The 70,366-nt window shown below is 49.8% G+C and overlaps 2 protein-coding genes across 2 annotated transcripts; one reads left to right on the forward strand and one right to left on the reverse strand.

Moving 5' to 3' along the window:
- Window positions 1–17,300: 17,300 nt before the first annotated feature.
- Window positions 17,301–28,120, forward strand: ASPHD2 (aspartate beta-hydroxylase domain containing 2). Its single transcript, XM_007461133.1, has 4 exons — window positions 17,301–17,323; window positions 21,018–22,116; window positions 27,288–27,401; window positions 27,989–28,120. The coding sequence occupies exons 2-4, from the start codon at window positions 21,234–21,236 to the stop codon at window positions 28,096–28,098; spliced, it is 1,107 nt and encodes a 368-aa protein (XP_007461195.1). The 5' UTR covers window positions 17,301–17,323; window positions 21,018–21,233; the 3' UTR covers window positions 28,099–28,120.
- A 9,134-nt stretch (window positions 28,121–37,254) lies between these two features.
- On the reverse strand, window positions 37,255–60,434 carry HPS4 (HPS4 biogenesis of lysosomal organelles complex 3 subunit 2). The gene is made up of 13 exons (XM_007461134.1): window positions 60,394–60,434; window positions 57,981–58,071; window positions 55,994–56,137; window positions 51,266–51,373; window positions 50,693–50,809; window positions 49,094–49,188; window positions 48,440–48,512; window positions 46,626–46,662; window positions 45,856–45,952; window positions 44,366–45,227; window positions 39,631–39,763; window positions 39,066–39,174; window positions 37,255–37,426 (listed from the first exon to the last, which is right to left on the reverse strand). The coding sequence occupies exons 1-13, from the start codon at window positions 60,432–60,434 to the stop codon at window positions 37,255–37,257; spliced, it is 2,079 nt and encodes a 692-aa protein (XP_007461196.1).
- Window positions 60,435–70,366: the final 9,932 nt, after the last annotated feature.

Raw genomic sequence — 70,366 nt, forward strand, 5'->3', positions numbered from 1 at the left:
GTATGGTGAGAGGGTGTGTTCTAATTTCACTGATTTACATGCGGCTGTCCAACTTTCTCAACATCATTTGCTGAAGAGACTGTCTTTTCCCCATTGTATATTCTTGCCTCCCTTGTTGAAGATTAATTGTCCATAGGTGTGTGAGTTTATTTTTGGGCTTTCTATTCTGTTCCATTGATCCATATGTCTGTTTTTGTGCCAGTACCACACGTTTCGATGACTGTAGCTTTGTAGTATTGTCTGAAGTCTGGGAGGGTTATGCCTCCTGCTTTCTTCTTTTTCCTCAGGATTGCTGTGGCAACTCTGGGTCTTTTATGGTTCCATAAAAATTTTAGGAGTATTTGTTCTAGTTCTGTGAAAAATGTCATGGGTATTTTGCTAGGTACTGCATTAAATCGGTAGATTGCTTTGGGTAGTATGGCCATTTAAACAATATTAATTCTTCCAATCCAAAAGCATGGGATTTCTTTCCATTTCTCTGAATCATCTTCGGTTATCCTTTATTAATGTTTTATAGTTCTTAGCAATAAGTCTTTCACCTCCTTGGTAAGGTTTATCCCTAAGTATTTTATTTTTCTGATGTGATAAAAACCATGAATTCTTAAAGCAATGAACCCAATCTGAAATTTCCTAGCAAGACACATTAGGGTTCTTGGGAATGAACTCCACAAGGCAGGAAATGTCAGCCAATAGGCAAGTCACCTACCTTACCAGAGCTATCTCCTCTCTCTAGCCCGGTGATCACACATGTTTCGCAGACAGCAGTCACCACATCTGCTCTGCTGGTGGCTTCAAAGTGGGAGTGCTGAACGACTTGGTGACGGAGAGAGGAACAGAATACAGACCTGGAATTCTGGGGGGCGGAAACGACTTTGTTATCATCATTCTGTTTCTCTTTCTTTAGAAGGTCAAGTTGGCCATGTCAGAGAAAGCCCCAGAAGGTGGTAATTTTGCCACTGACTTTAGCTGACATACTGACACACACTCCCCATGGTAGCTGGTTTGTGCTGAACCTGTCACCGCCTCTTCAAAACGTTGCTGGTTGCCGTGGAAACAGAAAAGCACTTACTGAAAGAGCTGCTGGAACTTTCAAGTCAAGATGTCCAAAACTGTCCCTGCAAATATATTTTCCTAAGACCTGATTTGAAAGAGAAACAATGGCACAACGTGACAAAGAAGACAACGGAAGATGAATGATAATACGAATGGCTTTGACATGATTTCTAGATCCCGACATCCTATCTCGATTCTATCCTTTTAAAAATCGGTCCCGGGGAGGTATTGGGTGAAGCAGATTCAGTGATCCAGGGGCTCCTGACTTGAGACATGACTTTGTTATGGACGGCAAAGCCTGTCTGCTGTTCTCAGCATTTAAATCTTGACAGGACAGTGTGGCAACATAACTCGGAATATACTTGCTAAATGAACCTCTTGCATGCCAATCTACCTCCTACTCTCTGAGCTAAAAAAGAGCCTTGCAACTCAGATGATTATGTATCTATTTTTTTAAATCCAGTCTGTAAGGCGGTAATGTGAAACGAAAGATGATGCCTTTCTTTAACCTTTGTCAGATTGGCATCCCAGAGGATGAGATTTTCTTTTAAACTCCTAAAGAAGATACTCAATTAATTAAAAAAAAAAAAGATTCAGAAAATAATTAGACAAACTGGAATTTTGGAAATTTCTCTTATGATATAAAAAGTGTCAACTGCATCCTCCTGTTCTGGCCTCTGGATTCTGTTTGGGCCGTTCAGAAACGGTGGTCTTGTTCTCTTGGTTTTTCCCATGGTTCAAATAGTGGGAAACTTCTGCCTTCTCCATTGCACATGTTGGAATCACCATGTTTCCTTCCAGTTACCCAAGGTAGAAACTTTGGAATCAACCCTGATTCTTTCTTCTCCCTCCACCCCCATGTATTAGTCAGCTCAGGCTGCCATAACAGAGTATTGGGTTGGCCAGAAAGTCCATTAGGATTTCCCGTAAGATGTTACGGAATACCAATACCCTAGACTGGGCGGCTTAAACAACAGAAATTCATTTTCTATTGGTTCTGGAGTCTGGAAGTCTCAGGTCAGAGCGCCAGCATGGTCGGGTTCTGGTGTGAGTTTTCTTCCTGACCTACAGATAGCCACCCTCTTGCTCTGGTATCACATGGCAGAGAGGAGGGGGGCGCGGGGGGGTGGGGAGAGGGGGAGAGAGGAAGAGAGACAGCTCTGTTATCTCTTCTTATAAGGGCATTCATCCCATCATGAGGGTCCTACCCTCATGACCTCATCTAAATCTAATTGCCTGCCAAAGACCCCCATTTCCAAATACCATCGTGTTGGGGTTAACATATGAATTGGGGGGCCACAGTGCAGTGGCAGATATCTATCAGGTTCTTTTTCTCCTCTCCATCACCACTACCACTATCCTAGTTGAGATGTTTATCATCTCTTACTAAGACAATTGAAGAGCCTCCTAGCTAATCTCTCTGCTCCCAGACTTTAAATCTCTTTAAATCTACCCCTTTAAATCTACCCTCCATGTAGTAAGTAGCCTTGTCTTCCAAAAAAGTTGAGACCAGATATTGTGGTCTGGAAGCCAGATATCATGGGAAGGCCTACGTATAAATGAGAAGCTCAAGAGGTAGATTGGACCACTCACAATTGATGCTCTGCTTTGTGGAAAGCCCAGCCACCATCACCACAGCTGAAGTCTCCACTGCCCCCCAGTGCTGGCTTCTTTGCCTCCCCTGGAGTGAGGCTGGGATCAGACACAGCGTCTGTTGTACCTGCCATGGTAGGAGCCCTGGCAGCTCTGGTACCCAGGTCCACGAGCACACCAGACTCTTGAAGACTCTGATCCCCCCATCACGTCTAGACTTGGATGAAGCTCCACGTAGCAGGACCTGGGATCGGACCTCCCCAGCAGCTTCCCAAAAGCCTACGTGGGGACTCAATGCCCCTTGGGATAAACTTTGACCGGTGAGTATCAAGAGCTAGAAGAAACTTCCTGTCTCTTCCTCTCTTAGTGAACTGGTCTGAGGCACCGCGTTTCTCTACAGCCTGTTCACAAATGTCCCATGTGATAGAGCATCTGGCTGTGCTTCTCCACAGCCTCCTTGCACTTGTTTCATCTCGTTCGGTGGCTTATGCGCTGCGCTCTCATGATCACCTAACTGCCCACGTGTCACTCCCTCCATATCTGCTTCCCTGTCTTCCCACCATCCCTGCCCCACAAACAAGTTCAAAGTCAGGTACCCCTTCTCTCTACTTCCACAAAAATCTGAATTATTGAAACCATTAGCTTTATTGAATGCTCCCCCATCACTCTCCCCTACTAGACGGTGAACTCCGCTGAGAGCAGGGGCCATGCTTTATCCATTTCTGTAATCCGCAACACCTAGCACTGTGTCTGGAGATTCAGTGAAGATTGGCTAAACTGAAGAGCCCATTGATGCTCGCTTGGTGAGGCCTAGAATAGTACACAAGATTTCTACAGACATGACACTAAAGGAGAGCGTCCCTGGACCCAGAGACAACCTGAGAAAATACCTAGATGCCAGAGTCGAGGGGATAAACCTGGCCAGGTAGGTCGGGGCTCTCTTGCAAGGGCTTGACAACCAAGCCAGTGAGTCTGCATGTCTTTTCGGTAGATAAATTGGGAGCCTTTGAAACCAGGGAGTTGCTTTAGAAAGCTGAAATTGTCCATGATATGGGGGGTGAGTGGGTGGAGGGGATACCAGTTGGGGAATGGTGCGGATCAGAATTGCTGTGGTAGCCAAGGGAATGGGAAAGAGGGATGCTTGTGGGTGAGACAGTGGAGGTAGAGGCCACTGGGTGCAGCAAGCACTTGGGAGTGGAAGAAATCAGTTAGCTTCTAGTATTCAAATCAAGGTCTCTGGGAGAACAGTGGGGCCGGCAATGGAAACTGTAAAGACAGGAGTCGTCTTTGGTTTGGGGTTGGGAGGCAGAGCTGAAGGAGTGTCAGAAGCATTTTCATAAAAGATGAAACTGCTGCAACACACACACACACACCCCACCACCACCACCAGCAACAGCGGACAGCAAGCCATGGTGGTTCTTTCATTTTTTTTTGCCACTGTTTTTATCATGAGCAATGGGCACAGGACTAAAATAACATTTCTGCAAATTCAGAGGGCAAGAGCCATCTGTCCTGCGATTTCTGCTCCAATGTAAGGTGAGTCAGCAGAGGTGAAAGTATTAGCTCCCCCTTTGATCTCCCTGCAAATTCCCATCTTTCCGCGTCGACCTAAACATTCATGTACTTCCTGGGGCTATAACTGAATAAATTCCTCCAGGGACGGACCATGTTATTGGGGCGGGAAGGAAAGCCAAAGAGTAGTGGAGAAACGTTTGGTGAAAGTTACGTGACAACAGGAAATTCCTCTTCTACCAAGTCCTTGGTCTTCTAGAAAGGAAGGCACTTGGAGGCTTCATATCCAAGACGCTGTCGTTGTTATCGCTCTCACCATCATTTTCATGTTCCAGGCGCTTATGCAGTGCCCAGCTGTGGCTGTTAATCGGCCAGTGAGTTGAGAGCATTCATAGCGCAGACTCTCGGACAGACAGCCGGCACTAAGGGAAAGATGGAAAATGAAAGTTGCAGTCCCCGTCCTCCGAGAGCGCTCTCTAACGTGAGTAATTCAAAGACAGAAGATCATTTAGAAATAAGAGACTAGAGGCTATGAAGTGCTGAACAGTAAACGGCTAAAGGTTAAAATTTAGTGTTTTCATAGTGTGCCGGCAAGTAGAACTCTTAGGAAGGAGTGTTTGGGGAGCCCATCTTGGGATGGAGCAGTTTGGAGAAAGTTCTCTCTTCTTTTTCATGGAGTTATTCTGGGTGGGCTTCCCCAAGGTGATGTATCAAGACATATAGAGAGAGAAGAGCTATTAAGTCGAGTGCTTGGACATCACAAAGTGATTCTGAGATAAGTGAAGGGAGGATAATTCTAGGAGGGAGAGTGATTGGGGGAAATCCAGCAGTTTCTAAGGCAAGTCCAGCGCTTCTCAGTGGAGTCCTCAGAATACCTGCACCAGAACAGTCTGATTCAGCTGGTAGGAATGGGCCAGACAATCCCCATTCTAACCCAGCCCCAGGTGATCCCGAGGCACCCTAAGTTTGAGAACCATGGCAAGCCTTTCTCCCCGGTCCTCCCATCCCTGTAATGGCTCTCACGTATTCAATCATGTACATATTCAAATATATGTGCCGAGTCTCTGCCTTGTGCCATGCTCTGTTGTAGGGGCCGGAGATGCAGGAGAAAACAAAAGAGACCAAGTCCCTGCCCTCCTGGAGTTCATACCCTAGCAAAGTAGCCAAACAACAAACCAATAAATATGCAATAAATATGCAAATATGGTGATAAGCACTTCAGGGGAGCCAGGAAGGACAGCGGCTCAAGTGGACGGCGGATCAAGTGCTGTTGTATATCAAAGGACAAGGAGGTCCTCTCTGATCGGTGGCCTTTAAGCAGAAACCCAGCCTTTCTAAGTGCCCTGAGACTGCTGGCTGATTTGCCCATTCCCTGAGTTCTTCCTCATCCTCCAAATTCATTCCTTCACCAATATTGAGGGCGTCTTGTGTGCCAGCAAGATCTCTGCAGCACCTGCTGCCCAGCCTCATCAGGGTTGCTTTGTTTTTGTTCCTGCCATTCTCAGCAGTTCCATGGTTTTTCACAGCCCCTGCTGATCGCCCAAGTCTCTCCCACACCCTCCCCACCCACTGTGCTTCCAATCCATTGCTCTGAGTTTCCATGCACCCAAATCAGCATGGTGCTCCACACATCACACTCTGTAGGACACAACCTGCAGAAGGCTCGGCAAGGGCTAGACGATGGCTGGAGCTCCAAGGAGTAGGGAAGTCTGTGGACAGCAATAAACTGCGTAATCACGCCAGCTCCTCTTGTGGTTAAGCAAGATCCTGGAGGATCTTGGAGGCAGCAGCCTGGATGAAAAGGGTTAAAATGTGTGAATAAGGAGGCTGGGAAGAGGAGGACACCGGATACCTGCTAAATGAGACTGTGTAAAGGATTCATGTCATCCCACTGAATCCTTATAGCAATACTATGAGGTTGGTATTAAGCCCGTTTTGACAGGTGGACAACTGAGGCTCAGTGAGCTTGGGTAACCCGTGTCTAAGGCCGCACAGCCAGTGACGGGTGGAGATGGGATTCAAACCTGGATCTGAGTCTAAAGCTCCTTGCTTTCTTCCATCAAGTGAAGTGTGAGTTTGTAAAGGAAAAAATTCTCAACAGTGCATCTCAGGTTAAGGGAAGTCATGACAATTTTGCCAGCTGAAGACTCAGAGGAACTTGGAATACAGCCCTTCAATTCTAGGTAGGTCATATGTGTCAACCAGCAGGTTGAGTTGATAACAATCACGTCGTGACCTGACCACGCTCCCATGCCACTGCCAGATCAGCTAGATAGAATCTGGCAGGGCTGATAAATTTCTACCTTAGCCAGGTAGAAGCAAGGGAAAAGTGCAGACCAAAAGACAGCAAAAAAGAAGCTTGCAACAAAACAAAACAAACCTAAACTAAACCCTAAATCATCTGGTTCAAGCTGTTGCAAATTCCCAGATGCCTGAAAACCAAATTCGCTAATAGGAAATACAGAAAAGGGGAACTCCCTGGCAGTCCAGTGGTTAGGGCTCTACACTCTCGATGCTGAGGGTCTGGGTTCAATCCCTGGTCAGGGAACTAAAATCCCACAAGCCACATGGCGCAGCCAAAAAAAGAAAAAGAAATGCGAGACAGACTTAGCTCCATGGAGCTGTCCTAAGTTCATTTACTGAGCCGGAGCTTGTAACAGTGATCAGGTGATTTCCAGTTGTGGCTCCACCGCACGCACCTCCTCCCTCTGGGAATGTGACCTGCGACGACGAGACGTCTACTGTCTGGACTCTTCCAACATGCTTCTTTTTCCCTGGAACCCAGGAAATCCTGGCTACCTGCAGTGTGCAAAGGCAGCTGGCCAGGCAAGGAAGCTGGCGCCAGGTCCCCGGGGCCCCTCCCTGGAGGGAGCAAAGTTTGCCTCTCAGGTTGCAGCTGCAGAAAGAGGGAGGGGAGTAGGGGGATGGGTTGGAGAGCCGTGGAGGCAGTGGTTTGGACATCAACTCAGTGACTCATGCCCGGGGCAGCTTTTTACAGAAGTGGCAAATTCCAGTAACAACAGATGAGGGACATCTCTCGAGGGGCTTCCAACCAATCGAAAGTGCCTCTTGCTCCATTTTGGCAGTTCTGAGTCCGCATCCAAATAGCTTACCTTCAAAAGCAGATCCTGAAGTTTTTCCTTGCATGGGTCCCTGGGCTTCCTGAAACCAGGAGGTTTTTCTGCCCTGAAGTTGGAGACGTTGGGTGATAGCCATTGTCAGCAAACACTGCGCCTGAGTCTGGCCCCTCATCCACATAGGGATGCGATTTCCATTTCCTGTGTCCTGGAGGGTGAACTGGGTGTTTTTCTTTTGCGCCTCCAGATCCACTCCCTGGCCTTCTCCCTGTTCTCAGCCCTGGGGAGGCTGACCTGTGTGATCTCCATCAATGGGCTCCCTCTCTTGTGGTGTCCAGTTGGTAGAGCCCCAGAAGGAGATGAGAAGGCAGGCAGAGAGTGAGGTCATTCTTCCCAGCCTCCTGTATGTGGGGTCCCACAGGCTGACACGGTCCCTTATGGGAAAAGTACAGCCCTCTCTAAACAGTATCTCTATCTCTAGATTCTGGTAACCACTCTCCCTGTCCTTTCCAGCCTAAGGGGGTAACAGCTCCCCCTGTTACTAGCTCTGGGTACTGCACCATCCTTGAGGTTTCCTTAAACTCTGTCCTCCCCCTTTATCAAACCCACCTCTTTATTCTGTTCCACGACAGTGATATCCACCACTCTGTCTTCCAGCTCACTTATTTGTTCTTCTGCCTCAACCATTCTGCCATTGATTCCTTCTAGTGTATTTTTCATTGCAATTATTTTATTTTTTTAATAAATTTATTTATTTATGGCTGTGTTGGGTCTTCGCCGCTGCACGTGGGCCCTCTCCAGTTGCCGCGAGCGGAGGCCACTCCTCGCTGGCGTGCGTGGGCCCCTCATTGCAGTGGCCCCTCCCGCTGCAGAGGACGGGATCCAGGCACTCGGGCCTCAGCAGTTGCGGCAAGCGGGCTCAGCAGTTGTGGCTCACGGGCCCAGCTGCTCCGCAGCACGTGGGACCCTCCCGGACCAGGGCTTGAACCCGTGTCCCCCGCATTGGCAGGCGGACTCCCAACCACTGCGCCACCAGGGAAGCCCCTTCATTTCAATTATTGTTCATCTCTCTTTGTTCTTTAAATCTTCTAGCTGTTTGTTAAACATTTCTTGTGTCTTCTCGGTCTGTGCCTCCATTCTTTTTCTAAGATCTTAGATCATCTTTACTGTCATTACTCTGAATTCTTTTTCAGGTAGATTGCCTAGCTCCACTTCACTTCGTTGTTTTTGTGGGTATTAAACCCAGTGGGAGTGTGCCATCTCCCCACTTCTGGGCACCTGAGTGATACCAATTATTTGGGTAAAAGCCAGCTTGACCCACACCTCTTCTCCCCTGCTGTTACTGCTACTCTAACCTACCTCCGTCTACAAGGACTAATAACCAAGTGTCGTTCAAGAGCCTTTGGAGCCTTTGTGGCTGTCGAGCAGAACACATGTCAAGCCACTTAGAATAAGACAGGAATAAAGACACAGACCTACTAGAGAATGGACTTGAGGATATGGGGAGGGGGAAGGGTAAGCTGTGACAAAGTGAGAGAGAGGCATGGACGTACATACACCACCAAACGTAAGGTAGATAGCTAGTGGGAAGCAGCCGCATAGCACAGGGAGATCAGCTCGGTGCTTTGTGACCGCCTGGAGGGGTGGGATAGGGAGGGTGGGAGGGACACGCAAGAGGGAAGAGATATGGGAACATATGTGTATGTGTAACTGATTCATTTTGTTGTAAAGCAGAAACTCACAGACCATTGTAAAGCAATTATACTCCAATAAAGATGTTAAAAACAAACAAACAAAAAAAAACCCAAGCTCCTTCCCAGGGCTTAAGAGGTCTGAGCCTGCTCTCCAAACCCCTCTCCCTGCACGCTCCCTCTCCCCTCCCCCAGCCACATGGGCTTTCTGCCATTTCCTAAATGTGCCGAGATTGTTCACACTTATAAGCCTTTTGCACTCACTGTTCCTGCCTGCTACCAGGTCCCAAGGTTGTCAAGTTTAATCCTCACTCCTGCAAGTTGCCAGAGGCAGAAGTTCATTTTTTAAATTTTTTAAAGTTTTTTTGGCATCGTTTCGTTCCGGGAGCTACAAACTCAAGTGCCTGTGGAACATGTCAGGTAACATAAACAGGGGAAGTGGCCAAGGCTAATAAAAATCATTCAGCTCTCTTGGTCTGGCTTTTGTTTTCCCACTTTTGACGGAGACATGAAAGCAGAGAAATAGTTCTTACTATAAAAACACACACAGTGCAGAGTCAGTGATGGGGGCAAGTGACAGTCCTCCTTGGTGCTGGGGAGCGGTAGACAGCGGGTGGTTACGGCAGCAAACCTCCTACCAGCCAGTTTGCTGTTTTGCAGCAATCAATCCCAGTATGACCAGAAATTGCCATTTTTCATGAGAAGCTGGAAATCCTGGTTTGTATGTGGTGTCTACTAATTTTTTAAGGTTGACAGTTCTTTAAAATTAAAGTGTAGTTGATTTACAATGTTGTGTTAGTTTCTGGTGTACAGCAAAGTGATTTGGTTTCATATATGTGTATATATATATGTATGTATACAGTACATATATTCTTTCTCAGATTCCTTTCCATTGTAGGTTATTACAGGATATTGAATATAGTTCCCTGTGGACCTATATAGTAGGTCCTTGTTGTTTATTTTATATGTAGTAGTGTGTATCTGTTAATCCCAAACTCCTAATTTATCCCTCCCCACCCTTTTCCCTTTGCTAACTATAAGTTTGCTTTCTATGTCTGTAAGTCTGTTTCTGTTTCGTAAATGAGTTCATTTGTATCATATTTTAGATTCCACATATAAGTGATATCATATGATATTTGTCTTTGTCTGACTGACTTCACTTAGTATGATAATCTCTGGGTCCATCCGTGTAGTTGCAAATGGCATTATTTCATTCTTTTTATGGCTGAGTAATATTTATATATATATATATATATATATATATATATATATACACCCCACATCTTCTTTATCCATTCATCTGTTGATTGGCACTTAGGTTGTTTACATATCTTGGCTATTGTAAATAATGTGAATAGTGCGGCTATGAACGTAGGGGTGCACATATCTTTTCGAATTAGAGTTTTGTCTGGGTGTATGCCCAGGAATGGGATTGCTAGATCATATGGCAACTCTCTTGCAGTTTTTTAAGGAACCACCATACTATTCTCCATAGTGCCTGCACCAATTTACATTTCCACCAACAGTGTAAGAGGGTTCCCTTTTCTCCACACCTTCTCCAGCATTTATTCTTGGCAGACTTTGATGGTGGCCATTCTGACTGGTGTGAGGTGATACCTCACTGTAGTTTTGAGGTGCATTTCTCTGATTATTAGCGATGATGAGCATCTTTTCATGTGCCTGTTGGCAACCTGTAGGTCTTCTTTGGAGAAGTGTCTATTTAGGTCTTCTGCCTTCAGTTTGACAATTTTTAAAAGCCCCTTGTGGGCTACACTGAATGTATATTCATGCTGGATTTAACACAGAGGCCACCAGTACTCAATCACTGCCATATATTCAGTGAGCACAGCACAGAGTATATGTTCAACAATTCTGTGTAGAATAAATAGTCTTCCCAGGTGACTTCTCAGCTTCCCTCTGTTGGGAATGTAGAAAAAGTGGGTTCAGAATGAGGGGACGCTTCTCCATTCTAGCTGGGAGTTTCAAGATATGTCTGCTCCTGAGCTCAGAGGCAGCCTGGATGAGTTGCATGAATATGAGATTTCTTTACCACTTGGTCTGAGGCTGATGTGGCATTGATATGGCCGTGCCTGTTTTTTAACAGTCTGCATCCATTCTGATGGTTGGTGCCATGATGTACTGGTTGTTAAACAATTTTAGTATCAACCCCCACAGCGTGCACAAATGGAAGGCTATATTGGTCACAGTTTCTGTCCACCAACAAAGGCTCTTAGAGGTGGGAAAGGAAGCAAAACACACTCTAGTTCATTTAGAGGTTGAAGTCTGTTCCAGGTTTGGTAGAGGGCTGATTCTCTTAAAGACCTTATAAACCTGCTCATGCTTCTAATGGGTGTTTTTCCTTCACAGAGGCTGATAGGTTCTCACACCTACCTTCCCTGCCCAGCCAAAGCTATTCCAAAGCTTCTGGAGATTGAGGAATGACTGGTGTAGTCCAGATGAATGCAGTGAGCCTGGTCAAGCGGGGGCTGGGTGGTGACCCAGTGGAAGACAGTGGCGGAAACAGGTGACGGTTTGGGGAAGAAATTTTAATTAATTCACTTACTCCAATGTCTAAGGCAAGCTATCCCAGTCTTCACAGCAGCAAGCTCACGTCTGGTTCTACCTATTTGCACTGTAAGCGGGAAGTTCACCGTCTGTTCAAATGCAAAAGAGATGTCAGCGGCACTTTATTGGATCAGCTCAAGGTGATTTAGATTTGTTCTTGGAATCCATTAAGCATTTGATAACGCGGAAGTGTGGCTCTGCTTTCTGGACAGATAGAATTACTCCTCTGTATATGCTAACCAGCCAAAGTGTATCATCCAATGCGATAAAGCTATTTGGAGAGAGATGCAAACTCATTCCCTAGGATTTCTGACTCAGGCTTATCCTAATGTTGCTCAGAGCAGAGCTTCCCAGCTTCTTTTTTTTTCTTTTTATTTAAGTATAGTTGATTCACAATGTTGTATTAATTTCTGCTGTGCAGCAGACTGATTCAGTTGCACACATATATATTCTTTTTCATATTCTTTTCCATTATGGTTTATCACAGGAAATTGAATCTAGTTCCCTGTGCTATGCAGTAGGACCTTGTTGTTTCTCCATCCTATACGTAATAGTTTGCATCTGCTAATCCCAAACTCCCAATTCTTCCCTCCCCCACTCCCCCCAAAGCTTCCCAGTTTTTATTTGGGGTAGCCTAGGGCAATGGTATACAAACTCATTTTAGTTTTAGGAACTAAAATACAAGTACAGAAGCCAATGAAAAGCCAGCTGCTCAGAGGCAAGCAACTAAGAGACCCTGGGCGTGTGCCTGTCAGCCCACTCCCTTCATCCCCTTTCTCTTGTTGCCCCCTACCAGGGCTACTAGGAACCTCAAAGGTGGAACACAGTTGAAGCAGCTGTTCTGGAAAATGGCCAAGTAGCTCAAGTCATATTGGAAAGCTGTAACCCAGACCTTTAAAAACAAAGTTCGTTTTACCTAATCAGATTGCCTCCTTGGGCTTCCCTGGTGGCGCAGCGGTTGAGAGTCCGCCTGCCGATGCAGGGGACACGGGTTCGTGCCCCGGTCCGGGAAGATCCCACGTGCCGCGGAGCGGCTGGGCCCGTGAGCCATGACCGCTGAGCCTGCGTGTCTGGAGCCTGTGCTCCGCAACGGAGGAGCCCACAACAGTGAGAGGCCCGCGTACCGCAAAAAAAAAAAAAAAATTGCCTCCTTATAATTTATAATTGTGTAATAGTTCAAACATTCATAGGGATAACAGGACAAACATTTATGTACCTAACACTTTCCTTTGCAATTCTTAACATTTTGCTTTGTTGCTTTGGTTTTTGAAAGGAATAAAATATTTAAAATATTGTTGAAGCCCCCCCCACCATGTACCCTTCCCCAATCCTACTCCCTCTCTATGGTCCCTCCCTAGAAATAACCACTATCCTGAATTTGCATTAATTGTCCCCATGCAAGATTTTTACTATTAATACATATATTAATATATGCATTTTCCCTGAATGTATATATGTGTATATGTACACATATGTAACATATAATATTATATACATATTCCCTAAACAGCATATTGTATTCTTTGCATGAGTTCACACTTAGTATCAATATTATGCTATAATACCAATCTGTTGTTTCCTTTTCCAGCTCAACATTATATTTTGGAGATTTATCCATGTTGAAACATTTAGCTCTGTCTCAAGCATTTTACCTGCTATATCATATTCCTTTGTATGAATTTATGCGTGCATTTTCCTCTTGATAATGTTTGTTGCCTCCAATTTTTCACGAAATGTTGCAATGTATATTCTTGTACGCGTCGCACTCTGCAAACTTCTCTAGGGCAAAGGCTTTCAAACTGACCTGCCTGCCACCCACTATCAGAAATGCATTTTACACTGGGACCCAGTGCAACACCCCCATGCACACAAACACACAGTACTCTTAGAACACTTTCGGAAACACTCTTCGTAATTTTTGATTGTCTGTTGTCTATTTCGTTGTTTCAGATCGCGGTCATGACTCACTCTGTCAATTCTACAACCATCAGTGGAACCCCCAGTTTGAAAATCAGTGCCCTGGGGCATGTACCAGAAAGTAGCATGGCAGGATTGGGGGGTGCGCACACCTTCAGACTTCACAAAAGAGGGCCAAAGTAGTGGTGCAAATTTACACTCCACCAGCGGTGTACAAGAGCACCTGTTGCTCCACAGCCTTACCAATACTCGGCGTCAACTGGCCTTGCAATTTCTGCCAAGAGGATGAAAGCAAAACAGCATCTCACTGTGGTTGTAATTTGCCTTTCCATGATGAACAATGGGCACGGCACCTTCCTAGTTCTTTACAGGCCATTTGTGTTTCCTCTTGTGTGACTGGCCTGCTCTTATCCTTGGCTTATTTTTATTAGATAATTTTATTTTGTCTTTAGCTTTCTTGGCCCTTTGCTTTTCTCTATAAATTTTAAGATCAATTTATCTCGTTGCATGAAACACATTGGGATTGTCATAAAAATTGATTTAAATTTTATAGGTCAGTTGGGGAAACTGACATTTTTGTGATGTTGTCTCTTTGGGAGTTTTTGCATACATTGTCATTACTCACAATTTATTCTGTGCCCTTCAATATTTTTATTTCAATTTTTTCCCCCCATCTTTTCCATTTTAGTTAAATTCATTCCTGAGTTCTTTACAGTTTTGTTGCTACCATGAATGGTTTTTGGTTTTGTTTTCAATTACTCTTCCAAATGCCTCCTATTTCTTTTTCTTGCCTTATTGCACTGGTGAGAAGGCCCAGTACAGTGTTGGGTAGGTGTGGTGAGAGTGACCATCCGTGTCTTTTCCTTTTTTTAAAGTTAAAATACTTCTGTATATTTGCAAATGCATAGCATTTTCCTGGAAAAATGGGTAAGAAATTGGTTATAATGATTTTCTCAAGGAAAGGGAACTGGGTGGTTGAGGGATAGGGAAGAAGGGTAGTCCTAATAAGTCATTTGTCCTTTTTGCTTTTTGTTCCAGGAGCATTTAAATCCTTTTGAAAATATTAAATGAAGTTAAAACATTACAGAAAATGCTGGAATTCCTTTTGTCCACTGTGTCCAATTCTCATTCCTTCTTGACGTCCCTCTAAGTTGCTTTATCTGAGGGATAGTCTTTATATTTACAAACATTGTATTATTTTAAGTTTTAAAAAGGAGAACATACTAGGGTATTCCTCCAGTGCTTTTCTCCTGCTTTTACATAAACATATGTGTACATCTACAGAAACCACAGAGTAACGTTTTGTGTTGTATATGTGCATATCATGTAAATGAAATTATACTGCACGTAGAATTCTGCTGTTTTTTTTCTTTATCATTTGTTCAGGAGCTTTATATTGTTATACATACATCTAGCTCTTCCTTTTTAATAGCTGCCCAGTATTATGTAACATGAAGGTGTTACTATTACTTTATCTACCCTAGAATTTCTCTAGGGTAGATATAGAGTAGTGAAATTATTGGTTCTTAGGGGAAACATATTTGTTGTTGTTGTTTTAGCAAATACTACCAAATTGCTCTATAAAGTGACTATACCAGTTTCTTTCACCCACCAAACAAGTATTTTGTCGAGGGTCTACACATTCCCCCACTGACTTGCTGTGACCTTGATTGAGCAGGGCATGTTTTGTCTCTGGACCCCTAGTGACTCCATCTGTAGGAGGAGGGAGTTGGGTGGACCCCACAAGTGTACGTGATGGCGTAATGATAGGCTGTGCAGCCTCAGAGTGGGTCGGGAATGACTGCCCTAGAGACAATGGGGAGAGGAGGAGGACGCGGGTAACAGCCAAGCTGAAGCCAGGCAATTTATAAGTACTTGGCCCTTATTTCAACTCCTCCATTAGCACAGTGGACATTTATCGTGAGCTTTCACCCAAAAGCCCCCAATGGAAGGCCCGGATACCCTTTTCTGGGGGGGAATTCACCTCCCAGGGTCTCCCAGAGGAAAGAATGGCAAGCAGGGTTAGCAAAATGTGTGTATGGTAATTTTGCCGTTGAACAAATAAATGCTCTTAACAAATACAGAGCGATATAATTGCACTGGTCAAAGATAATTACAAGATTTATAGACAATATTAATTCATAATGTACTACAGATGGTGTGGTCCAGCAATGGAACACACACAACTGTGTGAAGAATATTTTTCTTTTTCATCCCTGTCAGTGTGATGTAGTGACTGAACATATGTGTCTTTGGACCAAGAAGTCTAAATTTGAGCAACTTTCTGAATGTGAGATGCACCAAATACCCTCCCATCTTCTCCACCCTACCCAGGCTCAACCATTCCGAGGCTGGCAGTGAAAAGATACAACATGTTTAATGTTTCTAAATCTGATGCCTGTGTCGATTACCCACACTTGGAGCAAATCCATATGCATTTTATGGTTTCCCAATGTATGCATCCAGAATAAAAGAGAAAAAAAAAGAAGTTCTTCCTCCTTTGGACTTTAGAAAAGGGGGGAGATGACAGGGATGAAGTGGATTTTAAGACATGGTAAAGGTAGATTCTGGGCCACAGTAGATGTGGATTCTGAGCAATAATAGAGGTGGTAGAGGTGGTTTCTGAGAGAGACAAGGTGGATTCTGGGACATCATCCTGGAGGTAGGCTCTGGGCAAAGGTGAAGTGGATTCTGGGGCATGGAAGAGGTGAGTTCTGGGACAGGGACCAGGTGGGTTCTGGGAAGGGGCAAGGTGGATTCTGGGACAGAACGGATGGACTGTGGGCTGGCCCTCCCACTCCGTGTTCCCAAAACCCACTCATGCATATTTCCCCCGGAGCCCACAACACGACCGATGGCCCCTGTTATTTGTCTCCCACAAGCCTTCGTTCGAACATCACTTGCTCAGAGAGGCCTCCCTGGGGACTCCAACCCCGCATTAGGCCCCCCTGTTACACATTCTCATCCTGTCCTGTCCTTTCTCTTGGTAACCACTCTGCCTGGTAGGTGACTGTAGATGTGTACCTGTGATTACTTGGGCACCGCCTACGCCTGGCTAGCCGGTGACTCCCTGCGGGCAGGGGCCACGCCTGGACTGCTCGCCAGAGAGCGCAGGGCCAGCCCCAGAGAGGTTGCCCAATAATCATTTGTATCAAGCGAATGAGTTTTTCTTCCATGAAACTTAAGGATCCTGTTTGATTTGCGGTTTCATTCCAAGTGCCTACGAGGCCTCAAGTAGACGAATGAATCAATAAAGAAACAGGGTGTCAGGGCAAGAGGAAGTGAGGGAGGGAAGAAAAGGGAGGGAAAGTGAAAGAGAAGAAAAGGAGGAAATGTAGGAGGGAGAACGAGAGAAAGAAGAGAGAGACCAAGGGAGGGAGAACAGACAGAGGCACAGAGGCAGAACCAGGAGCGGGTGAATTAACGCCCGCCGGACTTCATGAATTACCCAACGCCCGCCCGCCTGCGCGCGCCCTGGGACTGGGCTGGCAGTGCGTCTCCCCGCTCGGGCCCACTGCCACGCCCGCAAAAGCCACGCGAGCGGGCGGCGCGATCCCGGCCCCGGGTCACCCCGCGTGCGACTAGCGCCGAGGGCCAATGGGGGTCTCGGCCCCGCCCCTCAGGCCGCCGGCGCTGGCCCCGCCCCTCCCGCGCCCGCACCCCCTCCTCGAGCAGCCCGGCCGCGCGCGGCATTGTGGGAGTTGTGGTCCCCGCGGCCCCGCGGAGCGCAGCGCGGCGTCGGCACCGGCTGGGAGCCGGCTCGGCTCTGGCTCGGGCTCCGGCGGCGTGGGCCGGGCAGCAGCGGGGCGGTGGCTCCGCGGCGTGGGCAGGGGGCGTCCGAGCGTCCGCGCCCTCGGGCGGCGGCGTCGCCCCGGCCCCAGCGGCCGCCCCCGCCGACCGCGCGCTCGGGCGCAGGTAAGCGGCTTCTCCGGGGTCTGCGGGGCAGGACGGCGGCGCAACGGGACCGACCCTGGGAGAGGGGGAGGAGGCGGGGGCCGGGCGGCTGCAGGCCCGCGGTGCCCGTGCCCGGCGGTGCGGCCGCGGAGGGTGCTCAGCGCCCCGCATCTCGGCCCGTACGAGGGGCCCCCGTCGCCCAGCGCTCGCTGCGTGCTGAGCGCCGCCGCCTTGGCAGTGTACGCGGCCCGGGCCGGGCATCACCCTCCTTGTCCCCTTGCTCCCTCGCGACTCTGTCCACCGTGTTAACATGCCCCATCACCATCACCTTCTCGGTCACCACCCTCCCCTGGTCCCTTCTCTTGTTGCTCTTCCCCTCCCCCCAATCCCTGTGCATCACCCATTTCCCTTATTTCCCGTGGTGACCCTCCTCCCCTGTTCCATGAGCCCCCTTCCCTAATCGCCCACTTTTCCTGTCAGTACCCTTCCATCGTCCCATTCCCCCCCACCCCACCCCGCCCCCCGCCCCGACCTCCTGGTGGTCACCGTCTGTATTAACCTATTCTGCGCACTCCCCTTTTCCCCCACTCTCCTGAGTGGGTGGATACTGAAGACGCTGGACGAGAAAGTGAGGAGGAGAGGCCTCCGGTTCCCCGCAGCAGAAGGCTGGCCCCAGGGCAGCTCTCAAGCTTCTGGGTGCATGCATCACACTCCTTGCCCTGCTCCTTGGGGGGCTTCTAGGGTACTCCTGAGAGTGAGCCGAAGCTCTCTGGCAGTGGGCAGCCTCTTGGACTGGTAATGTGAACTGGATTAACCAGGTTTGAGCCGAGTGTCTCTCTCCCTAGGTGTTGATTGTATCAGAAGTTATATTTGATTGGACTTGCTCACCAAAAAGTGGCCATGAATTCGGACCCTATTCCCCAGAGCTGGCTGACTTTGAAGATCTGGAGTTGTGTATTATTAAAGTGCAGAACTGCAATGAGGTGTCCCCATCCCTGATGAGGACAAGAAATGGGAACAGATGTGTAAAGGCAGCTGGAAGTTACTGTGGTCACAGAGACAAGAGCTGGGGGGTGGGAGTGGGGGGGTGGTGGTGGAATTCATGCCCTCCCAGCTGCAGGGCTGGGGATCTATGAGGGTCAGATGTTTGAACCAGTGATAAACTGCCAATCACCCTGCAAAGGTAAAGGTTTAATTTAGTGTCACGTTTCAGCTGTGAGCTTGTTAATCCACCTCCGGGCTCAGGGTCCTGCCAGCGTAGTTTGGGTAAAAGTAAGTGGCAGATGTGAAAAGTCCTTACTTGAGCTCTCAGTGCTGTTTGTGATCTTGTGAGCAGGGTCTGAAGCTGGGGTCCAGGGCCTGAGGATCTTCTGCGTTTTGCTTATAGCTCAGCTTAGGGAGCGTTCATGGCTGGCGTTGTACAGAATGAGGCTTCCGTGGGGAGAGGGTAAGTGGTGTGACTGTCCAATGGAGAGATTCCCTCGTCATCTACCCGGTACCCCGCGTCTTCGTTTTGATTGACTTAAACGTCAAGCAGGGCTGATGGGAACTGAAACTTAACAGGTGTTTGTTAAATGATCATCATGTCACTCTTAGAACATTTAAGAAAAACCTCTCTTCCTGAGAGACTGGGTTTTCAAAGTTCCAATTAGGGCTTCAGCTCAGTGATGGGGGAAATCCTTTTAGTAAAAGTGCTTGTTATCATACAGATGTTAGTTTCACACTGAACTTCAAGAATCCCGGGGTTCTGTTTGGGAGATGGCTTGCAAACAGAACACCTTTCATCATGATTTTCCTTCCCTTTTCCTCAAGAGGAAACAGCTGCCAGTTATGGGAGGACTAGTCAAGAGCCAGGGCGCCAGGGTGAGCGGGGGAGGGGGTCTGTTTCCATCCAGGGGGCCCAGCCTTTCCCTCTTCTCCCAAATGTGTGAAGAAGTGGAGAACGTATGAGGGAAAAATTTAGCTTCTAACCTCCCGGCTCTTGTATTTTTCCTAGAAACATAAAAATGTCCATGAATATTCAGCATATGCGTTTCTGACTGAATATTATAGTCAAGCGATTCTTTACTCAACCTAAGCTGGGAAGATATAAGTAGGGAGTTAAGGACAATCTGAGGTTTCCCTTTAATTTTAATAGCTTTGCACGTCTGGGGACCCCCCCCCCCCACAAAAAAAATTCCTTGAGATGTGGGGCAACAAGAGTTTACCTTTGGCTGTTGGAATTCTCAGACCTGAGATACTTTTCCCTGATGGCCCACCTGTGGTTTGCTGGCTACTAGAGATGGGAATCCACGTGTCACAAAAAAATTCGATGTGTGGCAACAAGAGTTTACCTTTGGCTGTTGGAATTCTCAGACCTGAGATACTTTTCCCTGATGGCCCACCTGTGGTTTGCTGGCTACTAGAGATGGGAATCCACGTGTCACAGCGGTCACTAGCACATTCTGAACTGTCACCATGATGTGATCATCAGTGCTTTCAACCCATCATTCCCCTTGATCCAATGAGAGGAGCATTATCCCGTCTTAACAGATGAGCAAACTGAGACTTAGAGAGGGGAGTGACCTGCCCAGTTTGGGTTCTTAACCTCTCTGCTACGTTGCAAGAATGTTGGGGCCAAATTTAGTCCCCGGAGAAGGGGGAGGGTACAGCTTTCCTGTTTTTGTTAGTTGCCTGTCTCACATTCCTGTGAGACAAGGGAGAGCGTGGTACCAAGCGAAATTTCTGAATTATTCTGCTCCTCGAGGTGAGGGAATGTACTACACGTGTAGTAGAACATAGACCTGGTTGTTTTCATCCAATTAGAGCAGGATGGACAGAGAGTTTCACCCGGGAAACACGGCCGGGGTTTTATAGACACAGGCAATGAGACAGCTGGGCTTCGATCATCTTTTAGGTTTCAGCGTGCTAGACACTGGCCCAAACCATTGGCGGGATACGTGGCAAAGCACAGCACTTCTGTGTGTTTTGGAGACAGACCGGAAAGGGCTTCTATTTTCATTCTATCCATCATTTCACTTTCATAATCTCATGGGTGAGGCCAGAAGATAGCCTCCCAAGCGAGTAGACAGAAAATGCCTGGTGTCCGCCACAGATGTGACCCCGGGGAGCCCACTTCCTTTTCCAGCTTGATTTAAGCCCAACCTGTGTCAGAAGGGCAAGAGAGATTAAATAAGAATGATGAAGTGCCGTGAAAAGAGCAAGTAAAATGGAGAATATGCAGTTCCAAATTCCTTTACCATTTGTAAGATGCTTTTGAATCCAGATTTCTCTTTAATAAAAGGTACAGAGATTTAAGGAGAATAAGCATTTATTACATACCTACTGTGCAAGAGCATAGCAAAATGGATAGATATTGCTTTGAAGTGAGATGGGCTCTGTGTCCCTGCCCCGGCTGCATGAACTGGGGTGAGTTATAGGACCTCTCTGAGCCTCAAGTTTCCTCATCCATAAAATGGGGATCACAGCACCTCCTAAGGATGACACAAAACAGATGGGACTACTGTAATGATCAAACATACTTGATGCAGATTAAACACTACTGGCCTTTTGGGAAAGGGGGTGGTGATAAAATGGAAGGAGAAGGTACAGGATTGAGAAGCGTGTCCCCTTCCAACAGAGACCTAACAAAACGAGTTGGGGCTTTGCGTTTCACTTGAGGACTTTTCCAGGTGTAAAAATTTATGCCGGTTTATTATTATTTTTTTCATCTCAGGTTTGGACCGCCTAAAAAAGTCATTTCACGGTGACCAGCCCCACTTGCCGACGTGACCCAAAGCTGCTCCTTTGCCCCCACCCGCAGTGACTTTTGCCGGGACCGGGGGGACTGGGCACAGATGTCTGTCCATGCCGCCCTTGGCAGGACCCGAGGAACCGTGGCAGCCATGCCTCCGCCTGCCCCAGCCGCCCCTCACCCCCTACGCTGACCTGCATGGTATGCATGCCCTCGGGACTCCCGAGGACTGACCAGCTGACCTCGCTTCGGATCCCCAACAGCTCCCCCAGAATGTCGCTCGAGTGGCTGGTGGCCTGGAGCTGGTCGCTGGACGGCCTGAGGGACTGCATCGCCACCGGCATGCAGTCCGTGCGGGACTGCGACACCACGGCCGCGATCACCGTGGCCTGCCTGCTGGTCCTGTTCGTGTGGTACTGTTACCACGTGGGCAGGGAGCAGCCCCGGCCCTACGTCTCGGTCAACGCCCTGATGCAGGGCCCCGACGCCACGGGGCTGCAGAACGGGTTCGTGTACTGCCAGTCCCCCGAGTGCGTGCGCTGCAGCCACAGTGAGGGTCTCAACCCGAAGCTGTACCACAACCTGCAGGAGTACGCCAGGCGCTACTCCTGGTCCGGCATGGGCCGCATCCACAAGGGCGTCCGCGAGCAGGGCCGCTACCTCCGCAGCCGGCCCTCCATCCAGAAGCCCGAGGTCTTCTTCCTGCCCGACCTCCCCACCTCGCCCTACTTTGCCCGGGACGCGCAGAAGCATGATGTGGAGCTGCTGGAGCGCAACTTCCAGACCATCCTGTGCGAGTTTGAGGCCCTGTACAAAGCTTTTTCGAACTGTAGCCTCCCACAGGGCTGGAAAATGAACAGCACCCCCAGTGGGGAGTGGGTCACCTTTTACTTGGTCAATCAGGGGGTCTGCGTCCCCCGGAACTGCAGGAAGTGCCCACGGACGTACCGCTTGCTTGGAAGCCTTCGGACCTGTATTGGGAACAATGTTTTTGGGAACGCATGCATCTCCGTGCTGAGCCCCGGCACCGTGATAACGGAGCACTACGGACCCACCAACATCCGCATCCGATGCCATTTAGGTATGTGGCGGGGACAGGGCCTCCTGGCACGTGCTGTTCTAATGAATACATCCCAGCCTGTCTGCCGGACGGGAGTCCAGACACCTCGAATTGTAGTCAGTAGCCAGGATTGTGCTTTTTCACATGCTTCACTGTACTCTGATCAAAAGTTGATGGGTCACGTGTAAACAGTGTTGGCAGCAGAGAATTGAGTCAAAAAAGAAACGTGTGGTCAGTATAAACCTAATTTGTGACAGAAACTCCGTCCAAAGGAACTGTCTGCCGCGATGGGAATGGTCTCCATCTACGCTGTCCAGTGCAGGAACCACCAGCTGCATGTAACTTGAGTGCCTGAAATGTGGCCAGTGCAACTAAGGAGCTCAGTTTTTACTTGAATCCAAATTTTAAAATATGACAGTTGGCTACTGTATTGGACAGAGTAGTTCTAGAGCCAGAGGCTACTGGGGTGATTCAGGAGGCTGAAAGATACCCAAGTGCCTTCCGAATCACCAAGGACGAAGTGACGCTTTGTGTGAAGTTGATTTTATTCGGCTTCTAGGGGGGGTCGGTAATACGCGTAGTGTGTGTAGCAGTGGTTTTGAGAACAGGGTCTGGAGTCAGATTGCCTGTGTTTGCGTCCTCTCCTCACCATGAGCTGGCTGTGTTACTTTGGGCAAGTCAGTCCACCTCTCTGGGCCTCAGTTTCCTCGTTTGGGAAGTGGAGGTATTATAAAAAGATCATCTTTTACAGAGTTATGTCGAGGCCCTGGTGTGATAACGCGCGTCGTGAAGCATTTGTTCAAGCAGAGCCTGACAGTGAGCCCTTGATAACAGCAGCCTCAAAAGCCAGCCGGTGAAGGGGGACGTTAGTTCTCCAGAACCGCCTCCTTCCTAGTGAGTCATGATAACATGTTGGTTACCAGGGCAGTGGCACCACTGGTTAGCATCCCAGACTAGAGGAGCTGCCGAGAGCCTGAGCAAGGTCCCGCTTTGGAAGTTCACAGTGTGCCCGCCCCGACTTTGTGTTGGAGGGAGGAGCCCCAGTATAGGCTGGAGAAGGGGGTTCATAACTGTGGTCCACAGGGCAGCCTCGGGGCTGCCTGGGGGACCTGAGCCCGATGGCCCGGGCCCTCTGCTTCTCCCGCTCTCTCTTTGGGGACTGGACAGAGGGCTTCACTGCTTTAAAAAAACAAAAGGAACTAGATTCAAGCAATTGACATCGTTTTGAGTATTTCAGGAGTAAAAGCAGGACAGGGTAGGGGCTCTGGAGGGAGTGGCCTGGCTTCGTGGCTGGCTGTGAGACTTTGGGAAATAACCGCATCTCTCTGGGCCTCAGTTTCCACATCTGTGAAATGAGGAGATCGTACTTACTCACAGGAACGTTGAGAGGTTTCAATGAAGTCATATCTGCCATGGCTACTTGACCCGGCTCCTGGCATGCGACGGCATTAGATAAATGGTAGCTAGTAGCTTTTATGATCAAACGCTGTGTTGGGCAGTGTGAAAAATGACCCATAAGACATAGTCCCTGCCCCTAGGAAACAGTGGGAAATGCACAGACTCTGGAAGCAAACATACGTGGACTCAGATCCCGGCTTAGCCCCGTTTGCCGGGTGACCCTGGGCAGGCTCTGAAACTGAGCCTCCAATTTCTCCTCTCTGAAATGGGCGTAACACCTACCTGGAGGGCTGTTTGGAAGATTAGAAGTATGTCCTGTGTGTGAAGTGCTTGGCAGGTAGAGGGCAGTCAGTCAAAGGGGGCTCTGGTTGATCTAAGAAGTGAGATGATTGTCTTAGTGATGATTATTGTAATAAAATCTCTGTGAGGCACCAGGGCGCACTCTGAGCTCAGGGGACACAGGGGCTGCCTGTGGGCTGCTCCGGGAAGGGGGTCTGACCCTGCAGGACCGCCGGGACCGCCGGGGTGGAGCAAAGCAGGAGCCTTCCCCTGGGGCTGGGGCGCCGTATCTGAGCTAGCTGGGGAGCCCGCTGGTGGGGCTGAGCTTGTGGGAGCAAACCGCAGGGGGCCTCCCTGCCAGGCTGTGGGCGTCGGGGAGCAATGCTGTTCTTTTTAAAGGTTTCCCTTGTAAGTTTTTTAAAAGCTTCAGAAGGACGTGTGGGGAAGGGCATTTGAGCTGGGTGTGGTAGAATTCCGGGCAGGTGTGTTGAGTAGGAAGGGCTGGTGGACCTGCCTCCTGGGTGTTCATGCCTGTTGTGTATGTGTGCTGTGTGTGTGTGTGTGTGTGTAACATGTGCCCACGTGGGCCTCTTTATGACCTGTCATTCCCCTCCCGGCCCAGAGACTCACTTGCCACCGGAAAAACTGGGTCATCCGTGTCACCCTGGACAGCAGGTGGTGTTGGAAGGCGTCCCACTAGCGTGGGCTGTCCCCATGGCAAGGGTGAGCGCCAGGGTTGGGTTTGCTCCGTTTCCTCCGCTACTCTGTCCTTCCACCCAGGAAGGAAAGAGAGGGGTGTGAGACTCACGTGACCTCGTGTGTTGACATAGGGCGTGTCCGGAGAATGAGGTCAGAGGCAGGAAGGGCCTGGTACGTGACAGCGGCCACACCTCCGCCAGTTACCTGGCAGACGTGGGGAGGCACCTGCGGTTCCAGAACTGTGTCCTTGAAGTGCCCCGCAGCCTCCCTTTCCACCTTCCGTCTTGAGTGGGGGCTGGGGGCGTCGCCCCAGCCACCACTCTTCAGCTGTCAGCGCCTCCGGATGGCACACGTTTGCCGAGCCTGCTCCGAGCTTCCGCTAGAGGTGGCATCGCTCAGCACCCCGTCCGTGAGGCCCAGCCGTCACCCAGCGTCATGCACTGTCACAAGCCCACTGTCACAAACCTCCAGGGAACAACCTCTGAAACTAATCAGGCAGCTGCTAGCCAGGCGGCAGGTACCGGTCCAGTGGCAGACCCTCAGGGAAGGGCAGATGAAAATGTGTGAGCGCATCCAGATTCTCGCTACAAAAGCCCATTAGGCTCTCATTTCCCTTTCATGAGTATATTGTTGGATTTCTCGGCCGTCCAGCTGGGTGATACAAGCTGGTCAGCTCCTGTCTGCCTTGCCCACCCTGAGTGCCAGCTGCCAGCCTCCTGAAGTGGTGGACAGAGCCCTTTCTCCACCCGTCTTGCGCCTCTGTCCATGGGCATAGGGGACAAAGCAGTGAGCCCTAAGCCAGGGGGACCTGGGGACATGGGACTGGCCGAGGCCATGCGTGGGGCCTGTCTGTCCCCAGGAGCCGCCCGAATGCTCTGTTTGGGCGAGTGTTGATCATATCTGCCAGCCAGGCTGGTTTATGGCAGTAGGCGGGGATGGTGGGCCACTGGAAGGCTGGGGCACAGTGAAGGGAGGCGGAGACGAGTGAGCAGGGGCTGGGAAGCCGGCAAGCCGGGCCGTTTTTCTGTTTACCATTGGGGTGGTGATGAATCATTTTGTGGCCCAGAAAAAGGGGAGCTTCTTTTTGGAATCCTGGGGTGTTCTGTCCCTGCAGAGAACCACCTGCCCCTAAAGGCCTTCTCCACTGAACCAAGCGGTGAGGGCACGCATGGAACGATGTGGTGCGTGGGGCTCTCTCCATCCAGGCCAGTGAGCGGCAGGCAGAGCTCCTTCACAGCCCTAACCTCCCCCAGCAGTTGTTAACAGCAGTGGGAGATCCTGGTTCCAGAGGCAGAATGGACAGTGTCAGCTGATTCAGTGAAATGTACTATTGATAGTTGAAACATATTAACTACAGGGAAGTTGACAGCCACTTAGCCTCACTGCTACCAATGTAACAACTAGCATTTATATCCTACTGTCCAGTGTTGCAAGAGCCTGTTCCATGGAGCCAGACAGATTTGGGTTCAAATCTCACTTCGCACAGGACTAAAGAGCGACTTCCAGCAGGTCACTTAACTTCTCTAAAGCTCAGCTGCTCCATCTGGAAAGTGTGTGAAGTGATGTCCGTAAAGTGTTTATTTAACACAAACCTGCTCACAGTAAGTCTTCAGTGATTGGTAGCAAGGACAGTGGTCACACAGCCTGGAAGGCAAGTGTGCTCATGGCCTCTCTTTACAGATGAGGAGGCTATAGCTCAGAGAGGTTGAGTGACTTGCTCAGAGTCACCCAGCACGTAAGGGTGGTCATCTGACCTGAAGTCCTCTCTCCTGCCCATTACTCCACGTGGCCTCTTTGTTTGAATTCTTACTCCATATGTGCTTCCTGGAGCCATCCATTTCTGGTTCAGAGGGTGTGTTAAATCCTCAGGCTGTTAGAGGGTACGCTGTTTCACGTGTGTCGTAGGGACATTAAATCAGAGCGGGGATGCTGACTGGCCCAGGGTCGTGATTGTCAGGGTGGGTCACTGAAGACAGACAGAACGCCATGATCCCAGGCCCTCTTGCAGGGCCCACTTCCTCCCGGGTCAGGGCCTACCCAGCCTCCTCTGAGTCAGTTAGGTGGCTGTGCTGGTGCCTTCATTCACAGACGACCAGGTAGTGCCAGGGGCCAAGCGTTCCTTCAGACCCTTGAGTTGGAAATGGGGGTGTGAAAGTGCGTGCACGGCAGCGTGTGAAGAATGCCCCCCTTTCCGGGGTCATGTACCCGAGCTCGGGTCCCCCACCTGCATTTTGAACATATGGCTCCCTACGAGGGTGGCAGTCCGTCTCCTCTGAAAGCTCAGGCGTCTCTTTAGGGGTGTCACCATTTTCCCAGATTGAGGCTGGGGAAACTTGGACCGTGAACATGCCATCCTCAGGCCTCACAGTGGATTTAAACGTTGGACCCTAAAGAGGAGGGCACTGTGTGAGTCTCCGAGTCTTTAATCTCGACTGAATCAGCCTTTGCCTATTGGGCAGGCAGGGTTCTGAACCTGGCCTCCCTCGGTTTCCGGGGCCCCACGAAGGGGCTTCGGGAGCCTCACACATGGGGCGCAAACCTTGGTCCGTGCTTTAATCAGAGTAGTCCCTGGCCCAGAACGGATTAAGCCACCAGAGGAATGAGTTTCTCCAGGGAGCACGGTGAGGGTGCAGGTGCACGGCCTGCATCTGTCCTAACAGACTGCCTCCACCCACCCACCAAGCGGGGCTCCCGAGGGGTGAGGCGCAGGGTCGGGGCTTTGGAGGTCGAGAGCTCCCTCCAAAGCCTGCCTCTCCCGACTTCCGGCATCCCTGGCCCTGCCTGCCTTCATTTTCTTTTCTCTGCTTTGCCCCCAGGTCTGAAAACTCCGAGTGGCTGTGAGCTGGTGGTGGGCGGGGAGCCCCAGTGCTGGGCAGAAGGCCGCTGCCTCCTCTTCGACGATTCTTTCCTGCACGCCGCGTTCCATGGAGGTGAGCGTCTGTGTGCCCCGTGGCCGCCTTTAAAAATATAAATATATATATTTACATGTATATTTAAACTTTCTTTCTAGAGCAGTTTTTGGTTTCCAGAAAACCTGAGCAGGAAGTACAGAGTGTGCTCCCTGACGTGACCCCCCCCCCCCAAAATTTGCCCTCTGTTAGCACCTTGTAATAGTGGGGTATGTTTGTTACAGTGGACGCGCCAATTTTGACACATCATCAGTAACTCAGGTCCGTAGTTTACATGAAGGTTCACTCTTGCTCTTGTACCCTCTGTGGGTCTGGACAAACGTGTGATGTCACGTGTCCACCATGACAGGATCCCTGCCCTAAAAATCCTCCGCGTTCCACCTACCACGTTTTCACCCTTCCCTCCCTCTGCCCGGTTCCTCCCGCGCGCTCTGCTCAGGACCTCCGGGCCCGCCTGATGGTGGTGTTGGTCTGAGAAGAGGAGACCTTGCGATCTGTGCCGGGGTCAGCAGGGGTCCCTGCCCGAGAGCCGACCGCGTGGGTCTGGCTCCGCCCGGGCCCTGGCTCCGGGCGGCTTGAACCTCTCCTCTCTCGCCGCCCTCCCCCAGGTTCGGCGGAGGACGGCCCACGGGTGGTTTTCATGGTGGATCTGTGGCATCCCAACGTCGCAGCGGCCGAACGGCAGGCCCTGGATTTCATCTTTGCCCCGGGACGATGAGAACATTGGTCGTGCTGCAGTCGCCGAGAGTGGCCGCGGTCCGCCCGGGCAGACAGGGGTGTGGCCCGGCCCCTGCCCCTGTTCCAATTCCATGCTCAGAAACCTGCCTCGACAGAATGCTCTCATCTGGGATTTGTCTTTTAGGTCGTGTCGGGCCCCTCTTTCCTTCGGTCATTGAAAGTGGGAAATTTTCAGCTTGTATTTCCTTAGATTTTTTTTTCCCTTCCAATCATTTGCTTCTGCGATTCCTTTCTGCCTAAAAGCGCATTACTTTGCTCTGTGACCAGAGGCTCGGTGTCCCTGTCGTCTGTGTCACGCTGCTACTTGGTTTCGTCAGTGCTCTGAAATAGGGTCGCCAAATGGTTACTTGTCTGGATGTAATAACGTAAATCTTCCTGTCATCTTAAAAGAAAAAAACAAAAACAAAACAAAATACTGCAGATCAGAGAGCTGGAGGACGTGGCTTCTGCTGCTGTCACGGTCACCCTGGGCCCCGGCCCCCCGGGTGGGGGGAGCCCGCGGTCCGCATCCCCAGCTGTCGTCCCTGGCTGGGTTCCTCGGCAGGGTGGCCCAGTCAGGGCGGGGCAGACTCACCATTGCTCACCTCACCCTGACCCCAGTCGGGTCCCTGATGGCAAGAGCGTTGGGCTGGTGGCAATGGAGGCTTTTCTGTAGACGTTGCTTTCCGACAGAGCTGAGGCTGGCGTCTTCGAGAGCCAAGCTGGGGCGCCCTCGGGTCAGCAGCTGAACATGTGATTCGATTACCTCACTGCCTACAGAAGCCCTACTGCCAAACTGGGCCTGGAGAATTCCCCGTTTGAGCTGTTTGGAGTCCACGGTGATGAGCGTTCAGACCACCAGGCTGGCTGATGGGCGCCGAGGTGGGATAAGACCTCAGTCATCCACTGACGTTCTGGAAAAGCCTTTCTCTGGCAAAACTGGAATCGTAGATCCGCCCAAAGTGTCTGTTTTGCTTTGGAGTTCTGTTGCCTATGACTTTCCATTTATTTGTCTGTACATAAGTGTTCAAACGCTGGGCTCAGAGATCATGGCAGAGTCGGCCCTGTGTCTCTGTCAGTGCACGAGGGTGCGGTGAGGGCCACCTAAGCCAGTGTGTGCACGTGAGGACACTGGGGGGACCTACATACCCAAAGGACCCACGGTCACGGCGCTGGGTCTCCTGTGAAGGACGTGGCCAGTTTGAGGCACTAAGTCTAGAAACAGCCCCCCGTTAGCCGATGTGTGAAGGGGTCTCCTCCAGCCACACTAGAGATGCCTTTTTTGAATAACGTATTACGGCAGAGTCAGGTTTATAAAGCCTTGGAGCGGTACGGAACATACTGCTTGTCCCATGTCTGGGTCCAGTGTTTCTATCCGAACGGAAACCAGCAGCTTCTGGGAGGAACAACCGTCAGAAGTAAACGCACTAGGTAGTTACTGGCAAGCGTGCAAAGAAACCGTGTCTACATTTGAGTACAATTTCTACACAGATATTTTTCAGCGATTAGAATGCAGGACAGGGCAGAAATGTCAAACACACCTGAAGTCTTTTTACTTGTTAAGTTTCTTGTTCAGGAATCACTGAGGTGCATGATTTCTCTACGTACTGACTGCTCTACGTTTACAAAGCCAGCAGCCCACACAGGTCCCTGGCTACCTGTGCTCACGTGACGCGGTTGGGGAGCAGGGGGTAAATAAAAGATCTTGCTGAAAACCAGAGTGAAGCGGTCTGTTGGAAAGGTGACGTGGGACTTGGGCAGAGGCTCCGAGAGGGCCACTTGTTGCAGGCTCTTGGTTTCTGGATCGTGTCACAGAGACAGGCGGGCCCCTCACGGGGGTCACGTACAGGGAATGAAGCAAGTTGTAGTTCTCAGTAGTGGGCGCGGAGTGGGGGAAAGGAGCAGATGCGTGGAACGTTCAGGAACTGCAGGTGTCACTCTGGACAAAGAACAAGGACCGCGCTTCAGGAGAGCTGAGGATTCGGGACTCGGTGCCAGGAACTTGCTCCCGTGTCACCTTGCGCGAGTCACGGAGCCTCTGGGAGCCTCAGTTTCCTTCGCTGTAGAGACGGTGCCTGGCACGTGATGCAGCGAGCTTGGCTCCCTTCCTGACGTAGCAGCGGGTCTAAGCAGTTACAGAGAAACAGGTGAGGAGGAAGGAGAGATGGACGGACCCACCGGATCGGTGGTAGAGGCGGCCGGGGGAGCCGCGGCTTCTTTCTGTCGTCTGGGTCTAACCTCGGGGAGAAGGAAGCGGGGCCCTTGGTTGCTCTGTTTTGAATGCTTCCCCTTGTCTTAGGAGGACAGGGAGCCCCAGGAGATGCCTGGCTGCCAGGTGTTTTCATAGCAAAGCTGGCCAGGCCGCCACGGCAGGTGGGAGGGAAGAGCACCACGCCGCCCCGGGCCGCGCTATTTCTCGCTCTCCTGAAGCGCGCGTTGCCAGCTAGGCAACTGCCAAAGTAATTTACATGTTGCAGCCGGGGATGCCCAAGGTGAGAGAAGGGAGGCAGCGTGCCTGCCCAGCTTCGAATGGGAAGCCCTGCCTTCCACCCAGAGGCAGCCTGCCTCGGCTGCAAGGCCCGATCGGTGACTCGGTTTGACAAGGTCACCTCCCAGGTCTCCCAGGCACCTGCTCATCATCCCCCGAAGTCGCCCAGATTGTCTGGGTTCTGAGCCCTCCTTTGCTGACAGCAGCCACCCTTGCCGCATTGAGCAGTGCCCTGCAGCGTGTGGTGGGGGAGGAGAAGGGTAGTCCTCACCCACTGGCTCTGGACTTCGGCTGCACAGTGCAGTCACCCAGGGAGCTTTTGAGAAATACTGATGCCCACGCCCTGCCCCCGAGGCATCTCAGTTCTTTGGCCAGGTCTCGGTATTTGTTTCCACTCATTTCCTGGGCTGACTCTGACGTGTAGCTGGAGCTGAGGGTCGATGCCCCGAGTAGCAAAACTGGCAAGGCCTTTGAAATCAGCCACAGCTGGAGGTTCAAGGCTCGGCTGTGCCCCTGCGCGATACTGGGATAGGCCACCTAACCTTGGCCTCTAGGGGATGGTCACTGTTTTAACACTCTGCTCCAGCAGTACTACTCTGACGAGCCTCTTGCAGGACCGCAACATTCCCCTTTCTCAGTCCTTGGATTTCCAGGACCTGACCCAACCCCAGCTGCAGGGCTAGGCACATGACCCACACCTGACCAATCAGAGCCTTCCAGACTCCTGGGTACTAAGGGCTGGGCACATGACCCAGGTTCTCTCCTGGGACCATTGAGAAAGAGAGGCTACTTTTCGAGGGATGGGAGTGGGGGATCCAGTGTAAAGAAAATCTGAGGGTGAAACCCACAGAGGAGAGCAGGTCTCTCACCTTGTGGAGATCATCTGAGTCCTAATATAGCTTTGCCTGGAACCAGCCCTACCTCTGGACTTTTCCGTTACATGGGCCAATAAACTCCCTTTTAACCCTTAAGTCTGAGTTGTGGTTTCTGTCTGTTGCTACCAAATGTCCAAATCCACTCTGTGAACTTCAGCTTGAAAATGTGCTTAACGCTTCCTCTCACAGGCTTAAGGTGAGGTCTGAATAAGATAAGATTATGGCAAGTTGTGGGTGGGTGGGAAGTGCTTCTTGCATGTTTTTAAAATGTAAATATGAGAAGCAGAGGCTAAGTACAAAATGCTGTTTTTAAGGACCATCATGCCCTACTGGCAGCCGCCTCCCCATGACATGTATGTCCCCGGCTGAATCTTGCTAACCAGATGTAAACACAGGGAACAGGAGAGAATAAGGCTATATATTTCAGAGCTGCTGACAGATGGCAGTGAAAATACTCAAGCAGACTGTAGCATTGGGTGGCAGGAGGCAACACACACAGAGGTTGATTGACTTTCCGCCTCCTTCCCAGGCACACACGTTGGTCCTAACTTCGGATCACCTACCCTTCCCCATGTTTCCCACTTCCGCCGCGTTAGCCACCCCGGATTCAAGGTGAGTGTGCTTCGTCCTCGAGTACAGACAGCACTGTTCCCTCTGGAAGATTCTATTGTATACATTATTATCCTGTAATACTTGTGGCCCCGCGGGGGTGGGTGCTGGGACAGTTTTATGCACACTCAACACGAGAAAACGTAGGCTCGGGGCAGTGGGTGAGCACAAGGCTGTGGTGCCGGCTGGAGGGCGAGCCGGAAACAGAAGCCAGGTGTCCTAGCTCACGGCTCAGCATCCCCAGGCTTTTGAACTCTGGTCATGTGTTCAGGCCTCTCTCTCCACGGCGGGCAGAGGGACCCCCGTGGGGAGGCCGTTTGCCTTCTCAGGACACACACACTGAGCCCCACTTTCTGTGGGTCCACGACATGCCACACTTTTACGTACATCGCCTTTCCTCTGCATTTTAAAGAAGATACTGAGAGTTTCCAAAGCACTAAGTGGTAGAGCTGCGGTCTGAACCCTGGTCTCACACCAAAGCCGCGCACTCCTACTGCCCCAGGAACCAGTTGGGGCTGGTTGGAGAGCAAGGACACACCCTCTGAGCACACGGGAGACGGAGTGGGGAGAGGGCTCGCCTCACCCTCCCCGTGCCCCGCGCCCTTCCCAGGGATCCCTCAGCCCCGCCGAGTAGGAGGGTAGGGCAGAGAAGGGCTAGCACTCAGCTTGGACCCGAGCGCACTCAGGCTCTCGTGACATGGCCTCTTCTTGGCGCTTGACAGGATTCAAAAGGCACTCTGGGTTTTGTTCCCCAGAGAAACGCAGCTGGTTTCAAGTTCAGACATTGAGAATAAACAGAGAGGAAGGAAGTGGCCTTTTTCAGCCTTGAAGCCCTTAGAATCTTCACCTTAAGCTTCCCAAATTCAATGAATGCACCGAGAAAAGATCCAGAGCGTCTTTTTTTCCTGAGCTACGATGACGGAGTGTGGCTCTTACACCCCGCCCTCCCCAGGGGGAGGGGACAGGGTACTTACCCTCCCGCTGCTCTTTTCCCAGGACAATCCACGGTGAAGGGGTGTGTGTGTGTGTGTGTGTGTGTGTGTGTGTGTGTGTGTGTGTGAAGGCGGGAGGGGGTGAACAGATGCTAGCATTGCACGCAGTTCGAGAGCATCAGCCGTCGGTTCCCTGCTCACCCCCGTGGACCCCTTATTACTAGGGGTCTCCCTCTCTCCCTCGTGGCTTCCTCTGTCTGGAGACAGTGCCCATCATATAGCAGGCACATCCCTCCATCTGGCCCAAGTGAGGCGCTTCCAATCTCCCAAGTAGTCCCCAAACCTGCCCATCTCTCTCAGTCATGTCACCTCCCTGCTCCGCGCCGCTAACCCTTCCCACCTGGACAGCCGCAGCCTCCTGGTGGTTCCACTCCTGCCCTGCTTCTCACCCATCTGAGAGCCAGTGACGTTTCCAACGGGAACCAAATTGAGTCACCGCTCTGCTTAAAGGCTCCCCTTCGCCCAGTGTCTCGGCCACCTTGCAAGGGCCTTCACGGTGTGAGCCCTCGCTCCCCGCCCGCCCTCCGTGGCACCGCACTGTTCAAAGACAGAGGCTTGGAATGGCCAGAAGGACAGACACATCAAGTTTGCAGGGTGGGCGCGTTAGTTTCCCATGGCTGCTCTAACAAACTACTACGAACCTGGCGGCTTAAAACAACCGAACTCGTTCGCTCATGCTTCTGGAGGCCAAAGTCCAGAATTGGTTTCGCTGGGCCTAAGTCAGTGTGTTGACAGAGCCCTGCTCTCTGGGGTAGAGTCCATCCTTTGCCCCTTCTGCATCTTGTGGCCGCATCACTCAGCCTCTGCCTCCGTCCTCACTTCTTCTGTTCCGTGAGTCACCTGCTTCTGCCTCTCTGACAAGCACACTTGTGAGGGCACTCGGATGACCTGCATCTCAAGATCCTTAATCACACCTGCACGACCCTGATCACACGCCGTAACGCTCACAGGACCTGGTTGGTATCTTTGGGGGCCGCTGCTGGGCCCACGACACAGGGCCTGTGGTCCGGTGTGAGGATGCACGCTCAGCGGGGAGCAGCCGCACCCCACTTCCTGCAGGATGGGTGTGAGGAACGCAGTAACTGGGGGAGTGTGCAGAGCGTCTCGGCCACATGAGAAAGGCCCACCATGGGGCTTCAACGCTCAGGAGAGGGTGACTGCAACCAAGAGCCAGTCCCCACTGGCTATACTGTCAAGGTGACGAGAGCCGAGAGCCGTAAGCCTAGATGTTTCCCCCCAGCGGGAGGCAGTTTGATTAGGCTCAACATCCCTCTGGGTACCAGAGAGCCTTTCCCAGGCAGGAGTCTGATTGATTACCACTGTTAATCACACCATGGGACCTTCTTCCCTGAGGTTCACAGAGCCTCTCACTTCTCTCCCTCCTCCCATGTTCCCCGCTCACTGGCGGGAGGCAGTTGTCCTGGGTGATGGGGGGTGTGCCGTAAACCAGGGCGTCCTGCAGGAATGGGGCTCGCCCCCGTGGGAAGGATCGGACTCTGGAACTGGCAGGGAGAAAGGGGAGGGAGCGCTCGGTTCCTTCCTTAGTGGTGCGGCCCGGCGGGTGCGCTGGTGGCTGGATACGGACGGAGGCTGAAGGGTCCCCGGGCCAAAGCTGCAGGGAACCTGGTCGGGGGATAAGATGTGGGCTTGCGAGTGTACTGTCTATTGCTGTAACAGATCACCCCCAGAGTGGCTTAAAACAACACACACTTATTACCTCCCACACTTCCTGAGGGCTAGGAGTTCAGAAGTGGTTCGGCTTGATGGTTCTGGCTGTTTCTTACGAGGTTGAGTCACATGTCGGCCGGGGCGGCGGTCCTCTGAAGGCAACCGGGCCGGGGGACCTGCTTCCAAGAAGGCTCACTCACGTGGCCATGGGCAGGAGACCCTCACCACGAGGGCTTCTCCATAGGGCTGCCCGGATGTCAGCTTCTCCCCCAAATAGGTGAACTGAGAGAGAGGTGGCAGCTGTGATGTTTCATAACCTACTCTCAGAAGTCACACTGTCATTTTTGCCACATTCTAGTCATTAAAAACGAATCACTAAGTACAGCCCACACTCAAGGGGGAGAATCAGGTCCCTAATTTGGAGCAAAGAAATTGTGGACTTATTTTTAAATGGCCGTTGCATGCAGGTCTCACATTCTGCGGGGCGGACCTGAGATCACAGGACCTCACACCTGTGATCGCTGAGACTCAGCTCAGAGGGAAGCACCGGGCTGCCTCGAGCACTGATTCTCAGGAACAAGCACTTTGTATTACACACGTTTTAGGCTCAACAGCAGCCCTGGGAAATGAGATGGGAAGAGAGGTTTCTGAAAGCAAAACAGAGGAGATTAAGCTCTGCCAATGGCCTGACAGCCAGGAAAGGGCTCAGAGACAGGCAGGAGATTTCCTTGTGAAGCAGATCTTGTTTGGAAGAGTCCTTGAGCCCAGGTAGTTAGCTGAGGTACCCGGGGGGGGCAGATGAAAATGGGCTCAGGGGCTCCAAGTTCTGTCCCTGTGTCAACATGTAACAGGTCAGAATTTCACCAAGCTCAGGACTTGGAGATCTCACAATTCTGGAGCATCAGTGGCAAGAGGGGGAAAGTGTGGATGCTTGAAAATACCTCAGGACAGAAATACCTCAGGACGTGTTCTGTGTGAGTCAGTCACGGGAATGTTCCGTGAGAGCTTGGCCCCGGGATTTGTAAGGGACTTTTCCTTGGAGAATCAGGCCGAGAAGGACACTTGAGGTGTGTCCTAGCTTGAGGTGTGGTCCTCCTCCATCTGGGAAGCTCACCTCTTAGGCCAGCCAGTGGCAGGAGGGACCCCAGAGAGGCGACAGAAAGGGTGACATGGGCCTGGTGTGCGGTCCAGCCACGCTGAAGCTGGTGCTCCCTGGAGCAGCACGCCACCCTCGCACGGACCGTTCTGAACATGTGCTCTTCCTCACCTGGCCAGGCTGGATCAGGCAAAGAGAGACGTGACCACGTGAAATACACACATATGCACATATATACATACATACTTTCATCCTTACTTTGTCACTAGAGATGTTACTGTTACTCAGAACTCATTAGTGTTTTTGGCTATTTTTATTTTTAGCCCTTAGAAACTTGTTTCAAGAAAAAGACCATGTCAGAAACATGAGATAATGGTTCACTGACATGAAGTTATTAACATCACAATTTTCGAATAGAATCTCAGGTACTTCCAGGAAACATCTGGTTAGGAGTCTGCGAAATATTTTCATCCTGTGACCTGCATCATATCATCATAAAATGTCAGACTATAACGTAACAGAACTGATGTTCCAGTACTACTCCAGCCCAGAAACACACAAACGAATGCTGTTCCCTTTCACGCAGCCACCGCTGAAAAGCACAGTTCTGCTTTTGCACCAAAACCTTTTAGAAACTCCCGTTCGGGACACTCACTCGGGAGGAACCAGCAGCACAGCCCGCTTCCACCCAGGGGGCCCAGTCTGGCCTGTCGTCACCCAGCTCTCCGTCCCGGCACCCCAAACTCCCTTCCACGTCATTGAGATCTGCCCCCGCCGCGGGTAAGCCAAAGAACAGGCCGCTCGTCTTGAATGTAGTTCCAGAAGATCCAAACAAGGTGGTCTCGGCATCCCTGACTGCTTCACTGCACGAGGCGTCCTGCCCTCCCAGCAGGACTGCCCTCAAGGTAACCTGAGAAGTGGGAGCTCCGGTCTGCTCGCTGACAAATCCGCCTCCTGGCTGGGCACTCACACCTCAGACCGGCCCCCTGGAGACTGGGCTGGACAAATACTCTAGACAGGGCCAACCAGGTTCTAGAAAAAACGCCAACCTGGGATTTTGTGGTCCTAGTTAAGGCTGGGGTGGAACAGCAGCAAGAAATGTCAGGCGCCCGGGGCTCAGTGTGACGGGGGGCTCACTGGCCCCGTGCCCCTCGGGTGTAAGGAGCCAAGGCGCCCAGTCTGGCCGCAGTGCTGCCCACATCATCAAGTTCTTTACCACGTGCTCTAGGTCTGCTGACCCGGAGAGCTATACCTCCTCCAACGCCAATCTGCAGAAGGGGCAACAAACACTTAAATATCATTACATTCCTAAAAACAAGGGACTATTCCAAGGAAAACAAAATAGAGGGACTTTTCCATTTAACAAGGCAGAGCTTCCTCTGCTGGGATTCGACGTGAGAGTCATCTGCTGGGGTCGTGAACCCACGGTTCAAAGTAAGTTCACCCCGTGCTTCAGCAGCTTCTGCTTGGCTTTGCCCGGGAGGCTGAAGGCGCTGTCCTGCGGACTCGGGAAGCCGGAGCTCCGCCCCGCCGACGCCAGCTGCTGGAAATAGGTTTCCTGGACAGGGCTGCAGCAGGCGTACACAGCCGTGGAGGCGTTCCTGTTGGAGGAAGAAAGGAGACCACAGTCCGACGCTGCCTGTGAGCCTTCAGAGCCCGGAGACCCGCAGAGGCGCTGTCAGTGACCCGGCAGGACGAGTCATGCACCAGTCACTACGGCCATGGAGAGGGGGCACCTTGGCCTGCAGGTAACAAGCACGGATCTGGAGTCACACAGACCTAGGTGCTCATCCCACCCCTGCGACTTCCTGGCTGTGTGCCCTTGGCTAAGTTGCTCCAGCTTTCTGAGTCTCAGCTTTCTCATCAGTAAAATTACTATGACAACAGTAAATTCCCTCACTGAGATTTTATAAAGAGAGTTCATGAGTAGGAATATATACAAATTGCTTAGCCCATGGTGAGTGGTTAAGAAATGGAGCCTGTTTTTTCTGTTTCTATTATTCAAATGAGCTACGTGTCCCAACGCTAAAACCCTCTCAGCTCCAAGGAAGATGAAATACTACAGGGCCACAAGGTGGCTGATGGATCTAGGCTGCCAGCGTGGGGCAGCTGTGACCTAAAGCCAGAGGAGACACGTTTATTACGGAAAGATATACAGAAATATTGGCTGGAGATGGCGCTGGGCAGCAGAAGTGCCCGCATTCCTGTGTGGCCGGTGACAGGCATTAGAACCTGGTCAGCACCAGAGCCCACACGCCTCCTTCTCAGCCACACTGTCCCCGGAACTGGAAACGTGTGCGGCGGGGGCATGTGCTTAGAGCTGAGACACCTGGGCTCAAATCCTGACTCAGCCTCTGAGTAAGAATGCGACCCTGGGGCGAGTCGTTCATTCTGTTTGTGCTTCAATTTCCTCGTCCATAAAATGAGGTTCAAAAGAATGCGCTGGACCAGTTCACTCCAAGGACTTAACTGAATGATATACACAGAGCAGGCACCCCCCTTCTGACCCTCTAACTTGCCTTCTTTTCTGCTACCGGTTTCATAAGAGAAGCGTGTAGAGAGAAAAAGTAGAAATTCGGTTGGTTAAAGATTGTAAATGACAATAATAATAATAATCTAGATCTGCTGGCACAACAGTGTTCGGGACACGCAACAAGGTGAAAAAAAGAAACTTGTAAAACAGCACATTAGTATGCTCCAGTTTTCTAGAAGAAAGACCATTAAATAATCAAACATTCTAATCGTCTATCTTTTATATGCAAAAAATAAAAACGCAAACCAACGAAACCCGGAGTAACGTACACCAAACTATTAACTGTGAGTGTCTTTGGGCCATATTGCCGGCGAGGGGAGGGCAGCATTTGACTTGGGAGACTTGGTCCTGAGCACGTGGGGCTTGTTAAGTTAGAAGATGGAAGACAGCACTTCAGCATCGTTTATGGCGGAGACCGGGGCCCCTCCTCCCTCCCCAGTGACGGATGGAAGCGCTGAGGTGGTGAGGGCCTGAGGTCTCCTCCCTGCTGTACCCCAGTGTGTAAAGCAGTCAGAACCCCAGGATGGGACCCAGCAAATACATGACATGGGAAGCATGGGGGCAGATGACAGCAGCCACCGGAGCAGATCAAAGAAAGCCCTGACTGGTTCCTGGACCGTCCTTCATTTGGTTATGAATGAGACTCTGCCGGGACCCTGGGAAGGCGGCTCCTGGCGCAGGGCTGTCAGTGAGCTGGGGACGCTCACCTGACGGTCACTTCGTACAGCGCGGGCAGCCGGGCGAAGTCGGAATGCATCAGGCTGACGGCCTGGAGGAAGCGGCGGTCCTGGGCTGTGGCCACCTGTGGCAGGTTGGCTTCCAGAAGAGGACAGACACAGAAGTCGTGAGTGGCAGACCACCCCCCTCCAGCAACATCCCCCAAACCCAGAAACATAAACTGGGACAGGGTGAGGCCCCGGCCTGGGGTACAGGTGCCCAGGGGCAGCGGGACAGAGGCCGGGGTGCTGGGCCCTCCAGCTGCGCCCCGCCACGGAGCACACACCGCCCCCGATGGTGGGCAACACCGGTCTCAGCACACGAAGGTCCGAATCGGGAGGCGACCTCATCACAGACACTTGAACGTGTGTGTGCTTCTCTCAAAATGTTGGAGACGGCCAAAATGAGATAAACGAGGAAAGAAGTGTTTGCCAAGAGAATTTAAACCCCGTGGGAGCTGGGCTCCAAGTGAGAAAGCAGCATCCTGACTGCAGGGCACTCACCCCGTGCGCTGGGCCCCGGTTCCCACTCCCACCCACCGGAGCCGCCCCTTACCCGCCAGCACGTTCTGGACGCGGTCGTAGTGCGCGAAGCCATAGGTTCTGGCCGCGGGGGCCGCCTGGTCCCGGGGCAGCGTCTCGTTCAGGTGCACCTCCAGCCCATTGAGGGACGCCAGGCTGCCGTGGTACTGCGGGGCAGGGAGGGGACAGGCCGCCACTGAGCAAGCCACCCAAGGGATATCTGCGTGGCTGCCTGACTTAGCAAGAAGGACTCTGACCAGTGCTTTGACCTGTTGTTAGAGAAGTCCTGACTTCTGCCCTTATGTCCTAATGCATTTCAAACTTGTAGAAAAATCAGAAAAGAGCGGGGGGGGGGGGGGGAGAAAAAAAAAAGGAAAAAAAAAAAAAAAAAAAAAAAAAAAAAAAAAAAAAAAAAAAAAAAAAAAAAAAAAAAAAAAAAAAAAAAAAAAAAAAAAAGCAAGGAAAACTGGCCCAGAATCTCACCATCCAGGCAGAGCCACTGGTGGCGCCCTGGTGCATCTCCTATAACCAGGGCTGGCGTTTGTGCCCCGCTCCTCCCCCACCCCGTGCTTCTTGACTGTCTGCAGCGAGGCCGCCTCCCTCCCGTGTACCTAGAATGGTACCAGCCACTGTTCTCGAAGGACTGAGAAGTGTGGGTGAAATGGTTTTCTGTGCTCTCTGGCTCAGAGGAGGAACCCAGCTGAGGAAGGCTGTCCGGGAGGTGAGGCCCAAACACCTGTATTTTAAAACACCTCCCAGGGGATGTCACCTGCCGGTGCAGTTGGGAACACTGGACTGTCCCGTTTTGTACGATTCGTTGTTTATAAGCTAAAGATGGAGTCAGACCATAAATAGCGACTGATGCTAGTTCTGTGACCCAACGATATAGCATGAACTTCGTCCTTCATCCGTGAACCATTTTCCCGCAACGTCATTTTCGAACGGCTGAACTCCATCTCGGGCCCCGCCAAGTACGTCCGTCACGTCCAGATGGACTCAGCCTGAAACAGGGCCTCCTGGGGCTGCCCCGGGCTGCTAAAGCCACAAGGAGGCCGCGGGCCCTGGGCAGCAGCTGGCGCCCAGGTGAAGGACCTCCTGGCTCAGCCTCTTCCCGGCTAGATGACCCGGGGCAAGTTACTGGCTTTTCTGCGCCTCGCTTTCTTTCATCTGCGAAATAGGGCTACTACAGGGCTGCTGAGTGGCTGAGGTCAAATAGCATCTATCCATTCTGTCCGCTCTGAAGTGCCGGGAGCGAAGGCATTTTCTTAAAGTCAAGAATATGAAAACTGTCGTTATTAAAGAAGTGGGACCTCTTCCATGAGCACTCGTCCCTGGACTAATACGACTTGTCTGTGGGTTGACTTATTTCACAACAGCTGTGTAAAAAAATAAGCTCACATAAAAAGACCAGAGATGTAAAGAGAATGTTCTGAGGTGAATGTCATGAAACTCAAGTGTTATTTTGGGGAGTGTCCTGGACTTAAATTAGCATTTCTATCCCATGTCGTAGAAATGGTACTTAAAGGCGTTAGGTTTGGCACCAGGGTTTACGTGACACCCTCATTTCTGCGTCCCCAGGGCCCAGCAGCGAGCCTGGCTCCCAGGAGGTGCCGGTCAACAGCCACTGGGTGACTGGACAGCGAGTGTGACCGACACCAGGCACCGTCCACCACGAGCTGTGCGGGCTGAGTCGAGGGTCCATAGTAACGGAACAGGAGGACAAGCACACTGTCCCCTGCTCAGATCCCTGGAACAGCCTCACCAACACAATTAACAGAGGCAGATGAGGCTCTGTGTGTGTGTGTGTGTGTGTGTGTGTGTGTGTGTGTGTGTGTGTGTGTACAGGATTTACCACGAAGTCAAACCACAGCCTCGCTGAAAGTTTCTGGACCTCAGGAATCTGCAACAGTCATCCCTCCATCCCCAGCGGGTGCCCAGGGAAAGGGAAAACGGGGACAGAATGAGCCATGCCAAACCTTGAGCTTTCTCTGTAGGCACCGAGCCACTTCTGGAATCTTCTGCCTAACTTGTACTCAGGATAAAATCACTTAACCATCAACGCAGTTAAATCACAAGACGCTATACCAGATGACACGTGGGCAATTTTCTACTGGTAGCCAAGTGCTTTCATATATACGAGGGGTCAGCAAACCATGGCCCGTGGACCAAATCCAGCCTACCGAGACTCTCTTAGATAGCCTGAGAGCTGAGAATGGATTTTATATTTTTGTATGGTTAGGGGAAAAAAACTCAATAATATTGTTATGTGAAAATTATATCAAGCTTCAATTTTTGTGTCCATAAACAATGTACTGGAACACAGCCACGCCGTTTATTTACATATTGTTTATGGTTGTTTTTGTACTACAACAGCAGATTCGAAGAGTTGTACAAAGCAGAAAACACCTGCTATGTGTCCCTCTACATTAAAGTTTGCCAACCCAAGACACACTACCACAGAGAGAGCCTCACAGCAGCCCTAGGAGACACGGAGCCGGGGCTGTTCCTGGATCCTCCGCCTTCTAGTCCACAGCAAAGCAAGTGGTTCAACGTCAGTGTGTCCCCAAACACGCAGAAGAAACGATGCAGGAACACACATTTACTTAGAAGCACCAGTTTCACGAGAGAGGGGTGCTTTTTTGTATTTTATGCTAACACACTAAACCCAGGCTTTGTCTACTGTACCCATAGCTCCGTGTCCTACTGTAGTGATGAATAATTGAAGGTCAGTGAGAGGATTATCTTGGGTTTTGAGCAGGAAACTATCAGCGGCTCTCTGCTGCCCCCTGGCGTGAGCCTACTCTGCTCCTCTGAACCAGTGCCGCCCTCTCCTGCCTGCTCCCTCCATCACCCACTTCACCCAGCTCCCGCCCGCACCCTCAGCAAACAGAAAAGGTGGCAGTTGAGCCACTGAAAGACGTGATGGCGAAACGACCCAGGGAGCCGTGGTGATGTGTCCTTCCCAAAGGGGGGCTGTGCTCACGGTCACTTCTGCGCTGTCGTTTACCATGTTGCAGGGGTTGGCCTTTTCTAGACAGCAGCAGAGGGTCTGGAGGGAAATCAGGTCGACTGTTTTGTGTGCAGAACCGGGACAAAAAGGCAATGAAAACTCTCTGCTGATTATAAAATAGATGGCCTTTGGGTCTGATCAACCGACTCCACTCACAAACCAGCAAGCTGATCAAAGTTCGTTAACGCCCTACTCTTCTGAGAAAAGACTAGTTTTCTTTTTCCATAAAATTGCGTTCTCTTTCCTGCCCAACACCAAACCCTACTTTCCGTGAGAGCCCAGGGAGGTCACTGCCCTGACAGCAAGGATGGGCTGTGACAGACCAAGTCCCACGTCGGAGTATCAAGGGCCACAGAAGGCAGGGCCTTTACCGCTTCACCTTCCCACCTGCCGTGCCAGGGTCAGATCCGCGGGGGACAGAGCGTTGGGGGTGGGAGACAAGAAACAGGCAGGAATCCTGGACCCCACCATGTGCGTCAGGTCTTGATCTCAAAGGGGCGGTTTTCTTAAGGGCAAAATGGGAGTTACCGTGCCTGCCCCCAGAGCTAGCTGTTCCAAGGCTTGGCTAAAGCGGCGGATGTACAGCATTTACATGCAGCGAATGCAGAATATATCTTAATTTACCTTCTTCTCCCAGAGCAGCCTGCACTATTTTTTCTTTTCCTTTTTGGGGGGAAAGTAAAAAAAGAGGGGTGGTATCCACTGTACTGCATGCCAACACTGGGCCTGCAAAATGCCGTGTCTAAGCTCGGCGCTAAGCAGGACAGACCGTGAAACCAAGGCATTGGCCGGGAGATGGATGCACAGAACTGCAGCCCTGGATCCCTGAGCTGTTATAAGGAGGAGGAGGTGGAGATGCCGCTCAGAGCCGTGGGGAAGGAGGTGGCAGGAAGCCGCCACTCGGGGAGGGTGCTGCGGGGCCTGTGGAAAGGGGAGAGGAGCCAGGCAGGTGCGAGAGGCGCAGGCTCTGCCTCCAGGCTCCGTGTGGAGGACCCGCCACCCTCCTCCACTGCGTTCCAGGGGACCCGCTCATGTACGGAGGGCCACGGGCCTGCCTGCTAATACGATGGGCTTAGAATAATACAGATTTAAGAACAGAAACAAGGCAAAGCCCCAGGACACCATTCACCCTGCAGCAATTTCAACCTGCTGTTTTTATCGCCGCCCTTGCCCGGCCGACTAAAGCAAGGCTGTTACTATGGCAACTGGATCCAGCGTGGGCCCAGGCCCCAGAGGAGGTCAGCTTACCACTCGAAGTGGGGAAGGGGCTGCAAGGGTTTGAGAGGAGGCTTCTGGATCCAGTTAGCATTTCAGAGGTCCTGGGCCTTCTAAGAAGGAGCTCCAGACGGAGGGAAAGTCAGGGCTGGCGGAAAACTCCCAGTCCAGGCGGCGACACGCACAGACTCCGGCCACACAGAGCCTAGAGCTGCCGGGCCAGGGAGTGGGGCCGTGTGTGGTCATGGCCTGCACGGCTGCACTGCACCCCACACTGCTGATGACGAACCAGAGGCGCTGAGAAAATGGAAGAAGCTGGAAAGGGCAACACTTGTGGATGCCTTTGCACTTGGCTCTGTGCTCAGCACTGGATGCTCACTCACCCCCCACAAACAGCCGAGGAGGTGGGCACCACCGGCACCCCACTGTATGGACAAGGATGTCTGGCACGAGGTCACACAGCTGCTGGCCGAGCGCCCCTGCCTGTCCCCACTCCGAGGAGGCAGGGGCGGGCTGCCAGGGGCCAGGGGGTCTGCACACTCACCACGTCCTCGACGGCCGCGCCATCTCCCAGCAGCGGCTCCTCTGCCAGCAGCAACAGCGCCAGGCCTCTGACGCTGTGAGTGTAGAGGTTCATCCGCACGAGCCGCGCGCGGGACACGGGCGTCGCCCTGGATCCGGTTCTGTCTGCGGAGGCTGAGCGGCCCTCAGGAACCCCATCGCCGTGCTGCCCCTCGCCTTGCTCCCCCACGGGCAGCTCAGTCCCCGTCTGCCTCGAATCCAAGCAAGGCGACGGCAACAGCCCGCTCGTCGGGCTGAGGAGGTGGTCCCTGGGGACGGGGGCTTGGCTGCTGTTGCCAGGAAGGTCTCTGGGCTGTTCTAGGGCTCCATTCTGGGTGAGCATCTCAGCAGTGGAGGGAGGGAGGGGGCCGCCCACGGCTGTGCCCACAGGCAGGGCCTCAGGTGGCTGGCTTCCGGGGTTGCCAGAGTCACTGACAGATGCCCTGCAGCCAGGAGGCCCGCCATCGGAGGCAGAATAACCCAAGGATGCTCCCGTGTCCTGAGCTTCTGGAACGTGGATTTCAGACAAGTCCAGTTCCTCTTCCCCCCTGGACAAACTGGTTTGCTTCACCAGGGAGAGGCCGAGCCCAGGCCCCCGGCCCCTGGCGGTGTGGTGCGGTGCTGGGGTCTTGATGCTCTTCAGATCACAGCCAGACCAGTGTCCGTTCTCCCCGCTGCCATTTGGCCAGGTGACGTCAGGAGACGTGGGCTCAGGGGTGGTCACTGAGATCCGAGCCGTGGATTCCGCGTGTCTGGGGGCGTTTTCTTTCGGGGCAGATGTGTTCATACCCTTCGGAGGGCGCTGGGCTGGGGGCTCCGGGAGTCTGGCTGGAGATGCCAGAGTGCTGGCGAACAAGGCAGGCATGAGGAAGGGCAGGCGACTGAGCGTGGGCAAGGGCCCTGCCCTGGGAAGACTAAAGCAGTGCTTCCCTAAAAAGCACGGGCATTGGTGACAAGTGGGTGCTGAGGCCACAGAGCCTAAGAGGTCATGCTCAAAGCACAGGAGGAAACCTAGGGCAACGCCTAGCCCTCGGGGCTTCACACAGTGACACTGGGATCACCTACAGGAAACGGCAGAGCCCACTGAATCAGGGACACCCACGTTTGGAGGCCGACTGTGAGTCAGGCCCTATACTGGGTGCTACACACATACTATTCCCAACTTTTGCAAGGAACCCGTGAAGTAGACATTACTGGGTCCATTTTACAGTTGAAAAAACTGAGGCCCAGGCAGGGAATGGACTTGCCCAAGGTCACACAGCTGAAAAGCAGCAGATCTCGGATTTGAAACCTACGCTCATCTCACTCTGCCAGATGCCTCTGATCTCTATGCTGAAGCTCCAGATGCCCCTGCCAAGGCAGAGCACGGAGAAGACGGAATCAGTTATCACGTGCCAGGGGCTCACCTGGATAAATCCGTGGGAGGGAGTGCCCAATGCATGGGTTAAGAGGAACCCCTGTGAGCTCCCTTACCTGGTCATGGGCTCCCGGGGGAACTCACGGAGACTGACGGCTTCCTCTTCGGTCAGGAAAACAGGCACAATCTGGACGTTTGGAGGGAGTGCTGCTCCTAGAATTGCAAAGCGGTGTGGCCAGGGCCCTCCCCTGGGCCAGAGAAGACAGAGGGGCAGGGACTGTTCTTGGAGTGACGCGTCCAACCCACAGGCCAGCTCAGAGAGCAGCTCTGGGCTACGTTCCTCAAGCCAGAACAAAAGCCACAAAACTGCAGCTACAACTTCAGCCATCGGCAGGCAGGGAAGAGCCCGTGTGGGCAGCTCTGCACCCAGGGTGACGTTTGGTGGAAGGAAGTTTAGTGGCACTTAAAAGACAAGCTGGAGAAAAGCACTTCCACCTGACCAAACGGGTCTGCCCTGACTTACGATGCAAAATAAAACAAATCCCCCTCTTGGGGGCACCTGCACCGCTGCAAAAGGTCTTCCTGGCAGTGGCCGCCGATGGCACCCTTTCCTAATCGTGACCCTCTGGAACTCGTCTGAGTAGTCTCATAATGGGGAGTTAAGGAGGATCTGAAAACGGGCATTTAAGAGGTGTGCCTAAAATCACGAGCTTTACAACTGGGATTTTGATGGGTAACTTTGTCCTTGAAGCTCTATATATTTTCCTAATCTCGCGAGCTGATGGAATAACCATATAGGACTACTCGGCCTTTCACGTGACTTGGATAGGGCCAGGCAGCTTAAAGACCATTCCCAAGATGTAACACAAGGCACCTGATTGCTTACCATGTTCCTGCAGGGCATCCCCTCCTAGAGGTTTTCTCTGAAAATAAACATACAGAGAAGTTGGTGCTGGGCACCGCGTTCTCCCCCCGACCTAACCATCAGGACCGCGCGGTGCCATCTGTTCGTGAAATGTAGCCAGGCCCAGGATGCTGGTCCCAGCCGCACGCCAACAGCAAAGCAGATGGAACAGAAGCTCCCCCAAGCTGCCTGCCCCCCGCCGTGGCTGGGGTCAGCCGAGAGCCGGGCCCGTGCTGGCTGGGGCGGCCACACCACCCCGCCGCACACCAGGCTTCTTTCCGTTCTGATTTCTCAGTTTCTCCTCTCTGGGAATAACAGCAAGCATTCACTCATGTTACCTCTCAGACCTCCAGGGAAGTCATCTCCTGGAATAAAGCCACATCTGCCACAGCCCTGGCCTAGAGCTCACACAGATCCCATTATAACAAAAGTGTGAAGGGCCTGTGACCCTCACAAGGGAAGGATTCAACCTAAACCAGATGTGAGGTCAGATCTCTTGTTCTGATTTACAGTCAAGGTGAGAAACCCAGGAATCTCCTCAAAAGAGCTTTCCAGCCATCTCCACCTAAAGGTTCCAAAAGGACCCACCAAAACAAAACAAAAACTGCTCTTCTCACCAAAATGACTTTCACTCCTAAGAAGTGTTGTGGCTTTCTTTTTTTCTTTACATAAACTAACTCTAGACAAAAACTCTTTTCCAAAAAATCACATATAATTCCCTCACCCGCAAGCCAATCCTGTTAACACTGGGCACATTTTCCTTTAAGTCTATGCATTTTTTTTATACTCTGAGGCCACATTACGTAAAACTTTTTTTTCTGCTTGAAAGAGTGACGCACAATTTCTGTCATTAAAGCATCTTTGGCCATTTTCAACGGCTGACCAAAATTTTATGAAGTTTACAGTGGTGCCGGAGAATTCATCGTTTCTGAAAATAGTGAATATTTTCGGCTTTGCGGTCATACAGTCTCTGTCCAACTGCTCAACCTGCAGATGTGGCTCAAAAGCAGGCCAAGAAAATTCTGTCAGTAGGCGACTGGCCCACAGCCCACGGTCTGCCAGCTCCTACCGTAGACATTTAAGTTATATCTGATTTTTCACTTTCGAAGGGGCATCCTCAAGCCTCTCATTATCAAATAGTTTACCAGGAAGGCTGTTCTAACGACCCCTGCGTCACGGTGGGAAGGAGCCGGCTAGAGCCACACACGTGTTTTAAATGTCTACTGATTTAATAAGTGTAAGAAGCTAGCCTGATGACACATTTAAAACCAGAGCCTCGCACAGTAAGAATCAACTAGTAAAACAAAAGAAAAAAGAACTCAGAGGAAATATGCCAGATGCTAGCAATGATTATCTCTGTGCAGTCCAGTTGTGGGCAGTTTTATTTCCCATGAGCACATATGACTTTTCCTTCATTATAAAAACAGTTAAGTAAATATAAGAAGGAAGTATTTTTAAAGTTTCTGTTGTCCTAAGCCATCTTTTACAGTCTCTCTCTCTCTGAAAAATCCAACATCTCTTTGACATAAAGCCCATCCTTGAGGGAAGTCAAATTCTCATAGCTGCACTTGGATCGAAGAAAAACCAACCAAGTCTACCACGCAGAAGACAACATTTTCTTTCAGCTTTGCCAGTGACCTCACTCGAAGGAAACCACACGGATGGACCTGGGGTCCTGAGAAGGACACGGCAGCAGCAGCTGCCCCCATCCATCTAGCACTGGGGATCAGCCTTGCCCGATATAGACAGACTCGCCGGATGGAGCGTCCCAGCCAGCGGGGTGGGCTTTGCGATACCTGGTCCCGACGTGCAGCTCGATGAAGCAGGACCTTGGCTGTGACAGAGGGTGGGAGCTGGGTGCTAACGATCCTGGGGGGTCAGACACAGGAACAAGGACACCGTGAGAAGAAACACACTCAGGACTCTGAATTGGAAACATTCCTGACACCCTGTGGTGGCGAGGATCTCGGGGACACAGCTGGTGGGAGTTTCAACTGGGAGAGCCCCCATGGAGGGCTCTTGGGTGCTCGAGCCCACTAAGAGGCCCTCCAGCTGTGTGAAGAGCTGCAGTGAGACCTCAGAGGCCAACTGGAGACGGACCCAGCCAAGAGGCTGCAGGAGCCTGAGCTGAAGCTATGGCCAGCACACCAGGGCCCTGGGCAGCAGGGGAAGGTGCTGTGGGCCTCCTCCATGCCCAGCTGAGAATTTCACGGATCTCTTCAAAGCTGCCTTCTATATTCCCAACTCTTTTCTGGACACAACAGTTTGCAATTTCCCAGCTCTGCCCAAAGACAGGCAGGGACCCTATATCAAATCTAAGCTACCCACTAGTTACCCAACAAGACCACCTGGAACTGGCCACACACAGAGCTCCCTGCCCCCGATCGGGGTGGTCAGTTCTGCAGCAGGGGCGGGGCAGGGCTGGAGGGGCAGGACCCGGCATTACTCACAGCCCCTTATAGAGGATGCAGCCGGCTAGAACATGGGGCGAGCGCTGGCAGGTCTGCAGAATGAGGGCCGCCTTCAGCAACAGCAGGGGCTCCACCTGTGCCGGGCAAGAAGCATGCCTCGAAGTCAACACGCTTACCATCAGCGAAGGAGGAACAGGAAGGGGGCTCTGGAGAGCAGATGGACAGCTCAGAGCCCAAGCCTGGAGGGAGGGTGTGCCGCACAGTGACAGCCATGTCACGCCTCTGACACCCAGAACGGCTGCCACCACAAATGCCAAATTCTGGGGACAAGGAGGCCTCTCTGGAAGCTGGAAGGTAGAGCAGATATGGCATATGGCTCTTCACAGGCGACAGTGCAGATGGCCAAGGAGACCCTGACGATCGACGCCGAGATCAGGAGGCAGCAGGAGAGGAGAACCTACCTCTCAAATTCAGGTCATGGTGTCGGTGAACCCACCCACCCGTCCTCCACCACCGCCCTGAAGCCCAGGCACCCCTGTGATGCAGCTGGCTTGATGTCTGACCAGGTCCCGTAACTCTGTTGCGTAACAGAAAATGATAACATTCATGGCCTTTCACTCAGGGGTATATGCCTCAGTCCACGGTCCTTGTAAAAAGTCCCGAAAAAGACCAGAAAAGGATCTGAGCCCCGTCAAGAATGGCCAGCAATAACCAAAAGCCTCTTTCTGCTTCCTGCTGGGCAGCGGTTAGAACCGAGTGCCAAGGAGCCAAGCATGCAGTTAATTCTTTCACGCCCTCAAGACGCGCCCAGGCCCAGCCAGCCAGTCTGGAAAGCTCTGGGCCAACTCCAAGAAGCCCTCCAAACAGGAGCGGCAAACCCGTCCCTGTTTCTAGCAACATCCCAGTGCCACATCCCTGTTAAAGGGACACAGTCAACGACAGCAGCGAGAGCCAGCCCACACATAGTGGAAGGCTCCCGTCCCCCGAGATGCTCAGGGCACGGGCCGCTGGTTCTCGAGGGGCAGTGCCTTGCACCTCCCTTTGGCTACCTGACTGTGAGGATGTGATGCTCAGCAAGATCAAGGCCACTGAGCAAGGGGCAGTGCAGGCGGCCGGGCCAGCCACGCAGGTGGCCTCCTCTCACTCTGTGCCAACGGCAAAAGCGACAGCTCAGGGACAGAACACCTCCCAGCCCCGCAGTCCCAGATATGGCAACCCTGGTTTTAAAATGTCAGCCCTGGGCCTTTTTGGATGTCGAGAATAATTAAATCAGCACATGATGGTACTATCGAGGAGGGGACCTTCAGATTACTGAGTTCAACACTCCTGGGCATTAGCAAAACAGTAACACCCTTTACTGAGTATCCGCTTTCTGTCATTTACGTACTGTCCCATTTCATCATCAGAACAGCTCTGGGAGGCAAGTCTTATGCTGTGGCCATTTTACGGGTAAGGAGAATGAGGCTCTGGGAGGTGACCTGACTTGTCCAAGCCCACACGGCTCGTGAGGGCTGCATGGAATCTGAGTACAGGTCTTAACAACTATGCGCACTGAGATACGCCTCATTCAAGGGGGAAAACGTGTGTCCAGAAGCCCTATTCCTATCCATGCAATGGGCAGGGGGCTGAGCCTGTTACTTTCGTTCGGTCCAGGTTCCAGAGGGAGTTGAATATCTTATGCAGGTCACCGGTGTTTCTCAGGATCTGGTCAATGAAGGTGTCCCACTCCCTGCTCAGTTCTTCCCGAGAGCAGCTCTGAAACAGAACAGCTGGAGGTCAACACCCAAGATTCCAAGAGATGCACTCTTCGGCAAGGACTCCAACCACCAACAAAATTGTTCCTACACGAAAAACTGGCCAGAAGGGAGGGCCTGTTCTGAACTTCCCATCCAGGCGAGGCCTCACCTCATGCCCCTGATAACCTGCCCCCCAAAGACCAGGGCCCCTCGGGGCGGGGAGTGGGGGGAGGGCGTGACCAGGCCCTGCTCTTCCCAGCCATCCTAGGAAGGAGGGAACGGGCATAAACATTTGGGTGAATGGGACTCAGGCCACCGGGGAAGAAAGGCATCCGAGAGGGGCTCCAAGGGCCCGTGACCTTGTCGTTGACACGATGTCTTTCTGTCAAGTGTACCAGACCCCTGGGTGAACACTGTGTTCTGCCGATATTGATTTTGCTAAGGAGGTTCCACGTAAGACTCCTCAACACCATACCTTGTAGGCCAGAGAAACAGGCCCATTGTAAAAATTAAAGAAGCCGATGAGCTGATCCAGAAGCTGCTTGCAGCTGACATCAGGGAGCTCAACAGCACAGCCCAGCACCTGGAAAGGAGGACAGGCATCTTCCTTTTCTCTGAGGCCTGGCATCCAGGGCTCACTAAAGCTGGACTCCACTGGCCCATCAAAATCCATCTTCTGCTGTGTGACCCCACACCCTCCACCAGCCTCGCTGGTCTCCACAGGAAACAAATACTTTTTGTACCTACTCATGTTGCCCAAGCTGAAACCCCCCCGCCTCCCATTCTTGTTCATTTGCCTGGGACTCCCCACTGCCTTCCCCGCCCCGCCCCGCCCCGTGCCCGCCCCCCCACAGATGCCAGCCCCCGAAGGATGCCTGTTTTCATCACTCCAGACAATGCCGACCTGTTTCCTGATCCCTTGTATTGTTAGCACTGTTATTTGGACACTGGATGTTTCATTTGGGTTTCACAGCAAACACTGGACCCAGACTGTTTCATGAATGGCCATCCCGTCTCTCCAGCTGGATGGAGTACTTCCAGAACGGGGACCGACTGCATCATCGCGCCAGCCACAAAAGATAAACACTTGCTCAGTTAGGAAATAATCTGGGCCTATGTTTAAAGAGCCTGAAGAAACTTCGTATTCTTTGACTCAGTAATTCTGCCTGTAGGAATGTTTCCTAAGGGACTCATCAGAAACTTTAAACAAAGCAACCCTGAAAGAAAACAAATAAACAAACAAACAAAAATGCTCTCTGAATGTAAGCTCCACCGAGGCGAGGATCTGCATTTTGTTCACTGATGTAATCCAAGTGACAACAGTCTGGCACCCAGTAGGTGCTTATGTCTCCCCTAATTAATCTATAGAGGGAATGAAATCCTAATAATCCCACCAGCTTTTCTTTAGAAACTGACAAACTGATTCTGCAGCAGAAACACAAAGGACCTAAAACATCCAAAGCTGCCTTGGAGAAGAGTAGGTTTGGAGGACTTCCACCATCTGATTTTAAGACTTATTATAAAGCTACAGACATCAAGACAGAGTAGTACCTGTATAGACTCTTCAGAAAGATCAATGGGAAAGAATAGTGAGCCCAGAAGTAGAGCCACACTTAAACGGTCGTTTGATCTTCAACAAAGGAGCCACAGGAATCTAACAGGAAAAGGAAAGTTTTCAACAATGGTGCTGCATTAACTGGACACCCATATGGAGAAAAGGACCCTTGACCTCTGCTTCGCACCATACACAAAGATATATCCAAGGTGGATTACAGACCTAAATTTAAAAGTTAAAACTGTGAAACTTACAAAACCAAAAATTGGAGAATGTCTTCTCCAATGGGGTAGGCAATGGTTTTAGACAGAATACAGAAAGCAATAACCATGAAAGATAACACTGATAAATTAGACTTCCTTAAAACTAGGGCTCCCCTGGCGGTGCGGTGGTTAAGAATCCGCGTGCCAATGCAGGGGACATGGGTTTGAGCCCTGGTCCGGGAAGATCCCACATGCCGCAGAGCAACTAAGCCCGTGCGCCACAACTACTGAGCCTGAGCTCTAGAGCCCACGAGCCACAACTACTGAGCCCACGTGCCACAACTACTGAAGCCCGCCCACCTGGAGCCCACGCTCCACAACAAGAGAAGCCACCGCAGTGAGAAGCCCGCGCACCGCAACGAAGAGTAGCCCCCCACTCACCGCAACTAGAGAAAGCCCGCGTGCAGTGACGAAGACCCAACGCAGCCAAAAATAAATAAAATAAATTTATTAAAAAAAAAAAAAACTAAACTAAAAACTTCCCATCAAAAGACATTATTAAGAAAGTAGGCACACCACAAACTGGGAGAAGATATTTTTAAAATGTATATCTGACAAAGAACTGGTATCCAGGATGTATGAAGAAACCTACAACTCAAGAAAAAAAGAAAACCCAGTTTAAAAAATGGGCAAGAGCTTTGGACAAATACTTTGCGAAGGAAGATATACAAATGGCCATGAAGCACACGAAAAAGCCTTAATATCACTAGTCATTGGGGAAATGCAAATCGAAACCACAATGAGATACCACTTCACATCCAGCAAAATGGCTAAAATTAAACGAACTGACCACATTACTGCTGATGAAGATGTGGCAGTATCTGGAATTCTCACACACTGTTGGTGGGAATGTAAAATGGTACAACCACTCTGGGCAAGAGTCTGGCAGTTTCTTGTAAAATCAACACACACCTACCCTGTGACCCAGCAATTCCACGCCTCGATATTTACCTATGAGAAATGAAAACATATGTCCACAAAAAGACTTGTATAGGAATGTTTCTAGAGCCTTATTCCTTTTTTAAATTTTATTTTCTTGATTTACAATGTTGTATTAATTTCTGCTGTGCAGCAAAGTGATTCAGTTATACATATATATACATTCTTTTTCAGATTCTTTTCCATTATGGTTTGTCATAGGATATTGAATATAGTTCCCTGTGCTATACAGTAGGACCTTGTTGTTTATCCATTCTCCGTATAATAGTTTGCATCTGTTAATCCCAAACTCTCAATCCTTCCCTTCCTCTATCCCCCTCGGCATCTAAAAGTCCGTTCTCTATGTCTGTGAGTCTGTTTCTGTTTCTGTGAGTCTGTTTCTGTTCATTTGTGTCATATTTTAGATTCCACATATAAGTGACATCATATGCTATTTGTCTTTCTCTTTCTGACTTACTTCACTTTCTGACTTACTTAACTTAGTATGATAATCTCTAGTTCGATCCATGTTGCTGCAGATGGCATTATTTCATTCTTTTATGGCTGACTAGTATTCCATTGTACGTATGTACCACACCTTCTTTATCCATTCATCTGTCGATGGGCATACAGGTTGTTTCCACGTCTTGGTTATTGTAAATAGTGCTGCTATGAACACAGGGGTGCGTGTATCGTTTTGAATTAGAGTTTTGTCCAGATATATGCCCAGGAGTGGGATTGCTGGGTCATATGATAATTCTATTTTTAGTTTTTTAAGGAACCTCCATACTGTTCTCCATAGTGGCTGCACCAACTTACATTCCCACCAACAATGTAGGAGGGTTCCCTTTTCTCCACACCCTCTCCAGCACTTATTATTGGTAGACTTTTCTTAAAAAATTAATTGATTAATTTATTTTTTTGGCTGCGTTGGGTCTTCGTTGCTGCGTGTGGGCTTTCTCTAGTTGCGGCGAGCAGGGGCTACTCTTCCTTGCAGTGCATGGGCTCCTCATTGCGGTGGCTTCTCTTGTTGCGGAGCATGGTCTCTAGGCGCACAGGCTTCAGTAGTTGTGGCTCGTGGGCTCAGTAGCTGTGGCTCAAGGACTCTAGAGCACAGGCTTCAGTAGTTGTGGCACACGGGCTCAGTAGCTGTGGCTCAAGGGCTCTAGAGCGCAGGCTCAGTAGTTGTGGTGCACAGGCTTAGTTGCTCCGTGGCGTGTGGGATCTTCCCCGACCAGGGCTCGAACCCGTGTCCCCTGCATTGGCAGGCGGATTCTTAACCACTGTGCCACCAAAAAAGTCCCATTATTGGTAGACTTTTTGCTGATGGCCATTCTCACTGGTGTGAGGTTAGCACCTCACTGTAGTTTTGACTTGTATTTCCCTAGCGCCTAATTCTTTTTTTAAAAAAAAATATTTATTTATTTATTTGGCTGCGCCAGGTCTTAGTTGCGGCGTGCGGGATCTTTGCTGTGGCGTGTGGGATCTAGTTCCTTGACCAGGGATTGACCCCGGACCCCCTGCTTTGGGAGCAGGGAGTCTTAACTGCTGGACAACCAGGGAAGTCCCTCTAGAGCCTTATTCTCAAGTGCCCCAAACTGGACACAGTTCATGTGTCCACAAAAAGGAGAATGAATAAGTGACTGTGATACATTCAGACTATGGAACACTGCTCAGCAATAAATAGGAATGAGCCGCCGGTACATGCAACAGTGTGGATGAATCCCACAAGTGTTAAAACAGAGGATAAAGGGATGTGTGAATATATAAATGTGTGACAAAGCAACTATAATGAAGTGTTCTGTAGAGTCTGGGAGGTATGTGAGTATTCACTGTAAAATTCTCTCAAGTGTTCAGTATGTTAGAAAATTTTCATAACAAAATGTTGGAAATAATACCTACGAAGGTGAATATACTTCCTTACACTTAAGCATCCCATCCCCTCAGGAATAAATTTAAAATAAGAGGAGGCACGAGACAACAGTACTTTCGAGTCTATGGCACTACTAGCTGTAAATTGTTCTTTTTTTTTCTTAATGGTTCTTTGAAACCTAACATATATGCACCAGTGTCTTCGAGTTTCTGGCTCCCTTCCCCAGTAAGCGTGGAGAGTATAGAGAGTAGAAACAAGAAAAGATGGAGATTAAAAACTCAATTTGCATCACAGAGCAAAGAGAATTTCCAGAGGATGACCAAAAGAGAGGAGAAAGCAGGCGCGTGCCATGCAGGATGTGTTAGCAGTGTTTTGGAGAGAGCACTCAGTTCTGATGGGCACCTGCAGAAAGTGACACGAGAATCGCAGATGACGGGGTGGGGGGCAGCACACACGGGGAGAGGAGGAGGTTCTAGGCTCAAGATCCATGGCAGGCATTATTTCTAAACCCTAGCATCGCAATACTTCTCACAGAGACAAAAGACTCTTGGTAGAGGCCACCCTGCAGGCACTGGGTCAGCCTGGTAAACTTACCCAAAGGTAATCGCCGTCAACCTTTACGGCGAACTTAAGTTTCCGCAGACGGACGATGGTGGGAGGAGAGCCGGCAGTGTCAGAAATGCAGTGGGCAACCCCGGCGATCTGTCCACAGAGCAGCTCCTGTTGGTCAAGCAGGGTCTAGGGAAAAGAGCCAATTCCAGACATTAAGTTGAAGTTCCCGAACTCCCGTGTCATTCCTTAGAGCAGGGGTTGGCTAACTATACAGCCTGGAGGCCGGATCGACTCTGCTGCCTGTTTTTATATAATCCGGGAGCTAATGATGGTTTTTACATTTTTTTAAGGGTTGTCAAGATAACAACAAAGAAGAACACATGATAGAGACCTTACACAGCTTGCAGAGACCAAAACATTCCCACATTGGCCCTTTTGAGACAAAATTTGCTGAACCCTGCCTGAATTGTCACAAAACACCCACAGTGAATGCATAAGATGATTGCCCAGAACTACGTTTTTGTTCCTAGGATTACAGGCCTGTGCATGGGTAGAAGCGTGAGCCTTTATCCCCATTCAAATCCCCTGCAGAGTGGCCAGAGCAGCCTAGACTAATCCCCACTCTCCAAGTCAAGTGTGATCACACGAGTGAGTACGCAGGCCTCCTAATCAATCTTCACGTTAACTAAACTGTGGGGCAGGCAGACATCATGTGATGCAACGGAAAACGGAGAACTCTTGACTAAAAGAGCTGAACTTGAACCTAATCAAGGCTCTAGATCTTCCTACTAGTTTAAAGGAAATGCACTGGGTAGAAAGCATTAAATGATTCCATCGTGAGGAAAGTAATCAGCCCAATCCAGAGTGGGGGACGTGCTGACATTCTGCATAAGAGACCTGGTTTCTTCAATAATTCAGTGACACGCGGGAAAAAAGGATGGGGGGAGGGGTGAGGAGTGTTATATGATAAAAGGGACTTGAAACACAAAATAACCAAATGGGGTATGTGGACCTTGCTTGGATGCTGATTAGGAGAGGGAGGGAGGGAGGGAGGGAGAGAGAGGCAGGCGGAAGGAAGGAAGGACTAAGTAACATCTAAGATAATAAAGGCAAAATTTGAATATAGACTGTATCAGATGATATTATTGTTACTAATTATTGTAACTTTTGCTGAGTGGGATGTTAACAAAATACACCCTTTTCAGTTAGAGATGTTACTTGATACCGGTGAGATGACACCATGTCTAGGATTTGCTTCAAAATACTTCAGGAATGGACTTCCCTGGTGGCGCAGTGCTTAAGAATCCGCCTGCCAATGCAGGGGACACGGGTTTGAGCCGTGGTTTAGGAAGATCTCACACGCTGCGGAGCAGCTAAACCCGTGCGCCGCAACTACTGAGCCTGTGCTCTAAAGCCCGCGAGCCACAACTACTGAGCCAGCCTGCCACAGCTACTGAAGCCCCCGCGCCTAGAGCCCGTGCTCCGCAACAAGATAAGCCGCTGCAATGAGCAGCCCGTGCAACGCAAAGAAGAGTGGCCCCCGCTCGCCGCAGCTAGAGAAAACCCACGCGCAGCAACGAAGACCCAACGCAGCCAAAAATAAATAAATACATTTATTAAAAAAAAAAAAATACTCCAGGAGAAAAAGAGTGGGGAGGAGTTAGGATAGCTCATATCACATTGGTCAAGTGTTGATTATTGTTGAAGCTGATGATGGGCACGTGAGGGCCGATGATTCTCTCCTCTTTACTTTGGTATATGTTTGGAGAAAAGTTTTTAATCCAGCGGGGCAGACAGAAAATCATGACGGTAACAGAGGGCTAGAGAAGGCGGAAGTACTGGGCTGCCTGGGCACTTCAACACCAGAACAACGACAAATAATACAACTAAGAATAAGAGAGTAGAAGTGGGGAATGCCTGGACTACGCAGAGAAAACTGTCCACGTGTAACCCTCCCCAGACCTTTGGAAAAGTCACCACTTTGAGGCAGTGGGATCCCCACCAAACAAGAAAATGCTGCGTGGCTTACCTGAGGGGGAAAAAAGTAACAGATGCCAGCTCTGGTTGGATCTCCTTCTCCCTTCACCTTGGAACCATCATAAAGGAAAAAATAATTCCACCTGTCAAGAGAACAGAAGGGAGCTGTGTTTCCTTCCATCCGGTGAGCAGGGCCTTGTAAAACACAGCTTCCTTTTGCCCAGCCGGAGAGGGGCGCATGATTCGGCATTTGAAAAGCCCTCTGGTGGCCCCAGAGGAGAAGGGACCCAAGAGCTACAAAGAGATAAAACCATTTCATAAGTGCAGCCAAGTCAAACTAAAAATACGTCTCTATCCAGCCGTCCGACCATCTGCCCCAAAAGACAGAAGAGCAGCTAAGGAAAGACAGGGCACCCACAATGATGCCTCTTGTTTGAGACACTGAACCTTAACTCTATAACCACGTGGTTTGGTCAACTGTCTTTTAAGGCTCTGATAATGAAGTAAGTTAGGGATGTCTTAGTTGTCTTCATAACTGCTGGGCACCAGGTCTCTGGAAATTTCCCTCCTACCAGGAATTCCTTTAACACACATTTGCTGAGGGGGTGCGGTGTGCGCTGCGTTTGCCAGCCTCGGGGCCCATCGCGAGGAAAGGGAAACAGGAAACATGCAGTTTGCCCGCAGGGCAGCGAGTCTATAACGGGAAAAGCGGGGACATCTGAGAGCTCAGAGAGGCACCACACCCCTCCTTTAACACAATCCCTCATCAAGCTTCTGATTCCCTCCCTGCAGAGGAAGCTCTCTCCTCAATACCCATAACCCTCTGCTCCTCCCTAAAGCCTCGGGGTCTCCTCTCTGGCGTAACTACAATTACTTATTTAAGACCGCAAAGCAGGCTACCCAGGCTGGACCTGGGTTTTAACCTCTCAGTCTCCGAAAGCACACCCATCAGGCCAGAGCAGTGACTACTCTGTCCCCCGATCTACGCCCTCCCCGGCTCCCACCTTATCTTCCTGATGACAAGCACTAACTCTGTTTCTAGCACAATCCGCTTTCCCGAGTTCTAGGTCCCAACGTGCAGCTGGCTGCAGGGCACGGACAGATCAAAGAGGCTCAAAAAATGTTTCAAACCCAGCTCGGAAACCCCACTGCCAGGTGGTGAGCATACTGTAATGTATAGAAATAACAAATCACTATGTTGGGCACAGTGTTACAGGTCAATTATACTTGAAACAAACTCATAGAAAAAGAGTTCAGATTTGTAGTCATCAGAGGCAGGAGGTGGGGGAAGGGGGACTGGATAAAGGTAGTCAGGGCTTCCCTGGTGGCGCAGTGGTTGGGAGTCCGCCTGCCGATGCAGGGGACACGGGTTTGTGCCCCGGTCCGGGAAGATCCCACATGCCGCGGAGCGGCTGGGCCCGTGAGCCATGGCCGCTGGGCCTGCGCGTCCGGAGCCTGTGCTCCGCAACGGGAGAGGCCACAGCAGTGAGAGACCCGCGCCCCGCAAAAAAAAAAAAAAAAAAAAAAAGGTAGTCAAAAGGTACAATCTTCCAGTTACAAAATAAATAAGTACTAGGGATGTAATGTACAACATGATAAATGTAATTAACACTTCTGTATGTTATATATGAAAGTTTTTAAGAGTAAATCCTGAGTTCTCATTACAAGGAAAAAAATTTTTTTCCTTTTATTTTATATCTATATGAGATGATAGACGTTCACTAAACTTGTGGTGATCTTTTCATGATTATGTGTGTTACAGTGCTGTATGTCAACTATATGTCACTAAAACTGGAAGCTAGCTAGCTAGATGAATAATTGAATGAATGAATGAAACCCCACTGCTGGGCCCCATTCTACCGTTTCCTTATGTTCCCTGGGTGAAAGTGACCCCACTCTTACAGGCACACAAAAGAAAACCCGAGTGTTGTTTTGAACTGCACACATATAATCAGTCATAAATCCTGCTCATTCTGTTGAAACCATGCCTCTCACTTTCCTCTCCTTCATAAATGTTTGCTGAACCAAATTAAGACAGGCTTAACCCATTTGCGGTTGAGAAGGGAACTGAGTTTCAGGCAGACATTGTGTAATACCCTTGAAGAGCCAGTCTGGCCAAACCTCTTCTCGTGGTGTAATTCTGCACCGCCACAGCTTCTTGTCTCTCAAAAGTGAAGACTTCAGTGCCCACGGTATTATCAAGGCCGGCTGCGGGATCCAGCCGTGGCTCTCTTTTCTACCTTCTACCAGCAATGCTGGACTCGTCAAACCCTGCAAGAGGCTCGTGTGGTTACAGTACATCAGCTTTGGAGAGAAATGGCCCTTGATTCGCTGCTCTGAGGAAAATGGTATTTTTTCTTTTTTCTTAATAAAATCAAGACAGTCTGGCTGGGGATTCTCAGTTCACCCAAAACATCCGTGCAGCAGCCTGCAGGAACTAACCCCCTGCAGGCCCTGCTACTCACCAGGAGGCTGACTTGGTCTCTGTCGAGGTGGAGGTGGCCATTTAGTCTTCGGTGGCCCTCATTCTCTTTATCTGGGTTTTCTTTTCCAGTCTGGCTTCTTTCTCCCCAGCAGTGACAGCTCCTCCGCTGAATCCGGATGTGGGACGTTTAGGTGTTTTCAGTCTCCAACAGTCACTTGTCTAGTATTCATTCAGCATGAAAGTGCTTCTTCCCTTCCTTCCAGGCCCTTCGGTCCCATCAATACCTCCAGCCTCTCAGAGCTCTGGGAAAAAATCAATAAAGCAAGAGAATTCTACCAGAAAGTCAAATCCACCAATCTGGTTCCGTGAGCATCGTTTCCCTGGCCCTCTGCAGAACGACCCCTTCAAAGAACGACCGCTTTGCCAGGGAAGCCTGACGGCAGATGCATGCTGAAGGCGGTGCTCTGAAGCGATGTCTAGCTTGTCGGGTTCAAAGCCATTCTGAAGGTTTCTTTAAAAAGTTTTGAAGCTTTCCGTTCAAACATCAGTCCCTTGACCCTAAAATAAACACAAGGAATAGATTATTTCAGAATCCCATGAGTGAGCATGTGACCCAGCAGGGTTAAGCAAATGGTATGCTTCAAAAGAGTTTTCCAGAAAGCTGAAAAGTGTGTTTCAGAATCCAAAAGAGGGGAGCAAAACTTCAGAGTAAGTCCCATAGTTAACGTGAAGACATATATCACACAGAAGATAGAATTAAATAACCGGTGTGAAAAAGCTCTGGGTGTCAAGGACAGCTATACAAATAAGGCGGTTGGTGTAGTAATAATGGAACTCAAATTAAGGAACTGTCACCTTGACAGCCCCAAATTAATCTAAACATGTAGAATCCCAGAGCTGGGCAAGTTTCCAAAAGTCAAGAGAATTTAACAAGTGGTTTTCAAACTCCCACAAGAGGAAAGAGAACTCAGAGTATCAAGAAATTTCAGGCTCAGAAGGGACGCTGGCATCACACACTCAAATCCTTACTCTCCTTCAGAAACTACCTTAACTGGCTCTTGCTTACTCCCTCCAGAGATAGGCAGTTCTCAGTGTTCAATTTATCCTTCCACCAAGCTGAAATTGGCCTCGCAGTAACCTCCACACACTCTCCAGGAAAACAAAACAAGGTCTCATCCTTCCACAAGTCAACCCTTTGGTCACTTCAAAACTGTATCCCTACTGTCACTTTCTCCAAGCTTAATGTCCCCAGCGACATGGTTTCAAAAGCTTGCTCACCGTCTGCCATCCTCCTGGGAACACAAGAGAGTTTTTTTAAGCTCCTCTGCTATAGGGAAGTCCCTAGAGAGGACACCACCGAATCTTTGATGGCCTGTAAAACCTCTGTCTTTTCTCAGCTCTGGATATCTTGGGGTGGGCCTCCCTAGGGTCATACTCATATTCGGGTGCCTTGTGGAGGCGGCATCTAAGCCCGCGGAACCAAGGACTGCAATCTGAAACCCCCATCCCTTGTTCCCATAGGACTGGGCCCTACACTGCCAAGGTCCACTCGCTTATCTCTGAAAGGTCCAGAAGAAGCCGCTAATGGTCCGTCGGGAACAGGGCAGGTGTTGGGATGTGGCCAGAGAAGGCTCTGGCCTGGGAAGTGGCAGTAACGATCGGGGGAGTCGAGACGTGGCCGGCAAAGGCCTGTGGGTGGTGGTGATGGTGTAGGAAGTGGCGTCAGTGTGTCAGCAGAGCAGGAAAAGGGGCGCTAATGATTGCGATGGGCCAGGAAGCGATCGGTAACCGCCGGCAGCAGTGGGAAGTGTCTGGCCTCAGCTCCAGGTGGCTGGGACTGGTGGGCAAAGGTGCGGGGATCAATCGGGGCCGGGTCACTGCGCGGAGGGCCCGCCAAAAGGCGCTCTCGGCCGGGGTCCCGCCCTTTGGTGTCCCCGCGTCTCCGGGCGCCGCCCACCCGCCGGAGTAGCCAGGCAGCCCGGGGATCCGGGATCGAGGCTCGAGGCTCGGGACTCGGGATCCGGAGGTCCCAGCGACTCCCGCCCGATACCTACGCGCGCGGCGGAGAGGCCCCAGGGTCACGCGCCACCTGCGCTTACCGCCCCCTAAAGTTCCCGCAGAGCTGGCGCGCGCCGATGACGTCAGAGACCAATGGCGGCGGCGGCGGCGCTGGAAGCCTGGCAGGCGGCGTCTCGTCGGAGAAGGCGCTCGGCGGCTCTGCGTCCGCGGCGTAGGGAGGCGGTGGCGGCGGCGGCGGGCTGCTGCTGCGGCGGCTGCGGCTGCCGCCCGGGACCCGGGAGCCCAGACCGAGGTGGATGGCGGAGTCGTGCTTCGTTGCATCCAGGAAGCCAGGTGAGTACGGGCTCGGTCCTGGGTCCGAATCTTCACGCCCGTGGGAACCTCCCCAAGCCCCAGTCTCCCCATCTGTAAAGTGGGAATAACTGCAAACCCTTTAAGGGTTATGGTAGGATTTAACGGAGGTAAAGAGCTCATTACAGACTGGAGCATAGTAAGCGCTCAGTAAAGTTTGTCATTCCTCATTGCAGTTGTAGCTGCGTGACCTCGGGCAAGGTATGTAATCTTTGTGCCTCAGTTTTCTCATTTGTGAGATGGATGTGGAAATAGTACCTACATAGGCTTGTTTTGAGGATTCAGTGAATTAATCAGTGGTTTACCATCCCCAACAGTGTCTGGCGTGTGGTAAGCGCAGTACCAGTGTTTGGTATTAATATTATGTTAATGTTGATTATTAGCGGTTTTGCTCACACCGTGGCCGCAACCTGCACACGTGATTGTCATCTTCACGATTATCATCACGCGTTAATTGGGGAGCTGCTCCGTGCCTGGCGCTGGCTTGAGCTCTCTACACACTTTGTCAGAATGAACATCTTAGCCACGCTAGGATCCTGGCAGGGCGCCCAGTCTCAGAGAAACATAGGTAATGTGTGGAACCAGGTTTCAAACCCTTGTCTTCGGTAACTTCAAAACCTGTGCTTAAAAGCTCTCCGTTGTTCTGGTTTATCCCAGCACTCCCGCCATCATCGCTCCGTGCCTTGCTGTGTACCTTACATAGTGTTGGGGAGGAAAAGTTTTTCCTCCACCCTTCTAGGTTCTTTTGGCTGATCTAATAAGAAAATTGACACAAGACAGGTTAACAGGAGGGAAAACCACATTTAATCAGGAATGTGCAGGAGTCCCATAATAACATGGCACCCAAGAAAGTGGCCAAATCAGGCACCTTTTATGTCTTTCAGACAAGGAAACAATTATTTGTTAGAAAACAAAGGGGCTTGGACTTAGGGTAGCAAGTTCATGAAGTAACAAAGTGTGTTTGTAAAGCGTTCTTAGCCTTGACTCATCTATCTCTGGCGATAAAGATGCCGTCCGTTCTCCTGGTATTTGAGGATCCTTTCATATGGGAGATTTATTTCCTGCCTTCAGGGGAACAAAGTAGGGTCAAAGTGTTCTTGCGGTGAATGTTTCTCAAGTGACTATAATTCCAGATAATCAATATGCCACAGTGGCATATTGGGGGGCAGCCTGCCCTGAACCCCATCCATAGCACTTAGAACAGTGCCTGACACCCAGGAAGCACTCAATAAATGCTACCTACTTTTGTTATTCAGCATTGTGCCTTTATTTTCAGTCCTTTAAGGGCTCAATAAATAACAGCTTTTGTTAGTGCTTCGGATCAACAGCTGAAGGACCTTCACAACTGAGAGAAATGAGACTAATTTTATGTATTCCCCTCCCCCAGAATTAGGGCCTAGAGTCAGTGGTGACTGAGCCTGAAAAAAAAAAGCATCAGTGACTTTTTCTAGGATCTCAGGTGATGCCGTTGAGAATGAGTGTGCCTCGGGGCTTGGAGATCTCTTAAGAGGTGTCCTGACACTGTTATTCCTCCTCAGCTGCTTTAGTATCCTCTGGAACTCCCTGCTTCTCCCTGTAGCCCCAGGTGTGGTGCAGTCCCCATTGCCCTGAGTAGAGAAGAGCCCAGCACTTTACACGCTGTTCTCCTGTGCACACACTCACCAGTTTACAAAGCACTCCCTGTTCGTTATAGCCCTCCTTTACCCTCTGGGCGGAACCTGAGGGCAGCCTCTTCAATTCTGTCTCCTCTCTGAGTCCCCTGAACACTGGCTTCTGGCTTGTCAGTTCAAATCCAACAAGTTCAGGTTTTTTTTTTTCTTTCAATTTGTGTGTGTGTGTGTGATGAGAGCTTAAGATCTGTCTTAGCAACTTTCAGGTACACCATACAGTATTTTAAACTGAAGTCGCGGTGCTGTACATTACATCCCCATGACTGATTTATTTTATAACTAGAAATTTGTACCTTTGGGACCCCCTTCACCTGTTTCACAGCGCCACCCCGCTCCCGCCCACCCTTAGCAACTACCAGTCTATTCTCTGTATCTGTGAGCTTCATGTGTGTTTGTTATACTTCCTCATATACGTGGGATACAGTATTTGCCTTTCTCTGACTTATTTCACTTAGCATAATGCCCTCAAGATCCATCCATGTTGTCACAAATGGCAAGATTTCATTCTTTTATGGATGAATAATATTCCACTACATATATATACATATAGTATGTGTGTGATATACATATATATATATATATATATATATATCTCATCACAGTTTCTTTATCCATTCATCCATGATGAGCACAAAGGTTGTTTCCACATCTTGGCTATTATAAATAGTGCTGCAGTGAACATGGGGGTGCATGTATATTTTTAAGTCAGTGTTTTCATTTTCTTTGGATAAATACCCAGATGTGGAATTGCTGGCTCAAATGGTAGTTCTGTTTTTAACTTTGTGAGGAACCTCGTACTGTTCTCCATAGTAGCTGCACCAATTGACATTTCCACCAGTGGGGCACCAGGGTTCCCCTTTCCTCCACATCCTCACCAACACTTACTATTTCTTGTCTTTTTGATATAGCCATTCTAACAGGTATGAGGTGGTAACTCATGGTGGTTTTGATTTGCACTTCCCTACTGATTAATTATGTTGAGCATCTTTTCATGAACCTGTTGGCAATCTATATGTCTTCTTTAGAAAAATGTGCATTCAGATCTTCTGCCCATATTTTAATTGGCTTGTTTGGGGTTTTTTGATATGGAGTTGTGTGAATTCTTTATGTTTTGGATATTAACCCCTTATCAGGTATATGATTTGCAAATATTTTCTCCCATTCAGTACGTTACCTTTTCATTTTGTCAATGATTACATTTGCTGTGCAGAAGCTTTTTAGTTTGATGTGGTTCCATTTGTTTATTCTTGCTTTTGTTGCTTTTACTTTTGGTGTCAGATTTTTAAAAATCATCGCCAAAAAAATAAAATAAAAATAAAAAATAAATCATCGCCAATACCTATGTCAAGGAGTTTACTGCTTGCGTTTTCTTCTAAGAGTTTTATGGTTTCAGATCTTATATTTAAGTCTTAAATCAATTTTGAGTTAAGTTTTGTGTATGGTGTAAGATAGTGGTCTGCTTTTACTCATTTTTTGCATGTGGCTGTTGATTTTTCCAAATGCTATTTATTAAAGAGACTGTCTTTTCCTTTGTATATTCTTGGCTCCTTTGTCATAAATTAATTGACCATAGATGCATGGGTTTTTTTTCTCTGCTCTCCAGTCTGTTCCATTGATCTGTGAGTCTGTTTTTAAGCCAGAACCATACTGTTTTAATTAATATAGCTTTGTAATAGAGTTTGAAATTAGAGAATATGATGCCTCCAGCTTTGTTCTTCTTTCTCAGGGTTACTTTGGCTATTTGAGGTCTTTTGTGGTTCCATACAAATTTTAGGATTGTCCTATTTCGTTAAAAATGCCATTGGAATTTTGATAGGGATTGCATTGAATCTGTAAATTGCTTTGGGTAGTATGGACATTTTAACAATATTAATTCCAATCCCTGAGCAGGGATAGCTTTCCGTTTATTTGTGTCTTCTTCAGTTTCTTAATGTCTTGTAATTTTCAGTATACAGGTCTTTCACCTCCTTAGCTAAATTTATTCGTAGGTACTTTATTCTTTTTGATGCAATTGTACATGAGATTGTTTTCTTTTTTTTCTGATAAATATTTTTTATTGAAGTCTAGCTGATTTACAATGTTGTGTTAGTTTCTGCTGTACAGCAAAGTGATTCAGTTTTACATATATACACATTCTTTTTTTTTAATATTCTTTTCCATTATGGTTTATCATAAGATATTGAATATAGTTCCCTGTGCTATACAGTAGGAACTTGGTGTTTATCCATTCTATATATGAAAGCTTACATCTGCTAACCCCAACCTCCCACTCCAGCCCTCTCCCAACCCTCGTCCCCTTGGCAACCACCAGTCTGTTCTCTATGTCCATGAGTCTGTTTCTGTTTTATAGGTAGGTTCATTTGTGTCATATTTTAGATTCCACATATAAGTGATATCATATGGTATTTGTCTTTCTCTTTCTGACTTGCTTCACTTAGTATGATAACCTCTAGTTGCATCCATGCTGCTGCAAATGGCATTATTTCATTCTTTTTTATGGCTGAGGAGTATTCCATTGTATATACACACCACATCTTCTCTATCCATTCATCTGTCGATGGACATTTAGGTTGTTTCCATGTCTTGGCTATTGTACACAGTGCTGCTATGAACATAGGGGTGCGTGTATCTTTTTGGCTTTGTTTTTTATAAATTTATGTATTTTATTTTTGGCTGTGTTGGGTCTTTGTTGCTGCACATGGGCTTTTCTGTGGTTGTGGAGAGCAGGGGCCACTCTTCGTTGCAGTTCACGGGCTTCTCATTGTGGTGGCTTCTCTTGTTGCAGAGCACGAGCTCTAGGCGTGCAGGCTTCAGTAGTTGTGGTGCGCAGGCTCAGTAGTTGTGGTGCGTGGGCTTAGTTGCTCCATGGCATGTGGAATCTTCCCAGACCAGGGCTCGAACCTTGTCCCCTGCATTGGCAGGCACATTCTTAACCACTGCACCACCGGGGAAGCCCCCACATGTATCTTTTTGAATTAGAGTTTTGTCCAGATATATGCCCAGGAGTGGGATTGCTGGGTCATAAGGTAATTATATTTTTAAGTTTTCTGAGGAACCTCCATACTGTTTTCCACAGTGGCTGCACCAACTTACTTACCACCAACACACCCACAGTGTAGGAGGGTTGCCTTTTCTCCACATCCTCTCCAGCATTTATTATTTGTAGACTTTTTAATGATGGCCATTCTGACCACTGTGAGGTGGTACCTCATTGTAGTTTTGATTTGCATTTCTCTAATAATTAGCAATGATGAGCATCTTTTCATGTGCCTGTCGGCCATCTGTATTCCTTCTTTGGAGAAATGTCTGTTTAGGTCTTCTGCCCATTTTTTGATCGGGTTGTTTGTTTTTTTTTGTTGTTGAGTTGTATGAGCTGCTTATATATTTTGGAAATTAAGACCTTGTTGGTTGCATCATTTGCAAATATTTTCTCCCATTCTGTAGGTTGTATTTTCATTTTGTTTATCGTCTCCTTTGCTGTGCAAAAGCTTATACGTTTGATTAGGTCCCATTTGTTTATTTTTGCTTTTGTTTCTGTTGTCTTGGCAGACTGACCAAAGAAAACACTGGTACAATTTATGTCAGAGAATGTTTTGCCTGTGATCTTTTCTAGGAGTTTTATGGTGTCGTGTCTTATATTTAAGTCTTTAAGCCATTTTGAGTTTATTTTTGTTTATGGTGAGAGGGTATGTTCTAAGTACATTGATTTACATGTAGCTGTCCAACTTTTCCAACACCATTTGCTGAAGAGACTGCCTTTTCCCATTGTATATTGTTGCCTCCTTCGTCAAATATTAGTTGCCCATAGGTATGTGGGTTTATTTCTGGGTTCTCTATTCTGGTCCATTGATCCATAGGTCTGTTTTGATTACTGTAACTTTGCAGTATTGTCTGAAGTCTGGGAAGGTTATGCCTTCTGCTTTGTTCTTTTTCTTCAGGATTGCTGTGGCAATTCTGGGTCTTGTATGGTTCCATATGAATTTCAGGATTATTTGCTCTAGTTCTGTGAAAAAATATCATGGGTAATTTGATAGGGATGCATTAAATCTGTAGATTGCTTTGGGTAATATGGCCATTTTAGCAATATTCTTCCCATTTCTTTGAGTCGTCGTCAGTTTCCTTTATTAATGTTTTATTGTTCTTAGCATATAAGTCTTTTACCTCCTTGGTCAGGTTTATTCCTAAGTGTTTTATTTTGGGGGGGTGTGATTTTAAAAGGTTTTTTTTTCATTCCCTTTCTGAATTTCATTGTTGGTGTAAAGAGATGCAGCCAACTTCTGTATGTTAATCACGTATCCTGCTACCTTGCTGAATTCGTTTATCAGGTCTCGTAGTTTTTCTATGGAGTCTTTAGGGTTTTCTATATATAGTGTCATATCATCTGCATATAATGAAAATTTTACCTCTTCCTTTCCAATCTGGATACCTTTTATTTCTTTTTCATGTCTGATTCCTGTGGCCAGGACTTCCAATACTGTGTTAAATAGAAAAGGTGGGAGTGGGCATCCTTGTCTTCTTCCGGATTTTAGCTGGAAGGCTTTCAGCTTTTCACCATTTAATATTATATTGGCTGGGGGTTTGTCATAAGTAGCTTTTATTATATTGAGAGGTGTTCCCTCTATACGTACCCACTTTAGTAAGAGTTTTTTTCGTGAATGGATATTGAATTTTGTCAGATGCTCTTTCTGTGTCTATTGAGATGATCGTGTGGTTTTTAGCTTTTCTTTTGTTTATGTGGTGTATCACATTGATTGATTTGCATATGTTGAACCATCCTCGTGAACTTGGGATGAACCTCACTTGGTTGTAGTATATGATCTTTTTTTAAAATTAATTAATTTTATTTATTTATTTATTGGCTGTGTTGGGTCTTTGTTGCTGCGCGCGGGCTTTCTTAGTTGCGGCGAGCAGGAGCTACTCTTCGTTGCAGTGCGTGGGCTTCTCACTGCGGTGGCTTCTCTTGTTGCAGAGCACGGGCTCTCGGCACGCGGGCTTCAGTAGTTGTGGCTTGTGGGCTCAGTAGTTGTGGCTTGAAGGCTCTAAAGCACAGGCTCAGTAGTTGTGGCACACGGGCTTAGTTGCTCTGCAGCATGTGGGATCTTCCCAGACCAGGGCTTGAACCCATGTCCCCTGCCTTGGCAGGCGGATTCTTTACCACTGCGCCACCAGTGAAGCCCATCTTTTTTATGTGTTGTTGGATTCAGTTTGCTAATATTTTGTTGAGAATTTGTGCATCTATGTTCATCAAAGATATTGGTCTGTCATTTTCTTTTTTTGGTGGTGTCTTTGTCTGGTTTTGGTATCAGAGTGATGGTGGCTTCATCAGATGTCTTTGGGAGTTTTCCCTCCTCTTCATTTTTTTTGGAAGAGTTTGAGAAGGATTGGTATAAGCTCTTCTTTGTATGTTTGGTAGAATTCACCTGTGAAGCCACGTGGTCCTGGATTTTGTTTGTAGGGAGTTTTAAAATTACAGATTCTATTTCACATCTAGTGATCAGTCTGTTCAAATTATCACATCTAGTGATCAGTCTGTTCAAAAACCTCTTGGTTTTTTAGTAGTACGTTGTTTCGTCTCCATGTAATCATTTTATTCTCATTTCTTTTTCTGATGTTAATTTCCAGTTTCACGCTTTTGTGGTCAGAAAAGATGCTTGACATAATTTCTGCACTGTTAAATTTGTTGAGGCTTGTTTTGTGCCCTAGTATGTGGTCAATCCTAGAGAATGTTCCATGTGCAATTGGAAAGAATGTGTATTCTGGGTTCTTTTTGGATGTAGTGTCCTAAAAATGTCAATTAGGCTAACATTTTCTGTTGAATCGTTTAGGATCTCTGTTGCCTTGTTGATTTTCTGTATAGAAGATCTGTCCATTGATGTGAGTGAGGTGTTAAAGTCTCCTACTATTATTGTATTACTGTCAGTTTCTCCCTTTATGTCTGTTAGTATTTGTTTTATGTATTTGGGTGCGCCTATA

The sequence above is a fragment of the Lipotes vexillifer genome, unplaced genomic scaffold (genome assembly GCF_000442215.2).
Source record: "Lipotes vexillifer unplaced genomic scaffold, Lipotes_vexillifer_v1.1 scaffold691, whole genome shotgun sequence".
NCBI lineage: Eukaryota > Metazoa > Chordata > Mammalia > Artiodactyla > Lipotidae > Lipotes > Lipotes vexillifer.

What these genes read in the sequence shown, in the direction of transcription:
- HPS4 (XM_007461134.1), bottom strand. Translation starts at nt 60,434, where the DNA reads ATGGCCACCTCCACCTCGACAGAGACCAAGTCAGCCTCCTG. An exon ending in GAGACCAAGTCAGCCTCCTG is followed by an intron (nt 58,072 to 60,393) that starts GTGAGTAGCAGG and finishes TTCTCTTGACAG; the next exon opens with GTGGAATTATTTTTTCCTTT. An exon ending in CTGTTTCTCTGGCCTACAAG is followed by an intron (nt 50,810 to 51,265) that starts GTATGGTGTTGA and finishes GTTCTGTTTCAG; the next exon opens with AGCTGCTCTCGGGAAGAACT.
- ASPHD2 (XM_007461133.1), top strand. Translation starts at nt 21,234, where the DNA reads ATGGTATGCATGCCCTCGGGACTCCCGAGGACTGACCAGCTGACCTCG. An exon ending in CCGCATCCGATGCCATTTAG is followed by an intron (nt 22,117 to 27,287) that starts GTATGTGGCGGG and finishes CTTTGCCCCCAG; the next exon opens with GTCTGAAAACTCCGAGTGGC. An exon ending in GCACGCCGCGTTCCATGGAG is followed by an intron (nt 27,402 to 27,988) that starts GTGAGCGTCTGT and finishes GCCCTCCCCCAG; the next exon opens with GTTCGGCGGAGGACGGCCCA.